Consider the following 72,089-nt stretch of genomic DNA (forward strand, 5'->3'; position numbering starts at 1 on the left):
AGACTATACCTATCCCATGCCATGAAATCACACTAGACTATGCCATGCATTTTGCTGAGCGTAAATATGACCTCGACCACAAAGTCCATGATTGAGGGGTGTGTACTACAGCCAGATCTAAGCCATGATCGTGAGGAATCAAACACTTACCCCTAAACACATTAGTAGAGTGGAGCCTTTGCGATTCAATGAGTCAATTGTAGTATGTAGATATATTGTACATACTATTTTTAAACTTAAATATCCTTGTAATTTTAGATACTAGCCTTATATTAGGATGCATTTTTTTCACTTTCACGGTGATATGATGTAACACAAAGTTGGACTTTGATTTTTATCTCATAGGATACATCGGCGCTCTCTCTCTCTCTCTCTCTCTCTCTCTCTCTCTCTCTCTCTCTCTCTCTCTCTCTCTCTCTCTCTCTCTCTCTCTCTCTCTCTCTCTCTCTCTCTCTCTCTCTCTCTCTCTCTCATCTCTATATTACTATTAAAAACATGCATTTGTGCTCGCATTAAGTCATGAAGCAATAATTGCATGCAGTCAAGTGTATCCTCCCACACTTGAGGTGCCCATTTTTATTAGGTTTTGGAAAATTTAATCTAAAATGCATTCATATCTACGCAAGTCATGTAACGTCAAATGTAGTATGTATTAGTGAGTTGAGTTCTCTAGCAAGAAGCTTAAATGCCTAAGAATTAATAAAGGCGGGGAGTATACTTCTCATATATTGTAGAACTTTTGTGAGGCTTTGTACCTCTCCATTGTGTTGTGGAGTCCAAGGACTAGAGATGTTTAGGGCTTTTCCTCTTTGAGCTCTAGAGGTGCTGCACAACACTAATTTGAGACAGGACACCAACTTTCGTAGAGCAACCCATGTAGAGAGTAGTGTGAGATTTTTTCCATTGACTTGATTCTACAAGCATTACTAGTTCATTAGAAAAAAAGTCATCCTACTAGACTTCACCTACCCCATGTGGTGGAGTCACATTGGACTAGGCCATTGCACTTTGTCAAGCACAATACACTTGACCACTAGGTCCACGACTAAGGGATCTATAGCACAGTTATATCAAAATCATCATTTGAAAGAACATGAAACTCGCTCCTCAACACATTAGTAGAGTGGCCTTAGCCACATTATAGTTGGGATCATGTGCTAACTTTGCATTTAAAATACGTAGTTATAGTACCTAGATATGTCATATATACAACCTTTAGACTTAAATATCCTTATATTTTTAGATACTAACCTTATATTACAATGCATTGTTTTCACTTTCATGATGACATGATATTAGACAAATATACACTTTGATTTTGTCACATAGGCCACATTGGCCTTTTTTAGACATTATTCTCTCTCTTTCTCCCTCCCTCTCTCTCTCTCTCTCTCTCTCTCTCTCTCTCTCTCTCTCTCTCTCTCTATGGATTTAAATGTTCAAAATAAGGTATTCTTATCACTCTACATTTTCATGACATGATCTCTCTCAAAGGACTACACTCTTGCTCCATCCAACTCCAAACTCTTCATGTAGCACTACATGGACATATTTTTTGTTTTCATTGTCTTTGTCCCTACATACATAGCACTTGTTGCTTCAATTAGGATGCATTTCAAACAACCATAGAAACATATACACAAAGACTACATACAAGTAATTTAAAACTTACTATGAGTGTATATGAACATGAGGCATGCAATGTCCACCATAGTTTACATGCATCGATGAAAAATGAGACCATCTCTAGATTACATCACCCTACCACTAGCATTAATATGGCACTCTGCTCCCAGCACCCCTAAACATGTGTGCGAAAAGTTGGAGGAGGTGGGACCTATGGGATGGAGCCAAATGGGCACGGTGGAAGTGGTGTCGGTGGCAACAACTATGATGGGGATGAGTGGCAAGTCATAGAAAACAAAAACACAATGCATTCATAAAAATACAGTTTAAACACCATCTAAACATGAACTTCTAAATGTGGACATACTTGAATCGTCTATATATTTATGTTGTGAGATGGTTGTATTATTTGGAGTTATGCTACCATGCACTCATTGTCTATCTATGTCCAGCTCCCATTGCATGATGATGCCCATTTCGTCTTCGTGATTAAGGTCCTATGAGAAGTATATGGGGGGCTACCACATGCTAGGTTGGAACTAGATCCCTAGAAGATCTCAGCGAGGACAATAGGCCATAATAATGAGGGGAGTCCCAACACAATTGCCTCCAATTAATCAACTGAAAGTTTGGCATAGTCTACTAGATCCTCCTTGCCTTGATGAGAAGATTTGTCCAACTAGCATAGCATCCTCTTGATATTCACTAGGAGGCTAGTCTTCCCACCTTCAATCATAGCTAACTCTATTGAGAAATCAATCCTTTGTCAATGATATAATAAACACACATATATCCACACATTAAAAAATGTATGTATGTATCTCTCTCGACCTTCTCCCTCCCTCCCTCCATCTCTCTCTTTCTCCCTCTCCCTCTTCTCTCTCTCTCTCTCTCTACTCTCTCTCTCTCTCCGCTCTCCTCTCTCTCTCTCTCTCTCTCCCCCTCTCTCTCCCTCTCTCTCCCCCATATATGTAATATCATGAAAAATATGCATTTGGGTCCATTAGTACACAGAACAAGAATTCATTGCATTCAAGTGTATCCTCCCACACTCGAGGTACCAATTTTTATTGTTTTTTTAAAACTTCAATCTTAAGTGCATCAATGTTTATGTGAGTCATGAATAAATTTAAGTGTAGTTGATATTAGTGAGTTAAGCTCCCTAGTAAGAAGCTTAAATGCTTAAGTATTGATAATGTTGGGGATTATACTTTTCATATATTCTAGAGCTTTTATGAAGACTTTGGAACTCTCGGTTGTGCTATGGAGTATGAGGACTAGGGATGTTTAGGGAATTTCCTCTTAGAGCTATAGAGGTGTTGCATAGCACTACTATGATATAGGATACCAACCCCCACAAAGGGACCAATGTAGAGAGTTGTGAGAGATTTTATTCATTCACCAAACTCTACAAGCGTTACTAGTTCAATAGACATAAAGTCACCCTACTAGACTATACCTATCCCATGCCATGAAATCACACTAGACTATGCCATGCATTTTGCTGAGCATAAATATGACCTCGACCACAAAGTCCATGATTGAGGGGTTTGTATTACAATCAGATCTAAGCCATGATTGTGAGGAATCAAAGACTTACCCCTAAACACATTAGTAGAGTGGAGCCTTTGCGATTCAATGAGTCAATTGTAGTATGTAGATATATTGTACATACTATTTTTAAACGTAAATATCCTTGTAATTTTAGATACTAGCCTTATATTAGGATGCATGTTTTTCACTTTCACGGTGATATGATGCAACACAAAGTTGGATTTTGATTTTTATCTCATAGGATACATCGGCTCTCTCTCTCTCTCTCTCTCTCTCTTCGTGGCTATGTATTGCAAAAGGGTTATTATAGTATTGTGCATTGTCATGACATTATCTTAGTAGCTTGCCCATCTTTTGAAGGAAGACACTCTCACTGCATCCAACCCCAAACGCTTGATGTAGCACTACAAGGACATATTTATAGTTTTTCTCATCTTGATATCTACATACTCACTTCAAGCACTATGCATTTCATACAATTGTAAAAAATAATAAACAAAAACTAGATGACACAAGCAATTAAAAACTTACAGCTAATGTATTTGAACCCGAAGGCATGTAATGTCCACTAGATCTCACATGCACTAATGAAAAATGAGGCCACCTCTAGATTACATCGCCATGCAAGTAGCATCTATTTAGCACTCCAATCCTAGAGTCCATAAACATGTGTGTTGGGTGAGTAGAGGAGGTGGGACCTATGGAAGGAGCCAAATGGGTGTGTCAATGGTGGCACTATCAACAACTATGCTGAGGATGAGTGGCCAATCCTAGAAAATAAAGCACCACACATTTGTAAACATATGAATTACACACCATGCACATGCAAATTTATAAATGTGAAGTTACTTGAATTGTCTTTCCACATTCACTAGTGGCCAACTCTTTTGAGAAATTAAATTTTTTATGAATAATATCAAAGAACACATGTGTCTGAACATCTAAAAATGTACGTATATATCTATCTCCCTCTCCCAAAAAGCTCTCTTATTCTCTCCCTCTATCTCTCTCCCCCTCCCTTTTCTCCTCCTCCTCCTCCTCCTCCTCCTCCTCCTCCCCTCTCTCTCTCTCTCTCTCTCTCTCTCTCTCTCTCTCTCTCTCTCTCTCTCTCTCTCTCTCTCTCTCTCTCTCTCTCTCTCTCTATTGCATAAGGATTATTCTTGTATTGTGCACATGACATGATCTCAATATTTTTCCCATCTCTTGAAGAAGGGCACTCTCACTCCATCCAACCCCAAACTCTTGATGTAGCACTATAATGAAATATTTATTATCTTTCTCATCTTAGTCTCTATAAATGAGTTGATATGCATTTCATACAAATGTAAAAACATATAAATAAAAACTACACTCAAGTAACTTAAAACTTAGCCAGTGTATGTGAACCCTAGGCATGTAATGTCCACTAGATCTCACATGCACTAATGCAAAATGAGGCCACCTCTAGATTACATTGCCCTGCTAGTAACATTGATCTAGCACTCCACTCCTAGAGTCAATAAACATGTGTGTTGGTTGAGTAGAGGAGGTGGGACCTATGGAGGGAGCCAGATGGGCATGATGTTGGTGGTGGCACTCACAATAGCTATGATAAGGATGAATGGCCAATCCTAGAAAATAAAAACACCACACATTCATAAACATACAAATTAAGCGCCATCCACATGTGAATTTATAAATGTGAAGATACCTAAATTGACAATGGATTTTTGTTGTGACATGGTTGTATCATTTTGAGTTATGTCACACTATGCACTCCTTGTCTATTTGTGTCAAGTTCCCATTGCATGATGATGCCTAGCTAGTGTTCATGATCAAGGTCCTGTGAGTGGTATCAAGGGGGGTTGCTACATGCTTACTTGGAAATAGATTCCTAGAGGATTATCTTTCCCCATTTAGCAATGACCAACTCTTTTGAGACATAAATTTTTTTATGAATAATATAAAAGAACACATAAGTTTTCACATCTAGAAATGTATGTATATATCTATCTCCCTCTCCCAAAAATCTCTCTATCACTCACCCCCTCCTCCTCCTCCTCCTCCTCCTCCTCCTCCTCTCTCTCTCTCTCTCTCTCTCTCATGCATATTACTATTAAAAATATGCATTTGGGCTAAGTACATGAAGCAAGAATTGGATGCAGTCAAGTGTACCCTCCCACACTTGAGGTACCCATTTTTATTACTTTTTTTAAATTGTTGAATCTTAAATGCATCAATGTGTATGTATTATTGAGTTACGCTCTCTAGCAAGGAGCTTAAATGGTTAAGGACTGATAATGGTGGGGAACATACTTCTCATACCTTTTAGAACTTTTGTGAGATGTGGGGTAGAGAGAGTTGATAGCTCCCGAAACCTAGCTCAAATTGGAAATGCAAAAAATATGAATAGGGCCATACAAGAAAGAGTTCAATGGATGTTTCCTAATGCGTGTATTACTATGGATTTTGGGTCGATGCTATTAAGATAGCTATTCACCTAATTAGTCAATTATGTAGCAAGCCATTGGATGGCAAAACTCATGAGTAGGTGTGGCCTAGCAAGAAACCATCTTACAATCAATTGTGTGTGTTTGGTTGTGAAGCTCATATGTACATTTCAAAGGACAAGTGAAACAGTCTTGATCCTCAATTAGGGAAATGCATTTTTCTTGCATATGGATGCTCGAGAGAGATGGGATACCACTAATGGGATCTAATAAGATAGTGCACAGTCATGATGTGATCTTCAATATGGAGAATATGCATAAATAGCCCATAAAAACTATTAAGATTTACAATGTGGTACCTCAACGGGATGGATAGCCATCATATGGAGGCTCGAGAGAGATGGGATCTAATAAGATAGTGCACAACCATGATGTGATCTTCAATATGGAGAATATGCATAAATAGCCCATAAAAACTATTATCTATAATGTGGTATCCCAATAGGATGGATAGCCATCATATGAGTAGCATGCAAGACTTGCTACATGATTCGAGGCTAGGACAACAATAAAACTTTGAGGTGGGAGTGCCATAATCAAGTAGCTAGCCTCACATACAACGAGATAGATAGTTCAGACAACCATATGCTTGGGTTGAGCAAGTATTGTGAAAACCTACAAGAGTCTCTAGACCACCCATAGAGATACACTCCATCACTTGATTATGTCATGGTAAGAAATTGTAGAGGATCTTTACGTTTTGATGATACTACAATTGGGAATGATAAACATAACTAGAACAAGGATGTGTAGTAAAAAATGGACTATTCAGTAAAGAATGCAACCTTAGAGAATTGGTTCATTTTCTTACGGGCAAGCATGCATTACCATGAAAATGATTCTACAAGCTAAAAATGTCCCCATCATATGCATTGCCTAAGCATAAGGCAAGATTGGCAGCAAGAAGGAGCTTTAAACAAGAGAAATATATAGACATTTGATGAGATCTTCTCACCAATAGTCAAGATAACCACTCCTTGTATGGCACTTGCATTGGTTGCCAATGAGTACATAGATATTGTCCACTAGATATTAAGACAATTTTTTTGCATGGAGATTTGGACGAAGTTATTTATATGCAACAACAAAAGTGCTTTGTTGTGTAGGGAAAGGAACATCTGTGTTATTTAAACTCAATAAGAGCTTATATGGATTGAAGCAAGCCCCTAGGGAATGGTATCATAACTTTGATGATTTCATGAGGTCTCAAGGCTATACAAAGAGTGAGACAGATTACTGCATATATATAGGGAAGGCTATGGATGATAGCCTTAAGATCTTGATTCTTTATGTGGATGCCATGTTTATTGCCAATAAGTCATTATTGGATAGGGATACGTTGAATAAAAGGTTGCATAAAACCTTTGACATGAAGGAGAAATCATATTTTTGGCATGTGAATTAGGAGACAAAGACATAAGAAGGTTCTCTATTTGTCTCAAAAGGAGTACATTGGGAAGGTACTTGAACATTTCAATTTGGAGAGGGGGAAGTCTATCAATGTTCCATTACCTCCATATTTGAAAAATAGTCAATATGAAAATCCTGAGTCTAATGAGCAAAATATTGAAATGTCCAATATACCTTGTGCATCCATGATTGGTAGCTTGATGTATGATATGATAGCTACACATCTACACATTACTTATGTAGTGGGAGTGATTATCAAGTTTATGGCAAACCCTAGCAATAACTATTTAGAAACAATAAAGAGTATCATGAGATACTTGAATGGCACTAGAGTTATGTGCATTTGCTTTTTAAAGGAAGGATGCACCTATCCTCAACTATGTAAATTTTGATTTTGCATGGAATGTGGACTCTAGGAAATCTATGAGAAGCTTTGTCTTCACATTTGTAGGAAGTACATTCTCATGGGTCTTTCGATTCCATGTATAGACTTATCTACCATTGAGGAAAAATATTTTGCAACCATTGAGACATGCAAGGGAGCTATATGGCTTATTCATCTAGTGGGAGGTTTGGATATTGCAAGAGAGACACCCACTTTGCACAGTGATAGTTAGAGGGCCATCTAGGTGGTAGGGAATCGTCTTTTTCATGCAAAGACAATGCATTTTGAGAAAAGTGGTTGAGCTTGTCAAGTTTCATATAGATGACAACCCTACATATCTTCTCACGAGTATATTATTTTCTAAGTGCTTTGCACACTAGAGAGTGTTGATGGGCATTGGATAGTATATTTAGCCATTATTCTCCTTTAAAGTCACGCTGGCCTTTGAGTGGGAGGCTATTTGCTGTAAAGATTGATGGCTAAAGTCTAGGTGAGCACCCGTTCTACAGGTATAGACACACAATCATATATAAGTAAGATAATGAAGAACAAGGGTAATGAAGTATCCATAAAAGCTTATTGTGTGCTTGCTCTCTCAATCCTTTAACTTTGCAGATCCTCATCACCTCCTCTCACAAACAATTTGGGAGATAAGAATCAAACTCTATTTTTAGGGCTTCATGCAACATGTGAAATGGGAAAATTTTGTATACAAAACCTAGTGGTATTATAGTATGACTTGCATGGTTGGGATATTAGGAAAGAAGGACCTAATTAAATTAGCTAGGATTCTTGAAAATTGTATTTATTCATTGTTCTTATATATCCTTGTGTCTAGGAAGCAATATGTGCAAAGACAAGGGCAAGAGAATCATTCTTACTCCAAAGCTTGTAGGGAGTAGAAGCACTACTTATTTCTCTACTTTTTTGAAAATTAAATTGTGGAAGACAATACATTGATTTGATGATGGTTGATTGGTACGTGTGCTACCGTATGTGCATTGGATTTGTCTTATGCTCATGGGATTTGAGTACCACGCACATTCTCCACCTTTTGAATGTCAATTTATTGAAGACATATGATATCAAATAGATGATAGTGTGGCTACTATGGGTGGCTATCTCATATGTGGTCGATTTAACTCATATATTCGTGTATGCGATTCACATGAGAAAGTGCCTAGAACAAGGATGATGCATATATGGCATCACAAGAGCAAAACACTAGTCATGCACTCCCTAATAATAGTCATTAGCCCATTACAACATTATGATAGCATGCATTTGGTTTTGCGCAAATGCTTTGCTTCATTTGTTTGCTAGTTGTTTGTTAAAGATCTATAGAAATCTATTGGCATACCTTTTTAATTTGTTTCACTATGTACCCTTAGATTTATCTTTGAAGTTATTATCTATGCGCGTCTTTTGTGTAGGTTGAATGTTGCACCTTTGGTTTTCTAAAAACAATCATTAGCATAGAACATAAGCCTCGACAATGGAGAGCTTTGGTAGATGCGTAGTCCTTACCTGTGATGGAATTTTCCATTTTGTTCCCTTGCATGCATGTCCTTGGTCTATTGAGATGCCTCTTCTATATTTGCTTTTGAAACATTCTCATGTTAAAGGGTTGTTGCCTTCTCCTTCACATAGGGTACAACATTAGCTTCATCATGGTTTTAGATTCCTCTTTGTTGGAGTCTTTGTCTTCTCATGGTAGTTTTTTGCCCTTCTTCTTTATAGAGTCTACACTATATAGCAACAGGAACTTTAAATACATCATAATACCCACATCCACAAAAAATGTAAACTCTAACTTAGTTATTAGAGTTTGCAAGATCGTGCAACAAAGTGTTCATGGCCATGAAAGAACACAATCCTTGCCTCATTTGAATCTTAGAGTCCTCATAAATGGGTGCATAAATCCAAGAGCCCCATCTTGTGTTGCACCATTTTCTAGCTATGTGCTTCAATGATGATTTAGATAAATGTTGGATGAAGGAGAATAAGTGTAGGTGTGAGGATATGAATGCTTAAATAGCCACGACATGCTCGAGGGCAGCATTGTCTACAAATATAGTGTTGGAAATTGACTAGTCATAGATGCACGTGGGTAGGTTTGCATGACTTACTGCCCATGCTGTCTGACTAAGTCATTGGGCATCAACCATATATACATCATATGAAAGTCAAGGGAATATTCCCTCTATCGTTCACTTTTAATGCTTCCACCTTTGGACCCTTGCCAACCCTAAGACCTCCTTGTGTATATTCCATTATCTTTATTGACTCTTTACCCTTGGCCCAAGGTCAAGTCCATATAGCCATCTCATAACCATTCAATCTATAAGATTACCTTCATTCTATTGTCTAATTTGGGACCCATACAATATTCTTCTCAGTCAAGGGCCTTACAACATTGTGCACTCAAAGCATAAGTAATTTAGAATCAGCCCTCAGCCATTTGGCCCACTCAGACTTGTGACCTCATCTGATTTTGGAAATCAGACGCTTGGATCACCCCTGTCTGATTTTGTCAATTGAACCAACCCATCCTATCTGATCGGACATACCCTGTTCGATCTCGAAAATTAGACCATCCAGAATTGGACACTTCAAATCAAACACCTATGAAATTGGACATCCGATTCCTAAAATCGGATATTACAGAATCAGACCTTGGAGAATTGGACTAGATTTTGACACATCAAAACTAACAAATCTAGCGCATCCGGGACGACGGAGAGTACAACCCACAACAAACACAAAATAAATCATCCCTATTTATGTTACTCATTAAATAATCCATGCATTAGAGCCACTAGGCAATACTTTTAATATTTTGCCAACTAATCTTGAGAATATTTCCTTGAAATACCATTTGAACTCGGGACCTCTAAATTTCATGAAAGTGTTTAGATCTTGATGATGTGTAAACCAAATAACACAATCTTGCCCCCTTTGAAATTGCTCCCTAAAGTACACAACTTTGATTGATCAGCATCCAACTCAAAGCATTTCAAGTAAGAAGAACTCTTCACCAAGAATTTATGCCAATGTATCTATTTAGGAATAGATGAGCCATCATTTCTACTTCCCCACACTTGCAATCACCATTTATGATACCTCTAAGTTTAAGCTTGTTAGTTTTGTTGAGAAAGCTCCCGTAATGACACACCAAGCAATGATTCTATCCTTGAGTGAAAGCTTAACTACCCAAAGACCTTTGAAGGTACCAAATAACTTACTATCAAAGATGCAAACACCCCAAACTTTATTGATCCAACTAGTAGTATTTCCCCTATTGCCAAGTATCTTATTGGTAATAGGAGTACATAGCATTGGTAATAAGTTATTGCCTTCTACATTGAGAGGCAAGGTGATGCTTGCACTATCATGACTCCCTCTTTCATTGAGTTGCCTAATCTTTGTAGCAATGAACTCCCATGTTGGCTTGTAAGCATTACTTAGATTATAGGTCCTCTTAGCTAGACACCTCTCTTAGATACAGAGCTTCCTTTCCTTTTTAGCACACAAGCCAATGGGACTTGATAGCATCACTTAGATTTCATGCACTCCTGGCTAGATACCTCTATTTGCTAGAGAGCTTCCTTTCCTTTTTAGCACATGATCCAAAGGGAGTTGAAAAGTCCAATACACACTGTCCTTCATGTGTGTCATCCAACATTGATTAACAAGCTCACTCTTAAGCAAATTCCTCCTCGAAAAAGAGAAGATGGAGGATGAGGCCTTGCACATGCACTTCAAAGAACTTTCCCATATTCCATTTCACACATAGCTCCTTGTTGTAGCAAACAATAATATCTAACATCATGTTCGACTAGGAGTGTTTTGATCCAATAATCTATCAATTAACCTGGCTACTAGGATGTTTGCTTCAACACCTAAGTCTAGCAATTGGAGACCTCCTTCTCCGTTTTGAAAATTTAAATGATCCATGTAGATACGAGTAATGTATTTAGCTTTCTTATACTTGCCCCATAAAAACTTACTTGTTAAGAAATCCCAAACCTTAAGTAGACATTTATTCCAACAAACCACGGAAGGTAAAACCTAATTTTGATGTAAATAAAATTTTGTAGGATATTGAAATTTGCATGGAGAGGCCATGAAGTAGACTTCCGGTAGTTGAAATTCTTCTTAATATTTTCAAGGATCCAACTAGCCTTCAAAAAATTATCGATTTATTAACTCATATGAAATTTTAGATACCTGAAGATCACTCCCCAATTGATCACCTTTCCATTCCAGCTAGGTTGCAATAAAGAATCTTCAATCACAGTTGTGAGATAAGATGTTAGGAGGCTAATTCGAGAAGCCATTGTCCCACCAAGCATTTGCCCCTATATTGTATTCCTTTGAGCTTGCCATTTTGTGCCATTACGTCAATTAAAAGGAATAAATGAGTGGGAATAGCAAATAATATAGGGCTCACAAGATAGCCTTATTTGACTCCCTTGTGCACTTTTAATGGGTTGGTAAGAGACCCATTGATGAAAACAAGGGCATATCCCACTTTGAGAGAATGGAAGGCAAATTGATTATCTTCTCATGAAAGCCCATTCTCAACACAGTCTATTTATTTTAAAATTTCCAAATCCACTTTATCAAAAGCTTTTTTAACATCAACTTGCATCATGAAGATTTTTTGCTGAGAGATGGAAGCCCATCTCAACACCACGATGATATTCAAGACATTATCCAAAAGATCTTTGCCTTTAATTAACCCATATTGACATGGACTAATATAGTTTTGTTTAATGTGTCAATTTATTGAGATATGTGTAATTGGGTCTCATCCCAATCTTTGCACCCTAAGGGTAAGGCACTGTTGAGCCGCTCAATCTAGGATTTGAACACTTAAGCATGCATATAATATGTAGTCATCCCATTGATTCCGCTCATTGGAAGGATTAATACATTTTTGCACTATTGAGGCTATTCTAGTAGCCAATACTTCTGTGAAAACATCGTAATTTACATCTCCTTTGGATGGAATAGATTTATAATGTGTCCCGAGGAATACAGGATGCAATGATGAAACTCATGCACCTGTACAACCTAACATACACACTCAATCCACTATGCCACGATCCCATTGGGAATGCACATCTCCTGTGTAGGAAATGGTGATAGCCAATGCTAACAAAAGGTAGCCGTGCAGTATGCAATCTCTTTTGTTGTGCTTTTATGCTCAAATGATGTTATGCAGGTACTCCATTGTTTGAAGCCTCGAGGAATGCCTTGTTGTTGCCGTTTTGAACGTCGAGTCGAATAACCAAAATAAAAAAGATCGCTGCTTCCTTCACGTCGACTACACCACCAGACACGAACAGAGAGAGAGAGAGAGAGAGAGAGAGAGAGAGAGAGAGAGAGGAAAGAGACAGATTTAGGGTTTCTCCTTCCCTACGACCAGCCCCCCCGGGTTTCTGGCGAGCTAAGTCTGGCTTCTCCCGGACAGCCTTTGGTGGCGTCCTTGGTCGAGGCTGGCGCCATGGCCGAACCTTGCAGCAATGGACACGTCAAGACAGATGTCATCGATCCTCCAGACAGGGCAGACGAAGCTCCACCCGTTCCTTCCTCTGCTTCTCCATCGCTTTTTCCCACGCAGGATGCGGGGGACGCAGTACCTCCCACGGAGCACAAGTTAGACGACTCCATCGGTCCTATTGAGGAAGCCAAAGACTTGGAGCCTGCAGCGGAGCATGTCGCTGTCTCGCGTGATACTGTAGCGGAGCCAGATTCACATGAAGCAGATGGTGATGAAGCGCTTGCACATCACGTGCACCTAACAGAGGACAGCACTCTTCCTAATGAAAATGACGTCCGTAATTCTGAGCAGGAGGCTGAAAAGCCTGAACAAGATCTTCCACCCGTGTCTTCTTCGCTTGTTTCTGAGATTGTGGAACAGCAGGAGCCAGAAAAGCTGGACCTGGAGCCTGAAAAGCAAGAGCCAGAGAAGGTGGGCCCAGAGAAGCCAGAGACAGACAACCAGGAATCAGGGAAGCTAGAGACAGACAATCAGAAGACAGGGAAGATAGAGCCAGAGGAGCAAGAGGCACAGAAGCCAGAGACTGAGCCTGAGAAGGTAGAGATACAAGCAGTAGAGACGGATGAAGATTCTCTGCCTCCAGAAGTTGACGGTGTGGAGGTACCACTGCATTGGCATGCCAAGCCCTGTGTACACATTTCAAGTGTTGGAGGTGGCATGACTGAGGAGGTAAGTGCAAAATCAAAGCATGTAACAATGGGTTTTAATCTAAATCATGCTTTATAAGCTACGAACTGCAATGTTGAGAAATGCCACTAGAAATTACTGCAACATGCTTTTTGAATGATCGTTTTTTGTGTGATTTGGCAAAATATTTGAGATAGAACGAACTTTTAGGATTCTGCGGGTATTAGAGCAAAATTTAACTGGATGTTGGAATTTTCATGAGAGAATTGGCACATTTACCTATTGTTAAGTAAAAAAGAAACACTTCACAGATAAAAGAGGACGTTGAACAGCCTATTATTACATTCAGTTTTCAGTCGATCGAAATGGGCAAACAGGTCTTGGAATTTGATAAAAAGCTGAAAGCTGAAAGGTTTGGATGTGTAGATTTTTGGTTGGTTAAAGGTTTGTCCTTAATTGCAAGCTAAAAACAAGCATCATAACAGGACTAAGGTCTAAGCAGTGTGGGCCCAGCAGCAGAAGGAAAGCTGGTGTTCTCGAAGAGCTGGACTATTGGGAGGAAAAGGGTATGGATCAATCCTGTAGGGCTGGAAAATTAGATTAAGAAAAGAAAAAGGAAGCATTTTCAAGAAGATAAAAAAGAGTCTGTAGAAAAGCTGAAGAGAGGTGTCCTGTTTTTCTTTCTGTCTTAGAGTGGAAATTTAGAATGAGGGGTGTTTTCACAGACGTGTCCATCTTATATGCTGATCAGATTTTGCTTATTGAGCGATTAGGGAAAAATAAAGATGAATTTTCTAGGATCTTAATCAAATTCTGCTTACAAACTAAACTGTGAGTCTCGAGATTATGTGTAATGGCCTAATAGTAACATCCTACATGTCCATAGGTGTGTACACTGGATTAGAGATTTGGAAATAGCCGACATGTTTGTAATTTGCATGAATGCATGGTTTTCATGGTACTTCAAACTTCTAGAGATATGGAACAATCTATTCTTTTGAATATAGTGCAAGTTAGAAGTAATCCAAAGATGGATGTTGTAATGTCCATAGAAAGTCCTCAAGTATCTTACAGCTCCGATTGGATTTGCAACAAGTTTTAGCTGAACCTTAACTTTAGCTATGATCAAGGGAGTGGCAAATTGATATTTGCTAATCTCAATTTGCTTACATTTAGGTTGATGAAGTTTGGTGGTTTCTTTGAACAATGACTAGGGCATGGATAACTCACAAGCATTGCTCATGGTGCTGGCCATTATTGTGAGAACCTTAGTTTAGTATGCGGTGTTAGTCATGATTGCTTTAAAGTTTGACTTCTATTGTGTTCATATGCATGTTCTCTTGAATGTATCATAGATACAAAGTGTTACTTGTGATTTGTAGTAGCAAGTTTCATTTCTTCGAATAAGCTTGCAACAAATGCAAAGGTTCCATTTTGAAACAAGGAAAGTATGTAGGTGTAATAATAGTTGAATTTTCAATGGTTAGTCTATATATGAGGTAATTGACTCAATTATTCCTTGAGAGGTTGAATGTGATTGGGGATTAGAAGAACAAATTAAGGTGTTTGCAGTTCAAAAGATATTACAAGGGAAAAAGGTGAGCTAGATGCAAGCTATATAGAGGCTTGATCCTAAGGCTATCCCATGTTAGTTGATTTGTATAAATCATCTCTAAACTTGGGTTTAGGTTGTGCAATGAAGGTTAGTTGTGATGAAGGGTAGTTGTAATTGCTCTTTAAAGTCTATGCTTTTTCCTTGAAGCTCCCCTTAACCATAAGCATGACAATTGTGAGCTAGGTTGCAAATTGGAGGTTAAAATATGAAAGATGCAATGTCACTATTGTGAGATGTTCCATTGTTGAAATGCTCCATCTTTGGCCTAACACATATGCATTTAACTTAGCGTACAGAGGAATAATGATTGTGGTCACCATGTGTAATTCGATCCAAGCACCACCACCACAAAGTAAAGGGCGATCATACTCAGAGCCGACATAGGTCGACACCAACATCCTAATCTACAATCAACACTTGGTGTACAAATTTTTGATATAGTTAAAGCAATGAAAAACAAACGCCAAGATACTCAATGAAGAAAATACTCAAATGTGTATTGCTAGATGAAATAGTACAACAGCCTCAGTAGAGATTGAAATGATAGTAACCAAATACTCAGAAACAATTGATGGAGGGACAACAATATCTCATAGACTCAAGATAACTAGTGATACATATGCAATCGCACTACTATTGCCAGAAGTTGGGACTTAGGACATACAAAAGAGACAACTTTGCTATTGTGGTAGCACTCAGGATGCCAGTTGAAGGATTGGTTGAAGGGATGCAAAAAATTTGATAGTCGAGCTTTTGATCCCTTGATCCTCTCCCGAAACTTTAGCTTTTGGAAAGTTACGCATATTTATGAATCTAAATTTGTACTACAATTACTTAGTTTCAACAATATCACATGCTTAGATTAAACAATTTGAAGATGATAAATTTAATATCAAAACATAAACATGTACATCGTGAATTTGTAGAAAGCTCAAACGTCACATTTGTTGGACTATACATTTGCTTAGTGTACAACTGTCATCAAAATGTAGTAGTTTGAAACTTCAATGTTGAGACTTAGAACTCAAGAGTCAATACTAGATAGGCCTTGACTTTGAGATCTAGCAAATCAAAAGCCAATATGAATGTGAAAGTCGCAAGTAATGATCCTCGAGTCCTAACTTCTAATGCCATGGAAGGAAATCCATGTATATGCCATGTGATTCTAATCATTAGTTTTCTTTTTCAAAGAAAAAAGAGATTTGCCAATAAAACCTTTTGAACAAATTTCTTGAGTTTGAGGCAAAAGAATTATATTACAAGGCTAGAGTGAATAACAAATCATGAGGTCTATAATGCTAGACCACATGTGATTCTAATCATTGGTCATAAACAAGTGTCGAGGTATCTTAAGTTTGTGTTAGAATTGTTACAAAACAAGAGCTATTGGTGGCTTTTCAAATATCGCGAATGTGACCTTGGAGAATCAAGTGCTTACTTTTAATTAGACGATTTCCCATTCCTTATGATTCTTATCATAGGAGAATTATGTGCGATGATTGACATATTTAGTAGTGCACATATTTTCTATTTGCCTAGAGTCATTTTGTTTCAAATAAAATAGGGTGCATTTGTAACTTTTATGTGGTTTTAATTGTTCATTTCATGTGAGGCATAAATGAGCTTACAGTACGTTTTGCATGATATCCATATAAATGTAAGCTCCATGGATGAGCAATTAAGCTTGTTGCATTCATTCTTGGTTATATGACCAACATGTTGGTGTGCAAGATGCATCACTATTTTGTGGTGAATGTAATGAGGTTCTGCTAGGCATTTGTACATAAACCCATGGAAGACTTAAAAGGCTAGGGCATAGCTCTTGCAAGGTGTTAGAGTCAAATGTATCTTCATCTTGAGCACTTTTATTTAACCCTACTATTCCTTTTGCAAAATAATGTTGATCTTATTGTTTGCTATGTTTTATATCCTTGTGATTGCCTTGGTGTGGAGAGCTTACGAATTGTTAATGGTTTTGGTTACTTTTTTTTTGTGTTTTTTGGGTTGCTTTGCCATGGCTTACATGGGAATGTGTTGCCTTGTTGTATCTTGGATGCTTTCATTGTTGTGTTTTTATTTTAGGCATTAGGCATTTGTACGTAAGCCCATGGAAGACTTAATAGGCTAGGGCATAGCTCCTGCAAAGTGTTAGAGTCAAATGTACCTTCACCATCTTGAGCACTTTTATTTGACCCTACTATTCCTTTTGCAAAATAATGTTGATCTTATTGTTTGCTGTGTTTTATATCCTTGTGATTGCCTTGGTGTAGTGGAGAGATTGTGGATTGTTAATGGTTTTGGTTACTTTTTTGGTGTTTTTTGGGTTGCTTTGCCATGGCTTACATGGGAATTGTTGCCTTGTTGTATCTTGGATGCTTTCATTGTTGTGTTTTTATTTTAGGGGTGCTGCTCATAGTTTCTCTTGCTATGTTTTTCTTCGTGTATGCTTTTAGAGTTGCTCTTTATCCGTAGGCATAGTTGACAATGCTCTCTTTTGTTAGCTTTCAACCTCTACTAGATAATGGAATATAGGGGGTGTAAATTTTTATAGTAGTTTTGTGAGTGTGTATGTGTGTATGTTTTTGTGTTGGCCTTCATTAGCTCAGTATTGTAATAAGGGGTAGTTAGAAATAGATTAAATAGTTTTTATTGCTTTTAAGTGGACATAGAGTTCAGGGTGAATATCATGAAGTTATTGTCTATTTTTGGATTTTCAAGAGTGTTCACTTAAGGAGTCCTCGTTTTTAGGTGCTTGAAAACTTTTAATGTAGGGATGATTGAACTTTTTCAATTAAACAAATATAAGAAAAAACATCTTGATTAGAAAAACATTTACTAAATTTAAAACCTTGATCACATAATAATGACCATTGTGTCTCATACGAATCGTACTTCACTCTACTCTCTCTCTCTCTCTCTCTCTAGCCGTCACACTCTCACACACACTCGAACTTCTGTCACTCTCAGCTGAGCTCCAACAAGTGGTATCAGAGCATAGATTGTGTGCGCTTCCTGAGACCATGGCGATAGTCAGCTCGTCAACAAGCCGAGCTCACGACGGGCTACAGACAGACACAAAGCTACTGCTGAGCGCGTGGCGTGCAGTTGATTGGGTTGCGTGGTGATGGGCAATAGCAAGCGTGAGGCAGTGGGCATGTGGCGACCGGCAGGTGCCACGATTTGTTGGGCAAGCGCGATGCTGCAGACCAGTGACGACGATGGAGCAGTAGGGTGCCAACATGACCAGCAATCGCGACCTTTAGGGCACGCGGGCATCAGACGCGACATGCCAGAGACCAGCTGCCAACGTGATCATCATGGGGCGGGTAGGCGATGTGACGCTTGACAAGTCATGGACCCAGACGGCGGGTCAACGGACTCCTCTCCCGTTTTTATTTTTATTTTTTTTAAGAAATCATTTTTTGTTAAAAGACTGAAATTTCTGAATGTCTCTCATTCCCTTCCACTGATGGGAGTTCGTGCATGAAAGCACAGTTGTCAATTTTGTGCGAACTCGAGCCCAAAAATTTGGGGCTTTTCTCAGATTTAACCCCCTCTATGCATGGCAGCGACATTCAGGTCAGAAATTGCAGACTGTGTGTGTGTTGACCTCAATCAAATTGGGGATCTTGCCAAATTTGTTGGAATTTCGCTCTTTTGATTAAAATTTCCTGACATGGAGCCTGAAAAATTGGGGCTTTTCATGCATTGGTAAAATTTTGCTCAGCTGGGTAAGATTGGCTGCCATTTATACACTATTGAACCTGAAATTTTGGGGGTTTGTGCAGAATTTGGTAAATTTCTGTTTTTTTGCCCGTGTGGTGGCTGGTTCATGTACAAACAACATAGATTTATTTTTGGTTGAGGAAGAACAGCAATGTGTTTGCTGGTTCAGCTTGTGCTTTTGCAGTCCAAGGGCATTTATGTGACATTCAGGTCAGAAATTGCAGACTGTGTGTGTGTTGACCTCAATTAAATTGGGGATCTTGCCAAATTTGTTAGAATTTCGCTCTTTTGAGTAAAATTTCCTGACATGGAGCCCGAAAAATCGGGGCTTTTCATGCATTGGTAAAATTTTGCTCAGCTGGGTCAAATTGGCTGACATTTATACACTATTGAACCTGAAATTTTGGGGGTTTGTGCAGAATTTGGTAAATTTTTGCATTTTTACCCGTGTGGTGGCTGGTTCATGTACAAATAGCAGAGATTTATTTTTGGTTGAGGAAAAACAGCAATGCGTTTGCTGGTTCAGCTTGTGCTTTTGCAGTTCAAGGGCATTTACTCTTGTGTTCGTGATAAAATGGCTGCAACTTCTTCCAGTTCAGACATCAAGAGTTTGATGGAAATCAAATGGTTTGATGGTCATGGCTTTGACCTTTGGAAAGACCGTATGCAAGGCATATTGTTCTTAAAGGATTGTGAGGATGCTTTGTAGGAAGATAAACCCGCACTAATGTTTGATGTAGATTCGGCCAGGGTTAACATAAAGACTGTGGCTTACATTAAGATGGGCGTCACTGTGACATCTTGACAGACATCAAGGGTTTAGATACAGGTTATGCAATATGGGATAAGCTGAAAACTACCTATGAAATCACCACACCTGTTAATCAGGTGCATTTAATGTGCAAGTTGGTGAATATGCGACCGGATGAGTCAAAGCCGGTAGCAGCTGAGCACATAAGTGCATTTACAGGTATTTTAAATCAACTCAAGGATGCAAATTTGGACTTTGATGGTAAGTTGAGGGCGATCTTTTTGATCATGACATTACCTGACTCTTGGGAGACCTTGGTGGTTTCACTCAACAATAATCTCAATCTCTCAAATGATGGGGTGAGGGGTTCAATCTTGAATGAAGAAATTACACGTATGTCTAGTGGAGAAGGTAGTAACTCAGCTTATAATGTAAGAGGCAGGGCTGAAAAGAAAAATGCAAATGCAAGACAAAGAAACAAGAGCAAGAGCAAAGGAAAGGAAAAGAGCGGCATTACTTGCTATCACTGTGGTCGGAAGGGCCACAAGAAACGTGATTGTAAGTATTACAAGAAGGAACAAGAGAGAGAAGAATGTAGAAGACAAAAAGGAGGATAAGACAGATGCATCTGAGGCAGTCAAAGACAAGGAAAAGGCCAATGGGGCCTCTAGTGTGGTCATAGAGGAGCTTTCAAATACAGAGGCTAATGTATTATATGCAGTTGATTATGATGCCCTTGGATGTCACATGCAGGATATGCAGATTACCAAGGCTAATGTGATTGATGTACTTTTGTCAGTTGATGATGGTGTCACTCAGACTTGGATTGTAGACTTTGGTGCCTCTTTCCATGTAACTCCTTGTTTGGAGTGTTTTGCTATGCTCAATGCAGGCAGTTAAGGAAAGGTGTATCTTGGAAATAACCATGCTTGCAGCATTGATGGGATTGGCACTGTACACTTGTCTTTAGACAATGGGCAAGAGCTTGTGTTGAAAGATGTCAGATATGTGCGTGGCATTAAAAAGAGTTTTTGTTGGTCAGCTTGACTTACATGGTTACACTACACTATCTGGTGGTGGTTTGTGGAAAGTGAAAAAGGATTCCATGCTGATTGCAAAAGGAACCAAGAAAGACACTTTGTATTGTTTGCACTGTAAAGCCTTGAATGGCAGGTTTCTTGCAGTTGCTGAAATTTGTAGTCACTTGGAGTTATGGCATAAGAGATTAGGCCGTATGAGCCAGAAAGGACTTGATGTCCTTACCTCTCTGAAGAGGGTTGATGGAAAAGGCTCTAAACTTGACTTTTGTAATGAGTGTCAGTTTGGAAAGCAAATAAAAAATTCCTTTTACTTTGGTGTCTCTCGTAAGTTCAATGTCTTGGACTTAGTGCATTCTAATGTATGTAGTATGCCCGTGAAATTGTTGGGTGGTGCTACATATTTTGTCTCCTTTACAGATGATTGTTCAAAAAGATTTGGGTTTACCTGTTAAAAAATAAAAGTGAAGTGTTGCTGTTTTTAAGACTTTTCATGCATTTGTGACCACTCAGACAGGTAGAAAGTTGAAATGCTTGAGAATTGATAATGGGGGTGAGTTCACATCGACTGAATTCAAGTCCTTTTGTGATTTGCATGGAATTAAGAGGGGGCTTACAGCTCCTTACAACCCTTCTTCAAATGGGATGGCTGAAAGATATAACAGGACTTTATGTGAAAGAGTGCGGTGCATGCTGTCCATTGCTAATCTCCCTCATGATTTTTGGGGAGAGGCACTCAAAACCGCGGTTCACATTTGCAACCGCTCTCCAAAGAGGTCTTTAAATAATGGCATCCCTGAGGAGGTTTGGTCTGGCAAATCGGCCTCATATGACCGTTTACGTATATTTGGTTGTGATGCTTTTGTGCATGTTAGAGATGAGCTGAGGAACAAACTTGACCCAAAATCCACCAAAGGCATTTTCATGGGCTATGGTGATGAGGGTGAATTTGGCTACAGAGTGTGGTTACCTCAGTCCAAGAAAATTATTCGCAGCCGTAATGTTGTGTTTAATGAGGCAAAATTACTGAAAGGTACTTTAGCCTCTAATGAAGATATGAAAAAAGTCAAATTTCAGAGTTTGCAACCACCTATTACTTCAGAAAATGAGCCTCATGGTGCTGTGCCACAGGCTGAAATTGATGATCAGCGGGTTTTTTTTGAGCTAGATGATGATGGGTAGCAAATAGGAGCACAAGGAGGTCATGGACAACAAGATAGGCTTGCTGATTATGAAAATGCAGGTGTCGGTAATGAAAATGAAGGTGCTGTACAGCATGAATAGCATGCTGAAAATGGCTTACAGCAGCCAATAAATGCTGAAAATAATATATCTCTAGGTGTAGACCCAATTCTTGCAAATATTGAAGAAATCCACATGAAACAGCCCGAGGGCTTTGTAGTCCTAGAAAAGAGGAGATGGTGTGTAAACTAAAACGCAGTCTGTATGGGCTGAAGCAAGCATCACTGCAGTGGTACAACAAGTTTAACACTTTTATGCTATCTCATGAGTTTACACATAGCCATGTAGATCATTGCTTGTACATGAAAAATACTTGTTTTGTATGTGGATGATATGTTGCTAGCTGGGAAAAGAAAGACTAGCTTGGATGCTCTAAAAAACTAGCTGAAATCAACTTTCTCCATGAAAGATTTGGGGAATGCAGAGCATATTTTGGGCATGAGGATTTGCAGAGATAGAATGTAGAAATTGCTGTTTTTATCTCAAGAAAAGTACATTGAAAAGGTATTGGACAGATTTAACATGGCTGAAGCTAAGCCTTTTGGGGTACCCTTACCTCCTTATCTTAAGCTTAGTAAAGCCAACATCCCAAAAGATGATGTGAAGGCAAATGCTATGAAGGGAGTGCCTTATGCATCAACTTTTGGCGTTTTTATGAATGCTATGGTTGCTACTCATCTAGATATTGCTCATGGAGTGGGAGTTGTTAGCAGGTTTATGTCCTGGCAAAACACATTGGGAGGATGTCAAGTGTATTCTTCGATACCTAAAGGGTACACAAAGAAAGTGTATTTGCTATGGGCAAGGTGCACTTAGTTTGTAGGGTTATTGTGATGCAGACATGGCAGTTGACTTGGACACTTGAAGGTCCACCGACGGATATGTCTTTACAATTGCTGGTGGGGATGTTTCTTGGTGTCCGGGTTGCAGAACATCGTCACACTGGGTACGACTGGAGTTGAATACATACAGCTATTGAAGCTTCTAAGGAAGCTATATGGTTGAGCAGACTTGCAGAGGATCTCAGCATGTCTATGGGTATTGTAGTTTTGGGATGTGATAGCCAAAGTGCTGTGTATCTGGCTAAGAATGCCATACATCATTCACGCACAAAGCATATAGATGTGCGATATCTCGTCATCAAACAAATTCTAGAAGATGGTTAAATCACATTGACCAAGATCAAAACACAAGAAAACCCTGTAGATGTTTTACTAAAAATCTAAGCAGAGCTCGGCATGAGCATTGCATACGACTAATGGGCGTTGATTAGAGGTTCACTTTGGACCTTTAACTGGGAGGTTGTTGGGATAAAGGCCCGTCTGAACACAGGACAACCTTGCTGATATTCTCACTAAAAATCTAAGCAAAGCTCAGTATGAGCATTGCATACGACTAGTGGGCATTGGTTAGAGGTTCACTTCGGACCTTTAAGTGGGAGGTTGTTGGGATAAAGGCCTGTCTGACCTCCGTGTAAAGTACACACACATTATTTAGCTGTACATGTGAATGCACCCTTTCGTGCCCCAAGTATAAATACATTTTATTCTTTGTGTACCAACAGATTGTTGGTACACTCATATCGAATCTTACTTCACTCTACTCTCTCTCTCTCTCTCTCTCTCTCTCTCTCTAGCTGTCTCACGTTCACTCGAACTTCTGTCACTCTTAGTTGAGCTCCAACAGTATTTGGTGTTAAAAATTGGCTTAAGATATTTTATTAGCCATAAGTGTTAGTTGGTGAGATTAGGGATTTGGCATTTAATGGTACTTAATGCCAATTCGAGGGCTAAAGAAGACTCAGGAACTCTTGGGAGATGAGTTGGCTGGTTGGACTAAATTTTTGGGCACTAAAATAATTATTGAATTAATTTTCCTAAATTTAAAGCAGAAATTTAATTTCATAATGCAAATAATGTTGAAAAATTGAGTTTGAAAGGTTGTCATTTGGCGCACTTGCCAATGTGAGCTAGAGGAGGCTATATATATATATATATAGATAGAGAGAGAGAGAGAGAGAGAGAGAGAGAGAGAGAGAGAGAGAGAGAGAGAGAGAGAGAGAGAGAGAGAACATTCTTGGGTGAATTCAGTTGTGGAGAGGTTGTAATAGTAGGTTGCTAGTAGATTTTGGCCATTTCTAGGCGCGAGAGAGAGAGAGAGAGAGAGAGAGAGAGAGAGAGAGAGAGAGAGAGAGAGCATTCTTGGGTGAATTCAGTTGTGGAGAGGTTGTAGTAGTAGGTTACTAGTAGATTTTGGCCATTTCTAGGCCATTATGCGCACATAATTGCCTAGGGTTTCTAAAATAGGAGGTATGAAACATGTTTTATAGGTTTCATACGAGTTTCCTAAAATGTTAGAAACAATTGCATTCAAGATATAAAAAAGTATGTAATTATATACATATATTGCATCACTCATGTGCCATAGAAAACACAGATTGACCCATTCGATTAGAACCATTCGATACTAGTATGGTACTAATCGGACTAATAAATCTTGGATCTACATTCGATGGAAAAAATTGTACATTTAATTTAAATGCCTATACTTAATATTGGAACTCAAAATAATACACTTTGAACATTTAGAGACTTTATACTTGGAGTTTATATATTAAGAGCTCGAGGATAGAGACGATGGCCAATGGAGAGCTTGAGGAGAGAGTTTAAGAATAAAGAGCTTGAAATTTGAATTTGAAATTAGAGAGGGAAAGAGAGGGAGAGAGTATATTGCTAGAAGAGAGAGAGAGAGAGAGAGAGAGAGAGAGAGAGAGAGAGAGAGAGAGAGAGATTGGGGGTATGTACAAGTGTGTTGTGGAGAGGAAGCTTAAACAACACCTACAACAATTTACCCAAAAGCGATCCCAAATGGTCACAAACAAGCACTTTGAAATAGTTAGACAATCTACCCAAAAGTGGCCTGAAATGGTCACAAACAAGCACTTTGAAAGAGTCGGGCAATTTCCATCGAATGCCATCAAATGTGTTGCACTGGATAGGATGGATCGAACGAGTTGACTTGTGTGTTGGATGTGGACAACTAGGCTTTTAACATAGCATCAAATTTGCATGCATCATGGTCCACTATCCATGCACAACATCAATGTTAGCTATGAAAGGAGCCATTTGAAACCAGCCTTCCTTCCATGGATGGGTGGTAAAACCTTGATTATAACCTAATTACAACAGCAAACAATTAATGCAAATCTGAAAATACAAATTTACCTACTGATCTTGGACAATGCACACTTGATTGGCCCCAAAATTGGCGCCCCTTTCGGTATTTCTTTAGCTTTATTGAAGAAGAAGTTGATTTACAATGTGATTCTCCCAATTCCTTTTGGTATTTCAACTCCCCTTGCTGTCTAAAGTGACCAGTAAGTCTTCAATCTATTTTGCCCCTTGATTCAGTCACTTAATTGGCCTTCACCCACTTCATGGACGATGGAAAAGCCCCAAATTCAATGGCTGGTTAGTCCTCCACTTGAATTTTGTTGAAATTCACCTTTAGCCTTGTTGAACCCAAGTCTTGGAGCTTCCAATTTGTGGCACGCTTCCCAATGTTGTTGCTAAACCCTAATTTCTATTGTAAATTAGGGTTTAAAGCAAAGAAATTTGCAATTTCTTAGCCTCCAAGGATCCAAATGTTGAGATCTTCGGAGCAAGGCTACGAAATGGCTGGGAGATGAGAGAGAAAGCTGTAGAGAGAGAAAATTTAGAGTTTTGTCGCGAAGAATGATTGAAAATCAGTCAAATGCAGCTGCTGCCCTACCACAATAGCTTGTAGATGCAAAGAATTGAAGAAAAGCAGTCATTTACTGCTGCTGCCCCATCTCAACAACTTGTAGATGCTGTTACCTGTTGTTGATTCGTCTTCTCTTGCCCTTGGCTGCCTCAGAAAGTCCTCCAATGGTTGCAAATTAGATCAATAGCCTCCTCTCTCTCTCTCTCTCTTGTAGGCTGAATTTACAAAAATGCCTCTCCAGTCTTTAAAGACGTTTTTCAGTCTTGCAGGGGCCTTTTTGACAAGTGGCAGCATTTCCAAATGGTTTTTTCAGCATTTTTCATAATTAAATATTAAATTTCAGCCTTTAAATACTGAAAATTAATCTAATAATTATTTTGGTGCCTTGAAAAATAGTATGACATGCCAATAATTAAATTGGCTAGGCAACTTCCATTCTCGAGTGTCTCTGTGCCATCTTTGACCATCAGAATGACGTTAGGTACTATTAAACGCCACTTCTCTAGCGTCACCAACTTACACTTATGGCCAAATGGATGACCTAGGCCAACAACTGGCACCAGATGCCACCAAGTACGTGTGTGACATAACTTATTGCAACTTTTGCCTTTGATATCTCGTGATTTCCTGGAGTCATGGGCTTGTAAATTTACTCTAACCCCAATTACACCTCACATGTGCAATGTTTACTTAACCATGTAATTAAAAATTAGTCCACATGTTAAGTGAGGCTTCAAAAATACATGCCCTCATGACACCATCAATGAATGCAATCATCATGGATAACAACTTAGAATGAAACTTCAAAATTAGTGCCAATATCCATGTCAATATGCTAGGTAAATCCATGATAAACGATAATTACAAACTCCCAAGACATTTAGGGTAAGGCATTGATGAAAGTTTAAAATAGGTGTTTTATACGCTTATGAAATTGCTAGGTATGAAACAAGCTTCCTAACCTTATGAAATGAGTTTCTTGGCAACTAAGCGTGAGCAATTTTGGAGTAGGTGACGCAACCAGGGGTCCTCTTAGCTGAGCGAGAGCTTGGGACAGCAATTTTGGGCTTCTTTGATTGTTGGCGATAGTTGTTTGATTGTCAGGATAGGTCCTAGGTGACAACCATTTTGGGCTTCTTTGATTGCTAGCAACAATTTTTGAGATTATCAAGATAGGGCAGTAGCTATATTTGCCTAAAATCATGCTACTTCTTGCGAAGAATTCTGAATTTTCTCTCATTCTCTAGCCATTTCCTAGTCTTGCTTCAAAGATCGGGTGCCAAGAGATTGAAGCCTCAACACTTTAATTTTTAGGGGTGGAAATTAATTCTTAGCAAGATTAAAGTGAGGTACGAGCCAGCATTCGAATTTGGGGAAAATTTCATTTCCCAAGGAGTTGGTGAAGGCCAATTGCATGAGCAAATCAATTTAAAGACTTTTCCTGGTCATTATTGATAGCAAGGGGCTTCTGAATTGCAAAAGGAATTGGAGAAATCCCATTGTATTCAAATCCAATTGCTATTAAAGATAAAGAAATGCTAGAATTTGTCAAATTTGGGTAGTATCCATGTAATTTGTATGGTGTGGACACCTTAATAAGTGTCACTTTAGTGTGTGTGTGTACCTAGTGTTTTGACATTTAAAAGTAGTGACACTTTGGACTAGAGTTAGTGAGCTTAACTCTAGTCAGTTGGTGAAGGGCTGATTAGGTCAACTCTTGACCTAACTTAGGTTGTACCTTCACTCTTTTCAGTTAAGTTTAGCAAGTAAACTCTACTCTCTTGCTTTAGCTCTCTATCATTGTCTCTCTCTTCTCCATAGCTAGTTCATTTTCTCATAAGAAATATTGAAAGGGGTGCTGGTTTGGGACCAATAAGGTATGCAATGCCCAAGATTGATTGCTTGTTGTAATTAAGTTATAATTAAGTAATTACGACCTCTCCACGGAAGGAAGGCTGGTTGCACTTGGGCTCACTTATGAACCCTACACGCAAACGTACAGGAAAACACAAATCAATCCAAGTGTTAAGGAACCATATCAATGATCCAATCAACTTGCTATAGCAAGTAGCATATGCAGTCGATGAATTTGCATGGGCGAAAGTCTTCCAGTTTGGATCCATGGGAGTAGGAATAGACTTACACCCCTACATCTCAAATGTAGTCAAAAGCTCTTGCACGTACCGTTGTTGGGAGATGAAAATCCCCCTTAGAGTTTGTTAAATCTCATGTCCTAGAAAGAAGTAGAGAAGGGCCATATCCATCATCTCGAACACCTCGTGTAGTGCCTACTTTGACTACTTGACCTTTTGGGCATGTTTTGTTAGAAGTAGATGTAGTGATGGAAGTGTGGAAAACTATTGTAATAGGTTGCGAAACACAAGAAAGGAAAAGAGAGACACTGCAAAAGAAAAGAACAGTGCACAAATAACTTAGAAGCAAAGAAATGATTGAGAAATGGAATCCATATACCAAGTTGTAATATAATACAAATCCGACCTAAGTCAGTAGTTGTGAAGGCACTAGCACTAGCTCCCTCTCTCCACCACAACTTGAAGGAGGTGAATGATAGATGATACTAATGAGTGTGGAGGAGTGCCTAATGTATAGGCCAAATGAATGCCATAAATGATGTCAGGTTGGCCAGCAATAAATGCCATAAACACCATCAAAATGACAAATGTAAAATGCTCGAAATATCTAGAATGTGCCGAGCCCTCTCTGGCATACACACTCACACATGAATTGACATATCCACTAAAACCCTCTCTTAGATCATGGGTGATTTGGTACAATATAATGATACAATGATAAAAATCCATCGAAGTCCATGCAACAATAAACACTAGAAGAGAACCATGGATATCATGGTGTAGGGAGCAAGGTGGTTTCGTATGTTTAGTACTATATGTTCAATACGTGAATATGTATGGTGTGAAACATACACAAGAATTTTAAGAATAATATACATTGTTTAATATGTTCAGTAAAAAAGTACATGTACAAGTATATATAAAATCAACTTGCAAATTTAAAATGTGCAACTTAAAGATAGATCATGAAGAGGCCTAGGTATTGTAGAGAAGAATGAGGAGAAAGGAGGAGAGGGAGAGGAAAAGGGATTTGGGAAAGGGAGAGGGTGTAATATGTATGAATGAAACTTGAAAGTGAGAGAGAGGAAGAGGGATAAAGAGGAAAAGGGAGAATGATAGTGGCTTGAAAGTTGAGTTCAAGAGAGGGAGATTGATGAAGATGGAGGCTCGTTCGTGTGGTGAGATGGGGGAAGGGGGCTGCCCTTTTATAAGGGTTGAGGTGAGGGAGAAGAGAAGGGGAAGGAGTATGAAAGAGGGAGAAGTGTGAATGAAGAGAAGTTAAAATGTGTGACAAGCCAAAAAAATAGGCAAAATTTCAAAAAAATGCACCTATGGACATTTTAAATGATCTTTTTTTGGGTATAGTTCGAACGCACGCAAATCGTATGGTATTGCCCAAAATGAACGTATGGTACGGTACCGTATGCACACGAAATGCAACCTTGGTAGGGAGTGGCTAGTCCACCACCAAGATGCCTCGGAGAGAATTTGATGTCAATGTCGATCGTACTAGCTTTTGAAAACAGAGAAGAATCATGGCAGCTCTCAATATCAGTCAATAATGTCTTGTAGTAGCATACAAGACCATCTTGTCAAAAATGCCTTTGAACATGTGTGATCATGGATTCCTTGCCTTTGGCCAGATTGCCAAAGCGTTCCCTCATGTGAGCACAAGACTAGGAGCCAATTCCACCCTTTGTTAAATAATCGGCTCGTCATGAACTTGGATGTCAATCCTAGCTCTAGGATTTAAACTTGCCAATAAACTTCGGTCGATGCGTCAAGAAAATCCCTCTCGGGAACCTATGTACATGTATAGATGAGGCACAATTGCCCCACCGCACTACACTTTGACACTCCCTCTCTAGCACTGGAGAGTTCTGAGGAATGACCACATCATTGGTACTAGTAACTTGAAAGGGAAGCCCTTGCAGCCACTGTTGGGGCCACATAGTTGGAGCCTAACCTTGGACCTAGAGATAAGGAAGATCCACCATGAGAGTTGTCACCCTTCATCACCGTATGCGCCTACTCCTTTCGTAAAGTTGCTAAATGTCTTGCTGTCCTTTTAGGGATGCCCATTCTTGCCACAAGAATAGCATTGAGACTTTGTCTTCTTCTTTTGTACATCACCCCTCTCTGAAATTGGAACATTTGAAGCACTAAGAGATAGTATCCTCATAGAAATGTAAAGCTGAACACACTAAGTCTCCAACATAACACTTGTAGATGAGAAAAGAATATTTGCATGCTAATCATCCGCAAAAGACTTTTGAGGAGCCGTGATGAAGGGGATATAGAGAAGAGGAAGAAAGATGAGGGATCTTCAGGGACAAAAGTATGCCAAAAAGGATTGTATAAGTTCAAAGCAGTAAAGAAAGCACATAGAGAAAAGATCAGCAATAACTGGATTGTAGTGATGAGAACTCGATGACTGGATGCACATGAATCCTCTCTAAAGCCGAGCAATGTAACACAGTGAAAAGACAAACCAAACACGGTCAAAATGAGCCTGAAATGTAGAAATTACATAGCACAGCATACAAAATTTGAGTAAGGAGTAGAGAACACACAACAAATATGAGAAGAACAAAATTGCATAAATTTCAACTGAACAAATACAAAGATGGCTTTTTCCACTAGTGCATTTTCATTGTGAAGCTTATATGGCGATCTAGACAGATGATAGGCAAAGAGCTCAAGGATAGTTGGAAGAACTTTGACTGGGTGAAAGATAGATTGACGATTGGCTTTGGCGGGGTCTTCCTTTAATAGCTTGGGAAGGTAGTCTAGTTGGCTTGTTCGACCATATTATGAACCTTCCCTAGTCAACCAAGGAATATTCCAGGGAATATTTTTTTTAAATTGTTGGGCCAAGGGCATTGCCCAGGAAACTCTATAGGCGGGTCGCTTCCTTGGCTCCTAGACCCCAAAATAGGGATCCGTCATAACTGCCATGGGCCGCAACTCAATGCATTGTGCTTTGAGTTGCTATTGGCATAACGACTCTCTCTAAAACCGAGGCTAGATCCACAAAGGTAACCTTTTTTGCCATCTGGGCACATAGACCTCATTTGACATACAAGTCAAGACCTAACCAATGTTCGTGCTCACTCATGGCTTCTCCTCATAATGGGGGGACTCACAACTTAGAAAACCATGGATCATTAGTGGCACTTTACAAGGGTGAGGCATTGAGTATATCTAACATGAAGTATTGCTGCTTAGCCTTGCATAGAAGCAAAAAAAGCAAAATGCAAAGGTTGATCAGGAAATGTAGACAATAGCTGCAGCAAATGCAGTTGACCTGCAGAAAAACAGGACGCCTCAGCCGACAGACACCAAAACAGTGATGTGGAAGGGTCAATAATAGGTCCCCAGCCATGAAACAGGCCCAAAAAATCACAAATGAAGATGGCAGACTGCAAAACACTGAGAATGTAGCTGAAAAACAGGCCGAAATTTAGTAGAGGATGGTCATCCAGGCTGTAAATCATCGGAACAGTCAGAATTAGGTCCAATCAGTAGACAAAAGTCGAAACTCAGACTTGAAATAGTGTAAAACAGCAGGAGAAATAGTGATCTTGCAATTTGATACCATATTAGAAGTGGGTGCAACGATGGAAGTGTGGAAAACTACTATAATAGATTGTTGAACACAAGAGACAAAGGAAAAGTGAAACACTACAAAAGAAAAGAACACTGCACAAAGAACTCAAAAGCAAAGAGATGCTTGAGAAATGGAATCCATATACCAAGATATGAGACAATACGAATCCAATGTGAGTCACTTGCTGTCAAGGCTCCAGCACTAGCTCCCTCTCTCCACTAGAGATGAATGACAGTTGATACTAATGATTGTGGAAGAGGAGTGCCTAATATATAGGTCAAATTAATGCCATAAATGATGTTAGGTCGGCTAGTAATAAATGCCATAAGAACCATCAAAATGATAAATATAAAATGCCTAAAATAATTAGAATGTGCCCATCCCCCTCTAGCATAGATTCATACATGAACTAATATATTCGCTAACATGGTCACCTCTCAAGATGAGATTATCCACATAAAGCATGAACAACACGTGCCCTCTAGTTAAGGTGTGGATATACGACTTGGGATTGAAAGAGGAATGTCGATACTCTAGCTTCTCTCAGAGAAATGAGTCTATTTTCTCGTTCCAAGCACGTGGAGCTTGTTTGAAGTCGTAAAGAGCCTTCTTCAACTTTTACATTTTGCCAATGAATGAGGAAAAGCCAGGAAGTTGCTCAACATAGATTTCCTCCTTCGAATCTCCATTGTTTAAGGAAGGTAGACTTCACATCAAGTTGATAGACCGGTCACCTCCTATGATTGGCTAAGGCAAGAACGGCCCTAATGGTAGCCATTCTAGGGTAGGTGCAAAGGTGTCGTGGAAATCCACCCTTGGAAGCCCTTTGCAACGAGCCACGCCTTGTGCTTATCCAGAGTGTCATCACTATGGTACTTGGTCTTGGAGACCCATTTAACTCCAATCACCTTCTTATGAGCAGTCGAGTGCCATGTCACTCAATTGAGTCCAACTCCTACTCCATAGCCTTTTTCCAATGCTGTGATTGTAAAGTCTCCTTCACGAAGGTGGTCTCCCTATTGTGCATGGCACGAGACATCATGCAATAGTTAGTACAAACAAGCTCGGTGGAGGTCAATGCTGCCCTCATTGCTTTGACTATGTCGAAGTCTTTGAAATGTCCACTATGGCTAGCGAAACGAGTGAATTCGGTGGTGAAGCAATCTTCTTGTCCACTGAGGGTGGAGCTTCAATATGCAGAGGCTCCAAAGGCATTGGAGGAGATGCTCGACTATCACATGGATCTCCAAGGAGGGGATGCTTAACAACCCCCTATGCAGTTAAAAACTCCACGAACCAAATATCTTGACTCGTGTATATTTCTTGGGAAACAGGATCATAAAGCGTGTATCCCTAGGATTGCGAGTTGTAATTCACGAACACTTGTCCTTTTGAAGCCAGTTCAAATTTATCCCTCTTTATTCTTTAGGATGTGAACATAAGCATCACTCTCGAACATCCTAAAATAAGGAACATCCGGCATTTTACCAAAGCCAGCCTCAAAAGGTGTCATACCAACCATCTCATAGCCCTACCATCTCGATCACATTGCAATTTTTCCGCTCCAAGATGCCATTTTCCTAAGGTGTATTTATGTTGGCAAACTCTTGGTGTATGCTAGGATTTGCACAAAACCGAGCTAGCTCATGGGAGAAAAACTCCTCTCCCTCCTATCCCCTCCGCTAGAATGTAGGGTCTTGAGTTTTTTGTGAGACTAGTTCTCCTCAAAGATCAACTAATCCCTAAAGTCTGAGAATGCTTTTGATTTCAGCTCTAAGAAATGTGTCCATGTCATCTTGCTAAAATCATTTACAATTAGCATAAAATACAACCTTCCCTTAAGGGAGTTTGTTTGCATTGGTCCACATAAGTCCGTCGAAACAAGCTCCAAGGGCTCCTTAGCCCTTTGTGAAGCCTTACTGAGAATAGCATATGTATGTTGCTTGCCACGAATGCAGGATACACATGGTGGGTGGCTTACTCCAATTGTTGGCAATTTGCTCACAAATTGACCACGAGCTACCTTTCGAATGCACTTGTAGTTGAGGTGGCCAAACTGAGCATGCTATGGCGGATTGAAGAGCTATCACCTATGAGAATTTTCCCATACCTTGGACGCATAGAAACAATACCATTATGTGGCGAGAAGCGCCACTACTATCCGCAATCCACTCGTGAAATTGTGTGGCCAATATTGTTGCATCAATGATTGTCAGAGAGCATCCTCAATTACCTCCAAATGGAGGAAGGTGGCTGATTACGGAGCAACCACCGCTCTTGAGTCCTTTGTAGTTTTTCCCTTCTTGGTGTTGTTCTTGTCCTTGTCGGTGCAATTCTTCTTCCAATGACCTGTCTTTCCATAGATATGGCAAGTAGACTCCTTGGCTTTATCTTACTTAATCTTCTTGTCCTTGTTATTGCTATTGTTCTTTTTCTTGTGTTGGGAAGATTGATCTGTCAACGCCTTCGATTTGTGAGCGTGCTAACCTTTGGGTTGTTCCTGTTGGTCCAAGACCATTGGAATCAACTGTTGAGAAACCCTTCACCCACAGTTTGCGTTTTTGCGTTTAGGGTTTGCAGTCTCAAAAAGGGCCGCCACCCTAGACTGGCTGTGCCTATTTATAGGCCACTCTCTCATTCATTCCTTATGGCTGGTCCTTCAGTTCGTCACTCCCACTCTCTCTTTGTCAGTTTTTTGACTCTCTCTCTCTTCCATCATCTCTCACTCTTTCTCCTACCACCATCTCCAAACTCTCTTGGTGCCAACCTTCATCTCCAGTTGGTCGTGTTTATGGTGGCAATGTGCTCCTCTTTAGCTGGCGTCCATCCTCCATTGTTAGTGACAGCACCTTTTGTGCTCCTACACCTTGCGTTTGGAGTCCACACTCTCTTGGCGTCAGCATCTACCCTATTTGGCATCATCCTCCACCCTTTTGGTGGCTCTACCTTCTTGCATTTGGCTGCCAAGGAGGTTCCTCACCATCTGGCGTCTCTCTCTAGCAGGCAGCTCCCTCATTAGAGGCAGTTGCACCTTGCGTTTGGTTCCTAGCTGCATCCCACCCTCTTGACGTCACTCCAATGGCTGGCGTCACCTCATTAGGCTTGCGTTTTGCAGACGGAGGCTTCATTGGCTGTCTCCTTGCTCGTAGGTACCACTTTTCATCCCTGCGTTTGTAGATTTAGAGGCTCCTCACCGTTCGACGGCAGTCTCTCTACTGTAGGCGACACCTTCTCATCTTGCGTTTGCAGACTCAGAGGCTTCTTCGATAGTCTTCCTGCACTGGAGGGCTTCCTTTGTGCTACGGCACCCTTGTATCAGATTCACTTCATCAGCATGATTCATCTTTCATCATCTTTTGTGTTTCTTTTCTCTCTCAGTGTTTGCCGTACACACTGTGTTTTCCCTCGTAAACCCTACTGTCTCTCTGGTCACTTAGTCATTTTGACACCAACTCCTCCCACTTAAGGGTCTATGTTCACCCTGAAGAAATCAAGGTCAAATAGAATGCACTGAATCAGGGCAGTACTTGTGAATGATGGAGGCATTATCTTCATGTCCTTTGAGGTAATCACCTTCCTTGCGTCTTGACTTGGATTTACAATTGGCGAAGCTTATTGACATATTCTCGCATAGAAGAAGACTTGTTGGGACTCAGTTTGCATTTGAATCTCTAAAGACATCCACTTCATAACAATCTTCTGATTGTATATTTGATCTAGCTCTAGCCATATTTGATGAGCCATGGTCAAAGTGCTTGATGTGAGCAATAACAACTCGAGCGCAAGAGAGAAGGGAAAGAGTAGATGTGGGCATTTAGTTTATCCCAATGTGTTTGTACCTTGAGCAACTCAACTTTATCATCAACAGAAAGCTTGGAGGGATCACGAGCTGTAGGATGGTCTATAGCCTTAGTCATGAGCTCCACCAAATCATAGGACTCTAGGATGATAAGCATCATTACCCAATAGGTGCGATAATTCTCCCCATGGAGCTTTTGATTTGAAGGAAGAGGCGGTAACATGGGGATCTTATGGCCCATATTAGCCTGAAACTCCACACGATCTTGGAAGTCATTGTCACTTGTATAACCTGCACAAAGACAAGGGCAGCCCCCTCTGACCCCTTTGACTGCGCACGTGGTGCTTACTAGGGTCCCTAATGAGTTTCAATTGTGCCCAAGAGAACTAGTTGTACCACTATAGCTTGACAATGCTAGGCTAGGGGATGACTAAATCTCTAACATTTAGAGGTTAACTTTTAAGAGAGCAAGAGAAGAGAGTAGAGTATAATAGAGGCAATTTGTATTTAATGCAGGACTGGGCCTTCTTTTTTTTGACAAGCAAGGAATTATAATGCTTTGGGCGTGGTGACCATTGCATCGGCAATGAAGGATTTGACACTAGGCATATGATGAACAAGTGAATGGGCTATGTGGCCCAAGGGTAAAGCAAAAGGAACAACATCAAATGTGAAAGTTCCATTAAACATGAAAGTTTGGGCCTGAAAATTAAGTTACATTGAAAGTTTTGCCAGTGAGAAGTTGTTAAAAGCCAAGCAGTCTCCTTATGTCTTAATGGGATGCTAGACAACAAGATCCATTTAGAAATTCACATATCACCATTTTTGGAAGTTGTCAAATGCCAATGAGCCCTCTATTTCTTGGCTGTCTTTTTGGTTGTGCTACTCCTTTTCCTAATTCTAGCTATGGAGAACATAGTTGCAGCATGTATGGGAGTCAAGGCAGCAACCAATCTTCTCTTCGCATGGAGAATCATTATGGTAGCTCCATATTTCCATTACTAGGAGAACCATCTTGTGTGTGAAGCATCCAACAGAGAGTAGTAACCAAGGAACGCCATAACCAAGTATCTTGCAAACCAGGATCCTCTAGGGAAGCCTCTAGAAGCACCATACATGTGTGTTGGATCTGCAGAGCTGGGAACACAGTCCAAGTAGAAGGTGAAGAAGTTGTAGCTATAGAGAACGCTTTACCAAGCATACTCTCAGCTCCAAGAGTAAGCCTTAGAGAAACAAGGTTAGGCCATGCTGCCATGGTGAGAGAACCATAAGCCCAAAAGATAAAATAGTCATAATAGAAATGGTGATATGCAAGAAGATAAATGGAAAATGAGAGAGTTAGAGATACATGGGGCACTTATGGCCAGCCATTGTAAACAATCTGAGTGCAACAGTTCACACATACACAAGGAAAAACCATAGAGTGGCACAATAGTAAAACTGAGCTTAGTGATGGGGCACAACACAAGTGTGAATGTGATTGGATGAGCAAAGATGCATGTTACCATTGTCAAACTGAGTTGTTAGCTCCAAACACAAGGATTATGAGGGTCAATTTCAGCTAAGGACATCATATCTACAATAGGGCAGCCCAAGAGGTAGCGGAACCTGTCAGAAGTGGTGCAGCAATGGAAGTGTAAACATAAGCTGTAATAAACTGCTGAAACACAAGACAAGTCAAAGGGAAAGAAAGAACACAATACAGATGAGAACTCAGAAGTATGCTCGGGAAATGGAATCCATATACCAAGACATGAGACAATACAGAAACAATGTGAGTCATTGGCTGTGGAGGTACTGGCACCTGCTCCCTCTCCCCAAGAACTGTCAGGTGATGAATGAACGAGGAGGAGGGAGCCTGACAATAAATAGGGCAAATAAATGCCAAAAATATGACTAGTCAGCCACCATTTAATGCTGGCCAACTGGCTGCAAATAATGCCAAACCACAATAAATGATGGCAAATAAAATGCCTAAATAATCTTTGAGCCCAGCCTGCTGTACCACAAGTATAGACTCAACCATGAACTGACTAATTTGCCAACAGAACCATCTCTTTGAAGTAGGAAGACAGGTCATCTAGTTGAGGAGAGGCTGCCTTATGTGAGATAGAGGTTTTGGATGGCAAAACACTTTGGTCAGTAGCTCCCATAGCAGTAGATGTATATATTGTGAACTTGTAATAGTCAATACATAGTAAAGAAGGCACTAGAATCGTAGATTCCACAATGTCTCTCGTCTCTCTCTCTCTTGGTGATGACAATGCAGTTGAGAACACAGGTGCAAACACATAGAGGTTGGAGAGCCATCCAAGACAAACAGGTCGGCCAGCATACAAGTGCCTGACAGTGGACAGGTTGGCCAATGAATGAAGCTGCTTAAAATCAAAACTTGCCGCCCTGGCTGTCCTAAGTGGTGCCTGGCCTAAGCCCTAATGGATAACAATGGCTAGTTTAAGTGTGGTGATCACACATGATTTTCCAGAAATTAGGCACAAGTCGTATTAGGATGCCTTAATTGTCCTTCCCTGAAAATGTATTTATTCCAAATCAGTAAGAGCCTAAGGTTGTGGGTGTGAACCTATATCTCAGTGAGTGCATCAGCATTGGGCAATTGCTCGGGATGGGAGATGCGGATGAGGTGGAGGGTTGCCCAAAGAAGGGTTTAGGGACAGGAGATGGAATAGCATACAAAAATCACATGTTTCATGTGGGGTGTGTGTATGGGCATTGGTTACATAGATTAGAGTGATGTGATGAGGAACACCTTTAAGTTGTGACTGTCTATTTTTTCAATTGTCCACATATAGGGTTCAACATACACTACTATTTACACTAACATAAGTTATCTGTGTAAACGTGGGCTAAGGCTAAAAAGTTATGGGGCTTTAAGCCAATTCATGTGTGTGAATATGGGATAAGGCCAAGTAAAGTGGTGATGTGATAAGTGTCTATTAATTTACTTAGGATTAAGCTATAATCAATATAGACTATAGTCATGTGAGGTTGGGAGGTGAGTGGAGACAGTTCACACCCACTTTCAATGTGAATTTGTTGGTAGACCCTTATTTCTGTGTGCTACAGCAATCACTATAAGGCATCTTTCATTGGTATTAGAGCCCACACATTAACAGATTGGAGGGGAAGAGTTGAAACTTGCCCACAATTGCAGGGAAAAAGCAAAACAACAGCAGGGGTTGACTGCAGAAGTCAATTGACAGCAATTAAATAACAAAATACACGTCTTTTTGTTCCTAAAGGGGGTGTGGATTAGTAATACTCCATTATCACAGCATTACAGGCCAAAGCGATAGTTTTCTTTTCTTCAAACATCAGCCATGACTGTTATACTTGCTGTAGGCTGTAACCTGCATGAAACTCTTCCAGACAGACACGCACACCCATAAACAGACAAAAAAACCTGTTTATTTGCTGCCACGGCATGAATTTGCAGCAAAAACTTCCTCTTCCAAGTGGCAAACAGCAGTGATCTGATCAATCAGCTTGACATGACTGCTGTAAATGCTCTGGACAGCAGTGAATCAACTCGTGTTGGTCATACTATTACTTGAAACAATTAAATAGAGTTTCAGCCAGCAATTTGGAATGGGTCATAGATAGTGCACCCAAGATCTTAGAAGAGGTGATTTAGTTTGAGCAAATTTTTGAAGATAATACATACTTGAGCCCCAATGGTATGGAGTCCAAGGCTAAGGAGTTTGGTGTCTTTATATCAATGGAAAAACTAAAAAGGAAATTCTCCTTCCCAAAACATAAGAAGTTGCAGCAGCCACCCTTTGTTAATTGGCAAATCGTAGATTCTAAGTTTAGCCGAATGTAAATATAAGTTTGTCTTTTGCTTGTAGTTGCAGCAGCCACCCTTTGTTAATTGGCAAATCATAGGTTCTAAGTTTAGTTGAATGTAAATATAAGTTTGTCTTTTGCTTCTTCATCACCCAACCTTTTTGTGTGGAATTTCCCTAAAAGAAAAAGGCGGAATATGAAAAAGAACACCCTGACAAGGGAAAAGAGGACAGACAAATCCATATAGTTTAATGGACAAACAAATCCGTATAGTTTAGAGCTTCAAACTAGCCTAGGTAGAAAATTATAATTCTTTGAAGGTTTTGGGTTGTACATCACACACAGGTATTGCATATCAACCTCCATGCGTCAGCCTACATTTAAAATGGGTTGATTGATGTCTCAACCACTTATACTTTCATCAAGCATGAATTGGCTAAGAAGGTAGCTTGCCCAATAAAGGAGTAAACATCAATATGTCAGCGCACCAATGAAATTGGGATACAAGATTATAGGGATTGTCTTGATTTCCAGATCATGAATATGGATACTGGATAGGGATGATGTATTAATAGATAGAGGTAGGTTATGGTTCTTAGATCTGCGATTCATAGGAGCTATCATCACAATTCACTAGAATTTGAACAAGACCAAAATCTTTGTAGTTGAAGGTGAACAGATTGCCCTGAACTCACTTCTGGTTCATTTGCCTGAATTAGAAACCCTTAATGATAAAAAGGTGCATATAGCTAGTAGGTTTTTAAAAGGTTTAAACTAGATAAAAATGTTTTTATTCTTGTGAATATAGTAGTCGAACCGAGTTAGCCCTGTTACTAGATGCAAATTAAGATTCGTTCTAGTTGATTTATCTTATGGGCTGCTATCTAATAGAGGGAAGTTGATCATCTCATAGACTAAATTAGAGATGCACATGTTATCTCTAAATCCCTTATAGGTTGAGTGAAGTTTGATCCCACAAAGTAGAAAGGCAAATCAAAAAGTATTTAGAGAAGGGGTTTACTAGACCTAGCAATTCACTGTGGCCTTCACTTATTTTATATGAATGTTAAAATACTCTGCATGGTGGCTTTCATGACAATTGTAATGTTAAATAGAAACGAGCATGAACAAAATCAGTACTGTCTTTGTTGTATAGAATTGAGATGATATTATCATATCTCATTGTTAACTGTATGAAGAAGTTGCGCAACAAGGTGAGGTTGAGCAATGGGAGCACCAACAGCAGCAAGTTGATCGAGAACGTCTCTGGAATTATCAATATGAGAAGCCATGAAAGTAGAAGACTTATAATCCAAACCATACAAACAATCTCATAGATGCAAAACTCAGTGATGGATTTCTCTTTACATGTAGAAGGAATATTTTTCCAATTTGCGTTTTAAGTAAGGAAAATTAAAGACATGCAACATGAGTTTGGAATAGTAGAAAAAATATGTGGTCTAGCAGCTTGGTCTTTGTTCGCCCTAGTATATTTAAGTAAATATCAACTCATCAAATAAGAGACGTTTAGTAATAAGAGCACCACCAACATGTATAGGTTGCTGGGAACATTCCAAGTCACCATTTATGATTTCTGTAGGTTCATCACCTTCAACAATCAAACTCTTCATGGCTTTTCGGACAAGAATCCATGGCCTTGGAAAACATGGATGGAATGTTGGCCAGATGGATAACCAGATTAAGAGCCATATGTGCCATGGAGAACACCAGAATAATAATAAATTGGTTGTTTGCAATGACAATAATAATAACAAACAAGAGGCTAAAAGGAAAGTGAACAAGATATTTCAAACCTTGAGCAGAAGGCTCTAAAAAATGTGTGACAAGATGAAGGGGTCATTGTCCTATAATTAGTATGAATTTATGACAAGAAAAACACTGCAAACATACAGCGATGTGAGATTCTTATGCATGTTTATAAAGACCGTGGCTAAGTTGCTTTGATACTGTTTTCATGAGGTATAGACAAAGAGAGAGCACTGATTGCTCCTATTACAAAAAAAAAAGGAACACTGATTTCTCCCAAGGCCCAAAGAAGCGTTTGATTATGATAGTGCATAGGTATCTATAGGTGAGTCCTATCTTGAGTTAGTTATCTAAAGGTGAGTCCTAGCTTGAGTTAGTGTTAGCTATATATATAGTGTCAACAAGTAAGACTTTGTAAATTGTTGCCTGAATTGCTTAGTTTGTTAGTTTTTTGCAGAACTCTCTTACTCAGTGTGGTCTGGATGGCCGCTTAAACTTGTTTGGGGTTTTTTAGTTGTAATTTATTTGTTTGCATGCCTTTGCAAAACACTGAAATAGGAAATGAAGTTTGGACAATTACCACCTAAATATGGGCTGAAATGCCTCCTAATGGGATGGTTTTCATGTCTGTAAAGTATAAATAGAAGTTGGTTGCACATCGGTCATTTTAAATGAAAGCCAGAAATTGATATACCATTTACAAGGTCAACTGGGGGGTTGAACATACCTTAATAACTCAGTCACAGATATTCTGATAACCCTGACCTCTCAATGACAATGCTCTACTGGGTTCTGTAATTCTTTGTGAATGTGAGATGATATTTAAGAACTCTTGCCACTGTAAGTACACCTTGTTTGCCTGGATTTTTTTGTGAAAGACATTTTTAGCTCAAATATATTTGACTCAGTAGATTTTATGTTTGCAAGGCAAAGTCCAGGCTTCACATATTAAGTTCTAGTAGATTGAGTACTGATCAGATCACGAACAAGTGTGCTTGAAGCCTCAGTGTATTCTTGGACCTATTTTGCAATGATGGTGGAAGAAAATCTACTATTCATGGAGCCTTAGCAGTGGTTTCCTTGCCAGGGTAAGTTCAAGTGTCTAAAGGAAGAACTTAGTCTTCCTGTTTATAAGGTGTTTCTGTTCCCTCAGGTCTCACTAGCCATAGCCCTGAATAACTTCCAAGTAAATGAAAAGGAATTCCTCAAACTTAAAATGATGCAAAGGATTTGTTTGCATTTTGTGAATGTGTTAATATGAGTCAGGTGTGAGTATGGCATGATCATTTTTTTGTTGGATGATTCTAGCATTATTCTATTTGTCTACCCGGGCATTTTGTCATCCTAAATCTACAAAGATGCCATGCCGATGTAGAGTTGGGTTTTTACAGGAAAATCACGGGAATAAGTCCCAGCTGACATCTCACAGACATCATTTGCTTTACTGTTCTATTTATAGAGAAGATCAGCCAGGTGTCACCCTCTTCTATGGACCTTTGTCAAGCTTTAACTTTTTTGAATGAAAAGTGACAGGACAAGTTCTCCTTTCTTATAGTAACAAAGGGCAAATACAACATTGTTACACTAAGTTTTTGTTTTGTTTTTTTTGGTGTTGGGGAGGGCAGTTGTGTGGAAGAGCTTACTGATCTAAAAGCCCCCTTTGCAATTAGTGTTCTGTGTTTCATGATTCCTGGAAAGGGATGGTGTGAAAGAGCTTACTGATTTGAGAGCCCTCTCCTGTAAATGTTGTTAGGTTGTCTTCCTCTTTTTGGCCGTGAAATTAATAATGTTTTTGACTTCTCCCTGATATAGACCTTGCAGAAGCCAGTACTGTAGCAAGGGCAGTGGTAGTTCGTACTCGTAGGGAGTTAAAACACAGAAATAGAATGGTTATAAAATATGATGATAATGGAGCAGTTGTTAGTGTTTTCCCCCAAAAATACTTTTTCGTGAAAATAGCTGAGCACAGATGTGCTTGTAAAGTTGGATTTAAAGCAGGTAATGGCTGAATTGGCTGCAGTTGTTGAAGATCAAATTAAAATTGGAACAGTTCTTGACTATTCTGGTTTTGATTGGCTTGGTGGCAGGAGCTTTTACCTCTTTTTAACAAGTATGGGCAAATAACCAGTGTGTCATTTGAAAATGAGAAGCATGATGGAGCAGTAATACGCTATGAACATTATTCAGGAAATGTGGAGGAGTTTCTTTCACAAGTTCGTCAAGCCCTGAATGGTTCAAAGTTGGGCGATAGGACTCTCATTGTTGAGCCTTTTCGACCAGATTCTCTCCTTTTCATTGGAAATTTGACTCTGGATATTGATGATGATTGCTTACATAAAATGTTTGAACCACATGGGAAAGTTGAGCGTGCTTTTGTAAGACGTTTTAGCTATTTGTAAATTTGTTACCTACATGAAGTTTGTATTTTTCCAGCAGATGGAAAATAAACAAACATTTATGCAGGTGTTACGGAATGCAGAGGGACGGAGCAAGGGCTATGGGTTTGTTGAGTACAGCCTGAAATCGCAGGTAATATTATGTAGTCAAAGCAAGTCCTGTTACCACCATCCTCCACTCTTCTTTTTCTGAGTATAACTGTGGCAGTAAAATTTTGTTTGGGGTCGTAGGCCACTGCTGCAAAAATGTCGATGGGCAACATAAATATGGATGGTCGAGTACTAAGGGTTGAATGGTCCGATTGCCGTAGAGTCGCTGATATGTTTTCAACTGTTCTATTTATTGACAGATTACCCAGAGAATTTTTCCATGTGAGTGCAGGCTTTAATGTATATTGAAGTTTTCATGTCTTTGTACTTAACCTGTCCATGGCTATTAATGCTATACGTTTATCTTGTTCAGATTGAAAAATCATTAAAGGATTTGTTTGGAAAGTATGGGAAAGTTAGAGATTGCCATGTGGCGATCGGAATCAATCATCAGTATCGAGGGTTTGCTTTCATTGATTTTACCCATTCCATAAGTGCTGATAAAGGTAAGTAGGTAGCGTAGGATGGGCTAATGTTCTAGGTCTTCAAACTCCTGCAATACCCAATCTTGTCTTTTTGTGTTCTTGTCTGCTGTCATTGAGTAGTTAGGTGGGTGTGGCCACCCAATATCTGCATACATTGCGCTGGTGGTTTGAGAGGGATCATCAAGTCCTGCTAAAACTTGAAATAGTGAATCTATACTGTATTTACCTCTGGCTACTTGTTCATTCTTTTCCACTCCAGCACATCAAGCATTGGATGGTCATACTTTGGAGGGTTCAAGTATTCGAGTTAGTTTTGCCAATCCTTCAAAATCTGCACAGGTAGACTTCTGAATTTTGGTACAAGTTGCGTTTGGACTGTTTTGCTCCATGGTTCAGTTTCACATGCCATAATTTCATATATTTTATTGACCTCTGCTTCGCAGTCATACAAGTTCCGCTATGGGACTGAGGCAGCTCAAGCTGCATTTGGGACGATGGGTAGAGGAGGTAATGATCTTTCCAATATCTGCAAAAGTTCAATTCAAATTCTGTATTTGACAGTTACTACTGCCTGCAGTTCTTTTTTCTGATCTGAATATCTTCCTGCTTCTTGAAATTTGAAGCTCCTGGACCAGTTCCTGGGTCCACACCAAGGGGACCTTCACCAATGCCTTTAATGCCAGCTCGATTTATGAGCCCAGCTCGGCCAGGAATGATGGGGATGGGGATGGGAATGGTAGGCTATTGGTGCCTTCATCAAACAAGCCCCTTGTTTTGACAAATTTATGTGCTCTTAGATTTACTTAATTGTTGGCAGCAGCAATTTGGGAGGGGGCCTCATGACCGAGGAACTCTCTCACCCCTTGTGAGCAGTGGCGGAGGCATGCTTGGTCCTGGTTCAGGATTGCAGGGCCGTGGATCGTTTATGATAGGAGGAAATATGTCTGGGCGACCGGGAATGGCAGTCATGGGAAGTCATATGCAGAGACTTCCGTTTGGCCAAGGTACACCTTAAAAAATTATTATTCTTTTGGCCGATTCCTTGGAGTTTTCTGACATTACCTTTTCAATACAGGAGCTGTCACTATCACACCTACTGCAATTGCCCAGGTTGGACTGCTTGCTTATTTGATTGGTGAGACCTTTGGGTTATTTCCTGTTGTTCATGGCATTTTAAATTTTCTTTTATTTCTAGGTAGCTACAGCCCAGGCTAAAGCACGCGAAGAAGAAGCAAGGGCAAGAGCAGAGGTGATAGCGTCCTCCCTCAGTTCAAATAGATGGACAAGTTGCAAATAGTCAATCTCCCTAATTTATGACACCATGCTTTGTAGTATGTCAGAATGTACCAAGTAGTCTTATGCTTCTTTGATAGTTGAATGCTTGTTGCAGGCTGCAAAGCAAGCAGCCATGAGACCGGTTTCAGCTGATTCAATGGCTATGGAACACTATCAAAGATATCAGCAGGGTCCACAGCAGGTTCACATTAGTGGGATTTGGAGTGTGTCTGTTGGTTGTCAAACTGTGAGCTGCTTGGCATTTAGCAAGTTTGGGTAATTGCTAAGGTGTGATAATTGCTGCAGAATTATTATCCACAGCAGCAAACAAATGCATACAATCAGCAATACAAGCAGCCCGAAAATATGTACCCTTATCAGCAAACATATCAACAATCCACAGCCCAGCAAGCTTCATACCTCTCACAATATCAGGCATGAAGACAATTATTGTTTCTTAAAACCTGGAATTGGTTGCTTTCATGTTTGTGGAGTTTTCAACTTCTGGTGACATTGTAGTTCAAAATAAACTATAAAAGGCCTGAATGCCGCGAACAAACTTGAGGAAAGGTAAAGTGTGTTAAAATTTGTGTCAGAAAGGGCTCGTGACAAAGTGTGTTAAAATTTGTGTCAGAAAGGGCTCATGACAATAGTGCAAGTAGAATTGTGGCATGCTTTGCTCAAGATTTGTTCAAGCTGTATGCAAAGGAGTCTCTTGGTTGAGGGTTGTGGGACATGGTGACCTATGTATTAGGAAACATCAGAAACATCCAGGTGTTTCTCAAACAGAGGAGACAATTGAATTGAAAATTTGTCCTCGAAGATTACATTCAGCCCAAATTTGCATGTCAAATCAAATCGTCCCTTTTTGCCTATTAAAAGATGGCCTTAGGAGACATGGATTTGAAGTTTGAACACATTTAGTAGCAGCTTTCGTAATTCATGTGACATGTCACATGGTCCATGGATTTGTTTTGATATCGTATAGAGACATGGATCATTATTACTATTTTGAATGATTGTAGTTTGTATATTTTAGCAGTTTTTAAACCACGGTATTATTGTTCTTTTATATTCATGAAATCTAGTTGATGAATCTTGGAATTCATATACTATGTGTGTAAATTGTTGGCCTATTGATTGTTGACTTAGATTTTCTCTAAACGCTATGTTTGTCTCTGAAGTCTTGCTCCTTAAAAGACTCTCTTTGTGTCCAGAGTTTGAGTTAAACAGTTCGAGGCATCTCTGATCCCCTTGTATCCATCACCCTACAGAGGGGTCCACATTCATCTCAAAAAAGGCAAAGGAATCTCTTTCTCATAGTACATTGTACATAGATGAAACCAAGGGAAAGCCTCAAAAACTTCCAGCAATTTTAACCTGAATAATGCTACAAATTGTCCCAAATGCTTGATGAGACCTCAATTAGGATGAACTTGGGAGGAATACGCAAAAGCCCCAAATTTGCCACAGTGAAATTGAAGAGAAACTTGGAGTGTATAGGACAAGACCCAAATTCGGAGATTACTAAATGCAAATTGCTGCAAGAGGATGACAATTTTTGTGATTTAATTAAAAGCTGCAAAATTGTTGATGAAATTGTGGCAGAATTGCATCAGTTTAATAAATTTCCCAAATTGGGGCTTGGGTGGTGGTTCCTGAATGGGAGCATGTGAATGGGAGACTTCTTGGTAGGGAATAAGGAGGAGCATGTGAATGAGAGACTTCTTGACAGGGAATAAGAATTGTTTGAATGGCTGCTCAGGATGACGAGGTGGGGTTTGGGGGGAGAAAACTGCTATTTAGGTGGCAGTTGGCATCCAGTCAAGGTGGCATGAGCTAGATGGTAGTCAAGATGGTTGGTAAAGCAGACAACAATTGGCACACAACAGATGATGTGGTCCCATTTGTGAATCGGTGACCTCTTTTTTGGCGATGTGGCTGTTTTTACGAAGTGGTAGGCAAGTCGGGAGTTTGATGGGTCCAAGGAGCTGAGTGTGTGTGACCAGAGATGTGGTGTGCAGGACAAAGAAGCAATCTGGGCAATGGCCAGGCTGCACATTGGCATCTGGGTGTCAGCATATGCACCTCTTGGACTGGCGGGTGGGCAAGGTAGGGCAGGGTGGACACCAGCGTGGGCAATAGGCATGGGCAGCAGACATGGGCAGCAGGACAGTTGTGGTCAGGAGCTGGATGGTCCAAAGTAGTGGGCAGGGCCTTTTCACAGGGCTGGACAGGATGGTCCTATCGGCCTGCCTGCCCACCATGTGGTAGACCAACCAGGCCTGTTACAGTTGGCCTGCCCCAGTTGGTCAGTTCTGGGAGGCCAACTGCATTACTCTCTCTTGCCCTGGTGGTGAACTTAGTTTGAGGTCTTGCGGCTGTTGATACATGCCCAGCCTTGTATTCAGCATTCTGCCCTTTATTCAGCATTTCAATGTTTTGCCTCCTCAACTCTATGCCGTGTTCAGCACATTTAATCAGTTTGAGCACAGGGTTTCACAGCTCTCTGACGTTGTATTAGAGCAGGTTTGGGGCTGATCAAATGTGGATAGACTTGAAGAGGAGAATGTGGTGTGACACAAAGGCAGTGTTTCTAATGCACGGGTGCAAGTCGGAGGGCTGCACATCAAGGCAAGGCTAGAGCTGTGAGAGGGTTCAACGGAAGAGGAAACATGAACATGGAGAGAGAAGGGAAGAGAGATTGCAATGAAAGAAGAAAATTTGCACTGAAATTGAATGGAAGCTGAGTACAAAGATGGACTGATCAGTCCGTGCACACATCCCAAGGCATCAGTGAGGGCACCGAGTCAGGCTGATGATGGAAGGCAGCATTGGAAGACAAAGAAGGGTCCTTGTATATCAGAGTATGCTGAAGCCTGCAAAGGATAAACTTGCGAATGACCAGCCATGTGAGGGGTGTCAAAATGACTAGGTGACCAGAGAGACAGTAGGGTTTGTGAGGGAAAACACAGTGTGTGTACGGCAAACACTGAGAGAGAAAAGAAACACAAAAGATGAATCATGCTGATGAAGTGAATTTGATACAAGGGTATCGTAGCACCAAGGAAGCCCTAGAGTGTAGGAAGACTGCTAAAGAAGCCTTTGAGTATGCAAACGCAAGATGAGGAGGTGACGCCTGGAGCAAGGAGACTGCCATCGAAGGGTGAGGAGCCTCTGAATCTGCAAACTCAGGGATGAAGAGTGGTACCTACGAGCAAGGAGACAACCGATGAAGCTTCCGTGTGCAAACGCAAGCTTGATGAGGTGATGCGAGTTGTCGGGAATGACACCAGGTGGTGAGGATGAGCCAGATGCTGAAAACGCAGATGAAGACAGCCTTTGGGAGTGAGACACCAGCTGTGGAGTGACGTCAGAAGGGTGGGAAGCTGCCAGGAACCAAAGGCGAGGTGCAATTGCCTCTAATGAAGGTGACGCCTGCTAGAGAGATACGCCAGATGGTGAGGAACCTCCTTGGCAACCAAACGCAAGAAGGTGGAGCTGCCAGAAGGGTGGAGGATGATGCCAGATAGGGTGGATGCTGATGCCGAGAGAGTGTAGACTCTAAACGCAAGGTGTAGGAGCATAGAAGATGCTGCCTCCAACAATGGAGGATGGACGCCAGCTGAAGAGGAGCACACTGCCACCATAAACACAGCTAATTGGAGATGAAGGTTGGCGCAAGCAACATGTAGAGATGGTGGTAGGAGAGGAGAGAGAGAGATGATGGAAGAGAGTGTCAGAAGATTGATGAAGAGAGAGTGGGAGTGACGGCCTGAAGGATCTGCCCTAAGGAATGAATGAGAGAATGGCCTATAAATAGGCAGTCAGTCTAGGGTGGGCCGTGGCGCCCCTTTTTGGGGCTGCAAACCCTAAACGCAAAATGCAGAAACGATAAAACGCAAACTGCGGGTGAAGGGTTTCTCAACAAGGGGCGCTACTATAAATAGCTAAAAGTGCAAGAAACTAGTCAATTGTTGCTTGGAGGAGTCATAAATGGTGGCTGATTGATCATCATGAATGAAGTAATCAAGAAAATGCTAATTGCCATCATAAATGTTGTTTGCCTCATCTTGGCCATTGTGAACAAAGTCTAGGCCCATTGAAAAAGAAATGCACCGAGCTTGAAAATAATCAGCTAGTTTGGACACTCCTATATTTGATTGAAAAAGAAATGCATGCTCTAGAAAGAGCTGCTTCCTTTGTCAAAACACGACATACTGAAAGTTAGAGTTTCTAATGTGCTCGTCCGACTTAGACTTAGATTCATAGGTAGGAGATGTATAAGATACACATGACTTGTAATAATCGAGTAGAGACATGTGCGAAAGGAGGCTTGTTTGCTGTTTTTTAATGTAGGAATAGATGACAATGTGAAGAAGGAGCCTTTTGGAGTAGACTTGGTTTTGTATTGCCTTCGGCTGTAAAGTTCTTTTGTGAACAGGTAAAGGAAGTCTCATTTTTAGAGCCAGTGGGAGTGTCTTGTACGTACGAAGTTATTCAAACATAAACTGGATGTCTTTCAAGGTTAACATAGAGTTCTAGGCCCTTACGGACCGCAAGGTCCTAGTTTTATCATCTCTTTCCTATGATCAGAAACTCAATGGAGAAAACTGCAAAAATTGGTGAGTGATAATGGAGGTTATCTTGGATTCCTATGATCTCGCAGAGATTGTGTCCGAAGCCATTGACCATCAAAGGTCCTAGGGACTTCAACCTTTTTCAAACTGAGAAATCGTAGGTGAAGAGAGTCCAAGCACGCTAGGACATGCTGAATGCTCACATTGGCTTGTTACTCTTGATCTCCATACACTTGCCCTCATTACTTACATCAAACATATGATCATTGTGAGATAGATATGATTGCTTCTTGATCAACTACATAATGAGATGAGGTCTATCAAGAGGGTCTCCTTGGAAGTGTAGATGTAGATCTTGGACTTGAACAAGTCCGTGCGTATATGGGATCACATCAATTGTAGATGGAGATTCTAAATGTTGGAAAGGTGAGCTCTTTTGAAGAAATGACACTGATCATTTTGTCATATTTGCCCTTTGGATATAGTAGTTTCTCAGCAGTGAATCTGTTGTAATTTCACTATCAAAGTACAAATTGACTCAAAATGCATCACGGATGTGAGAAGCCTCAAAATTCTTGCAATAGATTTTCCCCAAATGCATTAATTTATCATCTCGAGTATCAAATATTGGCAAATGTTGCAGAAATTTCACAAATTTTGCAAAACCCTCTAATTTCGAGGTCCAAATGTACACAAATCATAGTGAATTTGGCTCAGTTGAGCAAAATTTCACTTGTATAAGAAAAGCCCCGAATTTTTTGAAACAAATGCACACAATGTGTGCAATTTCTGGATCAGATATCACTATTTTGTATGATCAACATCAAATTTGGGTGCATGCATGCGTGAACCCCCGTTAATGAATAGGGGGCTTGCTTGCTGGAAGGAATTTAAAAAGATGTCAAAAAAGATTGAAAATATGTTGAGGAGCTAGGCCGTTGACTTGTGATGTGTCGCCTGCCGTCTGTCGCTTGTTGGGACTTTGCCGCAAGTCGCGTGTCTGCCTAACGTATGCAAGCTGCCCTCGATAGTTGTTGCTTGTAGAAAACACGAGCTGCAATGATTGCGCCTGGCTTGAAACGTTGTTGCTTGATTGGTCACGCCTGTTGTCGCCTCACTCTTGTTGGTCAAACTGACCATTGATTGTTCATGATTGCTTGTCACTATCCTTCGGAAATGCACACTCTCTTGCCAATGCTTCAACCATCACGAAGATAGAATCATACATTTTGGAAGAAGGTATGGTTGGGATAAAGTGTGCCATTTTGTGCATTGATGAAGCATCAGTAAGACAGAATCATACATTTTGGAAGAAGGTAGTTTAGCAATGAAGTCCATGAATAAAGACGATGACCGTGGCTTACTTGGAATAGGTAAGCATGAACTCAGGCAAGCACAAAATAATAAAAGGAAGAATTATCGACCAATATACATTAGGGCAAAGGTGTTCACGTGTCAAGCAAAGAAGAATCCTTCCTTTTTGATTTATGTACTTTCAATGGAGAAGCCAAAGGATGAAAGCTTGGACACACTCTCCAGTGATAGTCTTGGTTGTTGGGATAGAGTGTGCCATTTTGTGAATTGATCAAGAATCACTAAGATAGAGTCATACATTTTGGAAGAAGGTAGTTCAACAATGAAGTCTATGGATAAGGATGATGACCATGGCTTGCTTGGAATAGGTAAGGATTAATCTAGGCAGGCACAAAATAATAAAAGGAATAATTATTGACCAATGTACATTGGGGCAAAGGTGTTAATGTGCCAAGCAAAGAAGAATCCGTCCTTTCTGATTTATGTACTTCCAATGGAGAAGCCAAAGGATGAATGCTTGGACACACTCCCAGCTCAATAGGGATATGCTACTGGAACACCGACCTTATGATTGTGCAATAGATTTACAAGAAAGAGCTCAACTTCCTTTCGGCCCCATCTATAAGCTATGAAAAGATGAATTAGTAGAGCTTAAGGAATAGATTGATGAAAATCTTGCTAAGGGATTCACATGTTATTCAAAATCTCTAGCAAGTGCTCCAATTCTATTCATGAAGAAAAAAGGTGGATCCTTCAGGGTATGTGTGGACACCTACTTGAAGGCGCCCCTCTTAAAATCACTATCTATATGGATCATAAGAACATGGGATATTTTATGGCTTCCAGTGTCTTGAATTGTCGCCAATCAAGATGGAGTGGTTTCCTATCTAGATTTCATTTCGTCATTACCTGTTGGCTTGGCCCTTCAGTCTCGCCAACACTAGTTGTGAGGTTCGTGTGAGGCAAGTCCTCTTTTGGTTCTTGTCTTGTTCTAGTCTTTTCTTGTCTTGTAATCAAGCCATGCTCTTGTGAGCATTCTCTTGTAATCGAGTTCTCTTGTAATGGACTTATCTAGCAATCAAGTTCTAGTTCAATCTCTCTTTCAAGTTCTGCTCTTGTAAGTTGTGAGAGCAATGTCCTTGCTCTCGAAGAGTACTTGTGCCCATAATAGTTATGCAAGATTAGAGGGCTTGTAGCCCATGACCTGTATTTATGCTGTAGCCTAGGAAGGTTAAGGGAAACACGTCGCTACAAGAGGATGCTGCATGGCATGACATGCGCATCAAACACGTGTCATGACATGCATTGCTGACATTATTTATGACATATGCGATGATATAGACATCTTTTAGAATGTTCTAGGATCTAGAAACTTCATGGAACCAAGGCCGTCCCAGCTTGCATATGATCCAAGGGCTGTCCTTTCTTGAGTGTCTGTTACAGTGGCCTGGTGGTATGGGACACCACTCCTTGGGGTGTGGTTGTGACCTAAAGTGCTGCTACCTTTATGGCTGGGAGGTGATTTTGATTTGTTATCCCTTTATATTCATGGATATAGCTTGTATTGTGTCTCGTGAGCAGGTTGGATCGTAGGTGGGTGTTACAATGCTCGTTAAACAGAAACCCAAAGATCAAAGTAGCTAGCTCGGAGGCTCAAGGGTGAGAGCACGTTTGGCTATATGGCTGTGAGGTGAGTTTGATGTCCTATCCCTTTATATTCATGGATATAGCTTGTATCATGTCTCGTGAGTAGGTTGGTTCCTAGGTGGGGATTTTAGTGCCCATTAAACAGAAACCCAAAGATCAAAGCAGCTGCTAAAAATGAAGTATTTACAATAGACTTGGTGAAGACTGGACATCCACATTGAAGTTGAGCTGCATGCAAATATACTGGATTGAATTTGTGCCTAAATTATGTTAGAATCAAGGGGCAAATTGGATTTTGATGGAACTGGTCCTTGGTGAAAGCCAAATGTATTGGAATTTGCAGAGAGATTAGTCTGTATCTCAGTGCACTATGAATTCAAGCAATACAAGTTAAAGGAATACTGCAAGGGGGGGCGCCAGTTTTGGGGGGCCAATTGGTGTTGGTTATTCAAGATTCATGTGGTATGTATTCATTTCAGATCAGTGAATTTATTTGCTTGCTGTAGATAGTGTTGAATCAGATCATCTGTCACCTTATTCGGGAAGGAAGCCTGGGTTCATTGTCCTAGATGGCTATGATTGAGAAAGAATGTAGTTCAAATGCTTTCTCATGTGTATAATGTACAAATTTGCAATACACTGTGAGACTAGTAAATGATTTTTTGATTGAAGTATATGATCAATAAAGAATTTAGTGAAGGAAGTGGTCTACAAGTTTGTCCCGTCAATTCTGAATGTTCGCTCATATGATAGTAGGACTTGTGATTAACTAGCTGTGGCTCCATTCCAACCGCCATCAATTGACTGACACTTGGTGGGTTCAAAGCTGTATCCATGCAGTTGAGCTTCTGAAAGGGTTTCATGCATTCTAGGTGGGGTTTTATGCTGTGCCTTCTCTGACAGTGATATTGTAACTGTGCCCTGGACATTTTGTTCTGGGTAAGGTTATTTAGGGTATCTTTCTTCTTGCTGCACAAGTTATTACGTGCATGAATTTTTAAGGATCAGTTTGCTAGGGGCAAGGTTTCATTTTTTCAGTACAAAAGTTTGCAATGGTTGTGTGGCTTTCTGTGGTAGGTTAAACATTCGAGGATTCTAAAGCTATGTCTGTGTTAGATCTGATGGTAAATCCGAAAGCTAATGGTTGTTGAGATGGACATTAGGAATGCCTTCGTTATTTTTGGCTCATTGTTTGGATGAGGTGGTTCAGCTATATAACAAGGTTTGCTTTTCTCATGTTTGACTCTACAGCAGCCTCAGCAGTCTTATAGCACACAGTACTACTCACAACCAGCTCAGGGTTATTCTCAGCAACAGCCCCAGCAGCAGCAGCTTGAACATGGGACCCAGGTACTTGCTGACTAACAGTTTGGACTTTCTTGGTTTCAATTACTTGAGTATTTGAATATTTTTGTCTCACATTGCTCAAACCTGTTAAATCAGTACACTCAGCAAGAGAATTACTATCAGCAAGCTAGTCAAACACAACAGGTATTTTTGGGTTTTGCAAGTCACAGTCTATGTTTGGTTTCAACAACAAAATACATGTCATGGATGTTATGCTTGTGCAGTATGGATATTCAGCACAATATGGACATCATCAGGGTTTCCAGTATAACCAACAGTCAGCTCAGAACTATGGTCAAACAGGTCAAACAGCTGGTCAGCAGTACCAGCAACCAAGTCAGCAAGCATCAACACCTTACACCCAACAAAATTATAATGAGCAGTACGTCCAGCAGCAGCAAATGTTGCAGCAAAGCTATAGTGGAGCTAGTGTTGCAGCAACACCTTCAGGGGGATCTACCATTCAAGATACAGCTCAACAACAGGCCTATTCTTACTATCAGCAGCAAGTATATACCTCTTAATAAATTTCACAGAAGTGTCTTCGGAATATGGGCACTATTTATTGTGTTTCTGTTTGCTGTTGCTCAGGCACAAGTACAGGCAGGAGGAAGCACGCCGCAGACTATGTCTGCCACTACAGCTGGTGTAGCATCTGCAGCTCAGCAATCTTATGAGGCTCAATGGGCTGCCTACTATGCCAGTCAAGCTGCTTATCAACAGGTGAGTTATAAGTTCGGGGTGTGAATGATTTGAACAAGTTGACTTGTGATATTGGTTGACTGGAGGGCACCTTGGAAGTCTTCGAATCATTATTTCTTGTTACAGGAACCGCTCTTTAAGGTTATACAGCACTAGTTTCCTTTCCAAGCACAACTGTGCAAGCCTTTGAATCGTGATTTCTGGTTAGATAGAAAAACCTGCATGGGTCTCAGCTATAAAAGCATTATATTTTATGAATAACACACATGTATTGCACACATTCACAGGTTCCGTAGTGATTGAAGTTCTTAGAGTTGTATTGTTTCCTGTGCTTTCCCGTATTTAGGACTTGTATTGTTTCCTTTTCTTATGTGAGGTTTTGATGTTTCAGCAAACAGCTACAGCAGATGTTGGACAAAAGCGAACAGCAGATCAGATGGACTCATTGACCCAGAGTCAGGTGAATATGATCATCTGCTTAATAGTTTTGTTTAAAAGGAAGTATGTCCTCAATGGATTTCATTACTCGAATGTCAATCACAGGCATCATATAATTATTCACAAAGTGCTGCATACCAGCAGGCAGGAATGCCTGCTTACCAACAACAGCAGGTTTCTACCAATGTTGTGGCTGCTGCTTACCCACAACAGACTGTCAGCAGTACCACTGCTTATCAGCAGCAACCTTCGCTGACTGCTGCTGCTTATCAACAGCAAGTAAATGCTTCTGGTGGTTCTGGAGCTGTTGCCGTAGTGTCTGGTGCAGCCAGCACATACCTAGCTCCTGCAAGTGGGCAAACAGGTTATGATCAAACAGCTGTTGCAGATGGCTATCAACAGGCAGCAGCAGCTACACAGGGAGCATTTCCAGCTGGTACACCGGGTCAGCCTGGTGTTGCAGGTGCATATGACTACAAGAGAGCCAGATATTAATCTTAGAATACAGTCAAGGAACAGGCCATCTCTTATCTTTGGATGTATGTTTTGGAATTCTAATGAGCAAGGTTCCAGAACTTCTCCCGACACCTGAGAGTATGTTGCACATCCCTGGTGTGTACTGATCTAACATCCCAGGATTGGTGCAATTCATGTAAAGAAGTCTCCCAGGACCAGCATGCACTGCCATGCTACTTGTTGCCTCCATGCATTTGCAAGGTATGTTGTTACAGTACGTATTACTATGAAGAGGTTGCCTTCTTAGAGTTGGAAAAGCAGTTTGCAATGTTCACCTATTTGAGGTGAGTAAAAATGAGGCTTGGTTGTGGCTGTGAGTTATTGATGTCCTACATTCAGACTAAGTGGCTGCCAACCCATTTCTGTATATCATTGCGAACTCGTTCACAAGCAGAGCATTCAACATGATGATTCCTTGAAGTAATACTGTACTTCACTGGAATGTATTTTGCATCAGCTACGGAACATCTTTTCAGATTAATTTTAACAGTACCAAAATGCAGTGACAGATCAACATTGATGTCTCTCTCTCTCTCTCTCTCTGTGAGAGGGGGGATGGTTTGACTTTCGGAGAAAGCAGATGTTAGTATAAAGGATTAGGGTAGATTGAGAGGAGCCAGATTTTCCTGCTTTGCAGGATGATTCTGCTGTCATCTTTCACCATGTTAGAACTAAATTTGTCTTCTTAAAGACTAAAGATGAGGCATGAACGTGCTTGTATTGTTATTCCAGAGTATTCACTTGCATTTCACCAGTTGCATGCTTTCTTGTTGTGGTTTGGGTGCTTGCTAGGAATTACTAGTCTCATACGGATCAATCTTTTGAAAGTGATACTGGGAATTTGTGCTCTCTCTCTCTCTCTCTCTCTCTCTCTCTCTAAATGCGTATCAAGGTCCTTGGTCAATGCTTCTAGACATCATGTTTAAAAGCCCACTATAAAGACATAATAGCTTGGGTTTCCCGGAGATATCCGATTGGCACCTGGCCCTTAATAAATTGACATCGAAATCACTGACCAGCATTGCACCCATCGCTTTGTGTGACCAACAATCCATTACCACCCAACTATAACCAGGGGCGGGGTGTTAGGATCTCCAGCAGCCTTGATGCTATCAAATATATCCATGTGCAAAAAAGTGTGGAAGCAATTCAAGATGTGCCAAATCCAGGCTTTAACTTGGAAAATGTAAAGGAAGCTATGATAGTTATGTGTGATAGAGCAGTCTGGCAAATCAGGGAGGAAATGCTCCCAAAGATGTTAGAATGGAATAAACGATGAGATTGAAGTATGTTTGGCCTTGTTCATGGAGTGATGTCTTCAAGAGATGGATGGTGGTTGATGAGCTTACATATGAGGTAACCGCCTTCAAAATGTAGCTTGACCTCGTTTTAAAAAAAATGAAGGGAAGATGATTTAGAATATGCTCGAAAAGTTGCAAACTACATTCAAATTGATAAAAACACACATGGAGAAGAAATTGAACTTATGGATGACAATAGTATAGAAGGCTGAAGTCAAAGCAGTTGAAAATTTCAAATGGATTGATATTGTAAGGGACACACCAAACAAATAATAATAGAAGTGGAGGTAAATAATTAGAGTTTTGGATCTATACGTAGTGAAGTGGAAGAAATGAGATGGCGCATTACATGCCAAAGTGGGAAATCGATGAATCTTAACACCCATTACATGCCAAAGTGGGAAATCGAGTAAACTTAAGGGCCCTATTGTTTAAACTAATAATCCTCCAGTATACCCATTTACACAGATTCTTGAAAGAAAAGCATGAAAGATCTACCTTGAGGATGAATTACACTAGTACATGCAGAATTGGAATGCATACTATGGATAATGGAGGCTTGCATGGTGGGCAAATGGGCAATTTAGAAAGATGGTCATGATGAAGCTCGGCTATGAGACTTGAGATCCACAATGTGGATCTACAATGGAGTCGAGATGATTGATGTAGGATAATGTCAAGGGACCTCCACAAACAACGAAGTCATCTTATACACATTCATTAGTGTCCATGTTCTTACCTACTAGAGGTGACAAGTTATAATTTGGAGATGACTTGTTGTCCTTGGGAATAATCAAGAAGTGGGATCAAAGGGCTAGGAGTGGTAGTTTTATAGAGGGAGGAGCTACAACACATTGTGCAGGCCATACGGAGAGATTAAGAGGTACACTACATGTGGATCTAGATACGTGGATTGGTCATGCATGTTGGGGTAAAAGGCCCTTGGGCCTGCTCGTGTACAGTGATTGTCCATATTTTTTATTCATATATATATGAAAGTGCAATAAGGTTGTCATAACATTGTTGACAGCACTTACATTGTGTGCGCTTTTCTCTCCCGTTTCTCTTGTATCCCTTTCAACTGGTATCAGAGCAGGTCTTTAGCGAGTGCTTTCCGACATCTACATGAGGTATGAGAGCTTGCTTCTCACTTAGTTCTCAGCCATTCTTTGACATGAATAGCAGGGTTTCATGAAGAGGCAGACATGACTTCCATCATTGAAGCTTGTTCTCTTCACCTCTTGCTTGGACTTGTCCTAGGCTTGTGTAGGTCTATTATAGGCCTTCATTGGGCTCTTGCTTATCCCCTATCCACCTTGATTTGGCCCCTCAAGTACAACAGCATGCTTATATTTTATTTTCGCATGTTTGCAAAAATGGCTAAAAAATCACTCTTTTTGTCATATCTCGAGCATTCGGAATCCAATTCAGACAAGGTAAGAGTCTAAGTTGGGGATTTGGCACGTTCCAAACACGATGGTGATGTTGGATTTGCCAAATTCTAATAACAGATTTTAGGTCTGAGACAGCATGTATTTGTATGCCTATGGCTTATGAGATGCTTTTACTGATGTCTATTGATACCGGATCACTTGTGGATGTTATGCCTCTTATGTGAGACGCATTTGGAGCTAATTTAGCTTAGCCATTGACTATTTTGAACAGTCTCGGATCTGTCCAAAACAGGGCAACCACCTGTTACTTCAATTTTATGCTTACAGGTCTTGGCATTTGATGTTTGATTATGCTCGGTTGGTGCCTATACATATGGGAATGTATGCATATGGTTTGCCTATGGATTTGAGCTTGGATTGAGCATTAATTTGCTTAGTTTTGGATTGTTATTTGCTGCTAGAAACTTCAGGGTTGAAGCTATTTATGCTACAGTTGGGTTATGCCTATTGGTCATGGGGTGCTCCCGGCTACTCGGTATGATGTAATGATGTATTTGGACTATGCCACATGTCTTATTTATGCTTTGGAATGCTTGTGAGTTGAGATTAGAGCTTGATTTGGGTTTGACTATCACTTATTTGCAACTGGCATTTCATCTATGACATGGTTTATGCCTAGGCTACCCAGTACGGGTTATGATGTCTTGGTGAATGCTTTATGCTTTGGTTGTGGATGAGAGTTGTTTTAGCTCGTCTCGATATTCATTTGAGTATTTCCTTGAGCAGTTGGACATTGAGTTGGCTTTTTCCATTACGACTTGGCTTTTTCCGTTACGACTTGGCTTTTTCTGTTACGACCTTGGATGCTATATGGGATTTGATACTGATTATGGATCTTGGCTATTACTTGCATGTACTTACATGTATTGAGCAGTGAACTGCTCCCTTGTTTTGGTAGTTTCCTATTGAGCTGTGATTGCTCGTTTGCATTTGCTATGCGGGATACTTACTGATCAATGGACTTGGATAGTGCTTGGGATTCACAGTTATGGTCGTCCTACTTCTTTGTTGTATGGCATCTATTTTTCACCTGTCGTTCTTGGCTGGACATGTATGTCAGTACATGGTATGCGACACTTCAAAGTTATGTATACTCCTATGTTTTGGGGATGCTTATGCATGTATGGCTCCAAGGCATGCTTATGCTTTTATGGTTGCGAGCTACAATGGTTGGATATGTCATGCTTTTGTTTGTTAGGCTTGTCCGTGTGGGAGCTTTTGCATCCGTGGTTGATGCCTTTGTGTTCTCCCCTTCTGGTTTGGATGAGTCCCCTTTGTAGTATGCTATGACGGCTTCCAACTCTTCTAGTCATGCAGATAGTCCTCTTGATGAGCCTGTTCTCTTTGATGGGAGTTTCTTTAATTCTTTGAGCTCCTTGGATGTATTGGACAACCCTACTCATGCTATTACAGAGCAGTTGTCCTCTTCTATAGGTTTTACAGGTTCTATTTGCTTTCATTGTGGAAAGACAGGGCATGTGAAGCGTAAATGCTTCAAGTGGATTAAAGAGTAGAAGATTGTGCCGCACTAGACATGAGAGCAGAGTTAGTGATACAGTAGGTGAGACCACTGTTGATAGTGGTATGGTACATGTAGTTACCCGTGATGATGCAACTGAGCCTAGACTCCTAGCATTGTGTTACCCTGCAGATTACTTGCTCAGTGATACGACCTATACCTTTGATTGGCTTTTAGATAGTATGGCATCTTGTCATGTTACTCCTCATAGAGCTTGGTTCTCTTCTTACAGGGAGGTTGACGGATGTATTTCTTTGGGCCTTGAGCAAGATTGTCATGTTATTGGTACAGGGGATATATACTTGGCTTTCCCGAATGGGTCTTCTCTTATGCTCCATGATGTCTTGCATATACCTACGCTCAGTAAGAGCATGATCTCTGTTAGTCAGTTGCATGGTGCAAGATATTATGTCTCTCTTGGGGATACTTCATGGAAAATCCATCGTGGTTGCTTGGTATTGGCCAGAGATGCTAGATATGGTAGTGATTATGCAGTGCATGTCTCTCATGTGGGAGATTCTATGGTTGCAGTTATGCAGATACCACATGCATTGTTATGGCATTGTCACTTAGGCCATGTACGACACACTGAGATGGATGCTTTATGTGATATGGGCTTATTGCCTACTCTTCCCCATGCTACTTGCCCTCATTGTACTCATGGTCCGTGCAGAGCCTCTTTGGCTTATGGCGATTGTGTGAGGCATGCTCCTCTAGATCTAGTCCATGTTACAGTATATGGACCTATGCCTTCTCAATCATTTGGTGGAGCGTCATATTTTGTGACCTTCATGGATCATGCTACCCACTGTGTTTGAGCTTACCCTTTGGTACGGATTGAGGATGCTGTTACTATGCTTGACAGGTTTATGGATTCTGCTGGTAGCAAGCCTAAATGCTTGCAGATGGATTATGAGAGTCATGCTATCTCTCCCAGCTTAGGGATCTCTTGTCAGCAATATGACATTGATTTCTTATGCCCACAATATATGGGATTGCTCATGGCATGTGCTTGACTTTATAGGCAAAGGTTGCTTCTATGCTTACCACATCTAGGTTGTCTTATGGCTTTTGGACTGAGGCCCTTATGATGGAAGTCTACTTGATTAATCAGACGTCATGTTTCTCTTTGGATGTTATTACTCCGCATGAGGCATGGAGTGGCATGAGACCCTCTTATGATCACTTGAGGATGTTTGGCTTCCAGGCATATGTCAGTATGCCACATGAGCCTATGTCACGCAGATGCATACTCCTTGGTTAAGGAAATGGCGACTTTACGGCTTATAAGTTTTGGGATTTGGATGCCCAACAGGTTCTATGCAGCCGTCATGCTGTCTTTTATGAGATGTAGACACCTCTTAGGCCTCTTGATGCACGTTCAATGCGCTTTATGGTTGATTCTACAGCCGTATGTCAGTCTCTCACTTTGATGAGGCCGCATACTGTCTTGAGACATCGTTTGACTTGTGTTCGGGATGCTGGCCCTCTTTCAGTGATTGACTCTGGAGAGTTTGAATGCTCTCCGCTGTTTTGTATGGGCCACGCTGATGCTATGCGCTACTCTGATGATGATGATGTACATCCTTGCACTCATGAGTTGTGTTGGATTGCTCCATTGTATGGAGCTGTGGGATTACTTGCCTCTTGGATGTCTTGGACTCGGAGATTCCTGACACTTATTGCACAGCTCGCTTTCCGATTGGGTGTTGGGTGAGATGTCATGATTCCTCACCCTGTCTCTTTTCTTTTGTTTTGTTTTTTCACTCCCTTGCCCATTGGCCTTTTAGTGGGAGGTTGTTGGGGTAAAAGGCCCTTGGGCATGCCCGTATATAGTGACCGCATATATTCTTTATTCGTATATATATATAAAGTACAATAAGGATGTCATAACATTGTTGACATCACCTACATTGTGTATGCTCTTCTCTCCCGTGTTTCCTGCATCCCTTTCAATGTAACATATATTACAATATGTTACTTTGCTCCCACAAGCTTTGCATATGCTGCTTGAGGGTACTTACCCTAACTATCACTATATAAGGACATTATGCATTGCTCTAATATAGGGGACCTTCTATTAATCGGGGATTTGAATGCATGCACGTCATAGAGAGGTAGTATTCTTTGAGAGAGGATTCTATGCATAGAGAGCTAGTATTGGAGGAGAGGAGATTCAACGTGATACCATAGTGCACGGAGGATGTAGACCATCTCTTAGCTTTATGAGGTGTATTTGGAATATCCATTCTTAATGGCATTGATAGATGGCCATGATTGGATGTTTTGACATGCTTTCTAATCTTTCCACACAACCATGCATCTAGACAACCAAGAGGAGACCCATTTATAAAAGCTACAGTAGGGCTTCAAGTGAGCACAATGTAAGATCCTTGCCTCCCATTTGAGATATCTAGTCTCTTACGATCTTTCCTTGTCCCATTACAAGAGTTTTAGATCATGCCTACTTCCATTTCAACATTAGATATCAATATGATTCAATTGTGCCATGAAGATGTGATACCCCAAATACAATTTTACTAGAAAAAGTGCTTACACCACACTTCTAGCTTTGGGCCTTGTAGGGTATGGATGCATGTCTACACTTGGAGTTCATGGCATGACAACTCACTTCCACACTCCATGCCTCGAGTTTCATTTGCACTTGCCCTCCACTCTCCAAGTAAGAATGTCCCACAAAATAGTTGCCATGATGAGAAATAGTGGAAAACTTGTGCTTGCCACCAATAGGGGGAAGCATGAGGGATGTGTACACATGGCTAAGCATGCTCAATCTTTCATTGCCTAGTGTAAAGGAAGAAGAGGGCATACTTGGCTATGTAAGAGCATAAGTTTAATAAGATATTCTTAGGGTAGGTTAGCAAAAGGTGGAATGGAAAGCATTTCAAGAGTTGAGAGTCCATACCCTCATTACCTCTCTAGAAACATGGTAGACATACAGTCCACTTTCTTGACCTTCTTTAGCATAATTACCATTCAGGACACCGTTCGATGGACTCTAGAATGGTCGAGCAGAATATGGACTGATAGCGAGTTAACTTTTATGCAATCATTTTGACCTCAATCTAATCACATATTCCAATGGTTACTTGTAAATGGGATTTAAAAATAGAATTGTTATTTTCTTTAAATACAATTTAGGAATCTCGACGATGAGCTATGGTAAGAAGGCTAGTTACAGGATGCTTAGGCAACTATTGAGTAGTTGTGGTTGTCACAGACCTGCTACCTCACTCTACCAAATCCTTGGGTAGGCTCTTGTCCTCGAACCACCAATAGAGTACCTCTTATATGCTTGAGGTGTGTTGTTGCCACCTAGCACACCTATTTAACATGGCCCTTTGTGAAGGTTTCCTTGCTAGTTGGTTAGGTAATACTATAATACCAATCTTGAAAGTTAGAGATCATATGGTTCCCAGAAACTATAACACAATCAATCATGGTTGGCCATGTGCTATCTACTTTTTATGGATCCATTCTAAGAGCATGATTTGAGCAAATGGGTAGAGATGCACCAACATTGAGTATGTGGATAGGTAGGGTTTAGGAGAGGGCATCCCACACTTGACCATATTTTCATACTTTGAGCTATCCTTGAGGTGTGTAAGCAACAAGGGAGACATATATATTGTTGCTTTGTGGACATGCACAAAGAATTTGATATGATGGCATGAGCCACACTCATGCAAATACTGTAGGAGTTGTGGGGGTCCCTTTGCTGAGGTGTGGTGGGGTGTCCTTGCATTGTATGAGGCAGTCACACTAGATAGGTTCTAGCTTCAGGAGGGATGTTGAAGGAGATTGTCAACATTATTTGAGTAAAGCAAGGTTGCCCCATTTCACCCACTCTATTTAGGATACACATTGATGATATATCAAATCATATTGATAGATTGGGAGGAGATGGACTTGACCTTGGGGGAGTATTGATACCTCTACTATTGTATGGAGATCATATTATGCATATCTTAGATACCCCAAAGGGATTGCAATGGCACCTTGATGTACTATATATCTTATCGAGAGACCTAATAGTGAACCTTTGGAAGAGCAAGACTATGATGTTTAACACCTCTACCTAGTTGATTAGACGATCAATGGCTCATTTTACATATAGTGGGGTGGTAGTGGAGCAAGTCCAGAAATATTTCTATTTCGAGTTTACTTTTGTAAGGATCGAGATTCACTATGAGGAGAGGAGCCAATGATAGATTGACTTGAGGCTATGTTGCATTAGGAGCCATGGAGAACCAATGCATACATTTATAATTCCAAGAACTCTAGATGAAGCTTTGGATATTTGACACATTGGTTATACCAATAGTCTTATATGGAGCTCCTATTTTGGGATAGAACCTCTACCACAGGAGGAAAGCTACAATAGAGAACTCATTATTAGATGGAAGTGAGGTTTATGATGAATGGGAGTAGATGAAGAGGCCCCTAGTGATGATGATCTCCCAAATGGTCAGGAGTAAGTGCTCAATGCCACATGAGATAGGCAAAGTAGAGATGGGCGCACCATCTATTGTTGTCAATACCCTTTTTTAGACATCCATTTTTAGACATATTCTTTTGAGCCTTTGCATGTAGAGATACTCTAGACTTGCTCTACACAGTAATCTAGACATCTAGGAGTACTACATAGGGACATTGAGTGTTGGTATGCTCAAACAGACACATGGTTGTAGCTACATGGGCTACATATGGATCACCTTCCACCTCTATTAGAAAACTTACATTCCCTTTTCTTAGATCTAAATTGAGAGGAAATCAACAATATTATTAGGGTGGACATTGTTCAACTACATATTGTGTGTGAAGACTTGGTTGATGCCTATGTAGGATCTGGGGATAAATATTGCTTTCTACTAAAAGCATCTTCTACATGTATCCCCCAATGATTTTGTGATTTGATTTAGGTACATGGACACACATCTATCCCATGGAGTGAAGTGTAGCATTGGTAAGCTTCGCACATTATTACAACAATTATGGATGGAGACTGGTTGTTGTAGAGGAGAATGCCTCCCCCCAAAGGCCTAAAGTTTCTAGCTTTTCTAGCTTGAGTTGGAGATTGAGGAGCACTACATACGTTGGTACCTAGTGTACTATGAGATCACATGATAATTCCATTGTCTATTTTGAGAGATATTTGGACCACTGTTTAGGGTGATGGACCTTTTAGATTAGTATTGCCTTGGGCTCTTCCTTTTGGAGTTGGGATGACATAGTGAGACCTCTTATAGTCCCGAGAAAGGTACCTTGGGGATTCATGTTAGCGCGCCCTTATTGAATTTTTAGAGTTACAACTACATATGATACTTCAAATGTGGTTTCATCCCAAGTAGTTACCTTAGATAGAGTTAGCAAGGGATGTAGATCAGGCTACCCATGGTGCACCAATTCGCATACCCACTCAAGGCACCATCAGAGGATACAAACGATATTGACATGTCATTGAGCGGTTGTACCTTGATGCTTCAGCTTATCCATGTTGGATAGACTAGGACAGATCTTGGGAAGATATTTGTCCCCATATCAGTTGCATGTCGCATTAGATATCTACTGCCTTTTTGGTTTTTTTAAGTTATTTGTTGTTTCCTAGCTAGATGTTTGCTTCTACATTAAAGTTTCTTTATTCTATTTGGGAAACATGATAGTTCCTTGAACTTCAAATGTATTTTTTTTTGTTGCATAGGTCGATTTGGCCTTTTGTAGATGTTAATATAAGTTTTTTTCTCTTCTTCTTCTTCTTCTCTTTCTCTCTCTAGCTAGTGACCAAAATAAGACCAATGTTGGAAAAGTGAGGATCCTATTGGGAAGCACCATGGAGTATAATCAAGCAAGGAAATAATCAATCAACTTTGGTGTGTGAAAAATGAGATAAAGTTGAAGCATAAGCAATCAAATTGTTTCAAGGGAACAAAATTATGGATCGTAGATGGACTTACACTAGCAAAACTCAAAGCATGATTGGGTGAGATGCCAAGATGAAGGTAGCTAGGAAAGAGGGAAAATGGGTAGTTTATTGAGGTGGTAAAGACATCATAGAGGATTTCAAAATCCCAAAGCATTGAGTTGTGCGAAAGGGCTGTGACATATGTGGTAAATCTTGTACCTTTTAACTAAAAACTTGATGTGTATTGTTTTGTTTTTTGTGATCTCCATGTCTTAAAGGATGTTAATACAGCTCTCTCAACATGGCTATCTATGTGTGGGTGTGTGTGTTTCCCTCTCCCTCCCTCTTTGTGTGTACTGGGCCTTTTATTGGATTGTATTTGGGGTTGTTTGTGGCCACATTATGGGGGAATGGGTAGCCAATTGACACTAAAATGGGCTGACTTTTTTGGGTGGTGTCCCATTGTCACAAACACACACACACAGACACACACACACAGAGAGAGAGAGAGAGAGAGAGAGAGAGAGAGAGAGAGAGAGAGAGAGAGAGAGAGAGAGAGAGAGAGAGAGAGAGAGAGAGAGAGAGAGAGAGAGAGAGAGAGAGAGAGAGAGAGAGAGAGAGAGAGAGAGAGAGAGAGAGAGAGAGAGAGAGAGAGAGAGAGAGAGAGAGAGAGAGATCATTGTTTGACGTCCAAGCTCACTATTGGGATGTTGTATCTCTTGCTTTCTCTAATTTGTTTAACTACTTTTCTACTTTACATATCATATTTTCCATCATGAAACTTTGATTTGCTAGCTTCAAGTATCACTTACCATGGGCCTACACTTGTTGCTTTGAGGTTTCTTTGAGAGCTAAGGTCCCCCTCAGCAACACTTGGAAGAACCTCAAGTTTGTGGATCCCATTTCCATATTTGATACTTTCAAAAGCTTTCTCGAAGGATTCTCATCTTCAATGTAAGGCATTGGAGCTTCTTGATGATGCTCCTTTCATGGTATCTATGGTAGTGCATCTATGTTGATGAGTTGATGCCTTGTTTATTTAATGTTTTTCATGTAACTTGATCACTTATGGTGATCTCTTTAGAAATGACCAATATATTCTCTTTTGGCATGCCTTGTTAAATTGTTGCTACATTGAACTATACCTCCTTGGTTTGATTTAGATCCTCTCATTTCTTATCAGTGCTTCTTGTTATGGTGGCTTCCATGAAAGTGCAATGGATACATCTCTTATGGTATATCTATAAATGCCCAACTCTTGGATAGATTGGTGCCATTGTGAGTGATTTTTAAAATAATTTTCTCCAAAATGACATTGTTTTTCACCCAAGGAATTCCCATTTTGGAGAAAATGCTTTTGTCTTGTAGTAATGGAGTGACACTACTCACAAGTTGCCAAGCTAGAGGGGGAGTGGTAGACATGTATCATTAAATGATGTGTTAGAGCTTTATGTGTCACTTATCTAGTGGTTATAACATCAAGAGTCACATTATGGGGGACTTGCTTGAGCTTCTACTACGTAGAACATACATAATACACACAAGAGGAAGCCCACTCAAGAACACAAGAAGAGTGATGGAGGCCAAAATTTTTTATTGTTGCTTTTTCTTTCTCCTTCCTCTCACAATGCAATGTACAAAAAGTATAGATAAGATACATTATAAAGGAAAGTGGCCTATTAAGATAGATAGTGCATAATTGAGTATATTGATTGATTGGTGCTATAGGTATGCTAGCTATACATAGTTGTAACTTACCAAATATAATAAGTGATAAGTTAATGGCCATGTGAAGATCATAATGTCCAATGATGTGCTAAGTGTAGATTTGCAGAACCATCTAAGCAGGCAGTCAATCTATCATCAATATCCACACGTGTTGAGTCTCCCATCTCAACACTGCCCCTCATTACATCTCTCTAACTCCAAGTAAGCCTTGAAATCCTTGAAGCTTCTCTACACCTAATGCCTTTATGAAAATGTCAGCTATTTGATCCAGTGTGTTGACATATAGTAGGCTGATCTGTCTTGCAAGTACTTTTTATCTCACAAAACGGTAATGCATCTCAATGTGTTTTATCCTGACACATAGCACTAGGTTCCTAACCAATTGTATACTATTTATATTGCCACATTGAATGATAATTGGACTATCTCCTTGGACATCCAAATCACCCAATAACTTTTGTAGCTATACCACCTCACATGTTGGCATAGCACCACCTTTGTACTTAGCCTTTGTAGTTAATAAAGCAACAATTGGTTACTTTTTATTGTTCCAAGTAAGTCTTGCACTACTAAGGGAAAACGTGAATCCATTGGTAGGTCTTCCATCAAACTTGCGACTAGCCCAATTTGTATATGTGTATCTAAACACTTGCACATCCTTACATGCCTCATAAAAAGTCCATAATGCAAGATGAACTTTACATATATCAATATGCATCTTACTAAATCCAAATGAGGCTTCCTCAGTTTTTGCATTAATTGACTCGCAAGTCCAATAGCATTTGGCCTTTTGATGGTCATATAGATCAAACTCCCTATTATCTTTCCTCAATATAGTAGGGTTTCTATCTCATCCCCAACATTAGCACTTAACTTAACATTTTGCTCCAATGGCATTGAAAGAGTCTTACATATCATCATACCATACTTGGATGACATATCCAACCTATATTTCCTTTCCGATAGTTGTATACCATCAGCACATATAATCACCTCATACCAAGAAAGTATCTTAGCTCACTTAGATCTGCCATGTCGAATTTTTGTTTCAAAAGGTGCTTGACATTTGCAATCCTATTGTCATTATCACATGTGTACATCTATATGAGGAAAAATAATAGCCCAAATGACCCAAATCGTATTTCAACTTAAGGGTTTCAAAAGTGGTCAAGATTTGGGTGTTGATAGATGCAATTCAAATATGTTATGCCAAGTTCAAGTGTGTTGTACTTCGATCATGTGGTTTAATAATGGGATATGTTTTCAACTGCATCATTCAATGACATGTCTTGAAAGTCTGATTTATGCTTTTGAACTTTTCTTGATCTTTACAAGGAGAAAGGTGGCATTTTGGATTTATGCTTGAAGATCATTGTCATCTATCATTGCTTCATTGCTATGGCAAGTTGCAAGTTAGAAGCACTATATATGGCATAGTTCGATATTGTTGGATTGCAAAATGGATTGTGTTCTATGAACATAGACCACTTATTTTTCCCACTTTGGATGCTTTTACCTTGTGATACTTTCAACAATCAAAATAAAAATATTTTTAAACATAGAAACAAGTTTTGTAATGCTTTAATGTGGACTAATGAATCCTTGCTAGATACTTAACAATGATTTATATTTTAGGCTTCAATGACTTTGTATCCATTTAGTATGAGATGGGAAACTATGGTTGCATGGTTCTATAAAAGGTTGGGTAGACTTGGTGTTTTGTTCTTGACATGTTTTCCTTTAGCACATGTCTGTGTGAGTGGAACTAATTGTTAACACTTGCCAACTACATGTAGCCAACCTTGAGAAGTTGTGGATACCATGTGTCATCAGCAAAGTGATATGAATAAATATAAGAGTAAATGAGGTTTCGATGATAGAAGTTTTAAAAAAGATGCATTTGATGATGCGAGTTGGAAAACTAGTCATCATTCTTATGTGGTATGACTATAGCAATATTGGCTTTTGTATTAAGGTAGCTCTTCAAACACCCTTTTGTTATGAAATGTCTATTTGGTTATTGGACATAGTACGAAATTCTAGGCAAGTGTATGATGTGCATCAAAGTTATGTGAAAAGGGGGCTCAAAGTGCACACCCAATTGGAATACTCTCAATATTCTCTCAAGGTATGGCTCATCATGCGGGTAATGAAGGAGGTTGTAATGATCTTGAAAAGAGAAGACATTTATACTCGTTGATGGACAGGAATCTATCACCCATTTTGTAGAGTAGGAAAGAGGTAGATTATCTTTTTGAGAAATTGAAGAGGAGACAAGCATAGTCTCAACACAGAACAACTAGTTAGAATATTTGTGTGATGTTTGATGGTGTGATATTAAAGCATTAAGGGACTTCTTTGGAGGCATGAGGTTCATACTTGATAGAAAAGCATTGGAAGATAATGCTCTAAGGCATATGATATGAATGTTGATAGGTTTGTTTAGTGAAATGAAGCATATGAGAGAAACCTCTTGAAAACTACATCTACTTGGATTCCATGATATCATTACCTTTTGGTCTAATATCAATTTTGCCATCCTTGATGTCTGAATGCTACAAAGTGTAGTTGCATTTCTTGTTATTGTTACTTGATTACCTTAATATCAATTTTACAATCCTTGATATGTGGCAAAACTATCTTGCAACTAGAATATTTAAAGATAAAAACTATTCAAATAAAGTTAATGATTGCAAAAAACATTGGAAATGCCTCAACCAAGTAAAAAGTATTGAAATTACACAGTGCAATGACAGAATCTAAGCAAGGATTAGAGAATACATAGAAAATATGAGAATATTAAAAATTTCTTTAATTTCAAACAAAGTGATACAAAGATGGCTATGTCTACCCATGCGCTTCCACTATGAGGCTTAGATGGCGATACATATAGATGATAAGCGAAGAACTTAAGGCTAGTTGGAAGAACTTTGATTTGGCGAAACATAGATTGACAATGGCTCTCGAGGGGTCTCTCTTTTATAGCTCAAGAAGGTAGTCTAGTGTGCCTATCTGACCATATTATGAATCTTCCCTATTTGGCAAATGAATATCCTAGAGAATATTTCCTTTACCATTGAGCTGGAGGTGTTGCCTCTAGACCCACATCAACTCTAACTTGAGTTGTAGCTTTCAGATGTTTGTCTTTATTTCAAATAGCATTGCTAGATTCTTCCATGTAATACCAAAGGTTTTAGATTCTTGCAAATAGCCAATCGTGCTGTCTGTGACACCTGACGGATGCCAATACATGACTTTATTCTGTGTTTGCTCCCAATCTTTCTTAGCCTTTACTTGTTTTACAATAGCATTTTGTACACAAACCTTAGGCACTACTACCATATCTCCTTCAATGTAATTTCAAACATCTTTGCCCTTTTATAAATTTGTCATCCTGAACTTCCATGTAGGATAATTGTTCTTTTCAAGCTTCTCACTAACAATTTGGTTGAAGTTGTTAGACATTTTGGCAAAACACACAACTTGTAAAAAACTACAATATACAAGCAAGTTGATATAATGTGCATCACAACTAAACACACAATCTTTTTCATTAACTGCATAACAATAATTGGAATTTGTAATCTGTATGCAAATGCCTTCTATGTCTGCAACCCAATAAATATTGAAAATTGTAGTATACCTAAAAATTGGTGTTAGGACCACTTGCAGGTTTAGAATGGAGGCCGAAATGATGGCAAAAATTAGTGCGAGAAAGCCCTAAAGGACATACTTGCAATATATACGCTATTCTTCCTGCTCACCAAGTTTCATTGAAATTGGAGATTGTAGCCCGACAAGTCTTAGAAGCCTCTTGTGACTATAACCCAAGGCAAATTGAGTAAGGTGGAAGAGCTTCTTACCCATTTCTTGCTTGCTTGCTTTTGTGCTCCAATGCCTTCACCTCAGCCTCCAATCGAGCTCTGCATAGCGGTGGGATGGCTTTGATACTATGAAAACAGGCAAAGAGGGGAGGAGGTAAGAAACCAAGAGCATACATACAAAATAATGGAGACTTGAGCACACACAGAGATAGGGATGAAATCTTATTCTTCTTCTTTCTTTCTTCTTTTGCTCAAAAGAACTAAGTGTATAACATGATAAGACTAATATGAAAGTACCACAATGTACATGCAGTCACTAAGTGTGAACTCACTAATGAAAGAACACGTGGCACAATGAATGTGCCACAATAAAGGATGGACTATGTGGGTGTAGTCCAATTGCAGAATCACTAGCGCATGCTCATATTGGTCACCTAACATGCCAGTGAATAATATCCAACCACATCACCAAGATGCATAGTGGATGCCAACTCATGTAGAGCTCAATAATTGAGCACAAACAATGTGAGTTAAAAGGCTATTTGTTCAACATAAATGTGTTAGGTAATTAGTTAACTAAAGCTATTCGATTGAGGCAAGGAAGAGGGTGAGATTTGCAATGAATCTGTCCAAAGGTAGGGTGGTGTTGGTGAGCTGAGAGCTTCTCCATAGTTCAATGCATTATAGTACATGTAACATTAA

At 40.0% G+C, this 72,089-nt stretch overlaps 1 protein-coding gene across 3 annotated transcripts; it reads left to right on the top strand.

The window, feature by feature from the left end:
* The first annotated feature begins 12,686 nt into the window (after positions 1 to 12,686).
* Positions 12,687 to 56,397, top strand: LOC148010383 (uncharacterized). 3 transcript variants are annotated; one of them, XM_087672002.1, is made up of 19 exons: positions 12,687 to 13,702; positions 42,936 to 43,223; positions 43,312 to 43,377; positions 43,476 to 43,616; positions 43,708 to 43,840; positions 44,079 to 44,158; positions 44,263 to 44,326; positions 44,443 to 44,555; positions 44,637 to 44,823; positions 44,895 to 44,929; positions 45,015 to 45,068; positions 45,210 to 45,296; positions 45,401 to 45,529; positions 53,890 to 53,985; positions 54,079 to 54,126; positions 54,207 to 54,491; positions 54,574 to 54,705; positions 55,076 to 55,144; positions 55,228 to 56,397. In XM_087672002.1, the coding sequence occupies exons 1-19, from the start codon at positions 12,977 to 12,979 to the stop codon at positions 55,615 to 55,617; spliced, it is 3,123 nt and encodes a 1,040-aa protein (XP_087528128.1). In that variant the 5' UTR covers positions 12,687 to 12,976; the 3' UTR covers positions 55,618 to 56,397. The 3 variants fall into 3 exon arrangements, with proteins under 3 accessions (XP_087528128.1, XP_087528126.1, XP_087528127.1); XM_087672000.1 differs by having other exon boundaries at positions 12,688 to 13,702; positions 53,887 to 53,985; positions 55,228 to 56,396; XM_087672001.1 differs by having other exon boundaries at positions 12,688 to 13,702; positions 44,640 to 44,823; positions 53,887 to 53,985; positions 55,228 to 56,396.
* Positions 56,398 to 72,089: the final 15,692 nt, after the last annotated feature.

This window comes from Lygodium microphyllum, chromosome 29, assembly GCF_053477565.2.
Source record: "Lygodium microphyllum isolate KBCC chromosome 29, Lygodium_microphyllum_v1.1.10, whole genome shotgun sequence".
In the NCBI taxonomy this organism is placed as follows: Eukaryota; Viridiplantae; Streptophyta; class Polypodiopsida; order Schizaeales; family Lygodiaceae; genus Lygodium; species Lygodium microphyllum.

Excerpts from the sequence above, each read along its gene's own strand:
- LOC148010383 (XM_087672000.1), top strand. The coding sequence starts at position 12,977 with ATGGCCGAACCTTGCAGCAATGGACACGTCAAGACAGATGTCATCGAT. Across the intron at positions 43,617-43,707 it reads TACCCAGAGAATTTTTCCAT|ATTGAAAAATCATTAAAGGA; the intron begins GTGAGTGCAGGC and ends TATCTTGTTCAG. Across the intron at positions 45,530-53,886 it reads CATACCTCTCACAATATCAG|CAGCCTCAGCAGTCTTATAG; the intron begins GCATGAAGACAA and ends TTGACTCTACAG.